The sequence below is a fragment of the Glycine max genome, chromosome 20 (assembly GCF_000004515.6).
Source record: "Glycine max cultivar Williams 82 chromosome 20, Glycine_max_v4.0, whole genome shotgun sequence".
Classification (NCBI taxonomy): domain Eukaryota; kingdom Viridiplantae; phylum Streptophyta; class Magnoliopsida; order Fabales; family Fabaceae; genus Glycine; species Glycine max.
In genome coordinates, this window is record NC_038256.2 from 47745953 (window position 1) to 47816750 (window position 70798).

Genomic DNA, 70798 nt, shown 5'->3' on the forward strand with positions numbered 1-70798 from the left:
TCAATCTCCTCCTCCAACCTCACAATCATCCCCGCAACTCTCTGCTCCACCACCCCAAACCATTGTCAACCCAAATGGAGGTGGGATCATCACTCGGTCTAAAAACAACATTATCAAACTCATCCAAAAGCTTAATCTCCATGTCTAAGCCTCCTCTCCCATTGAATCCAACACCATCACCCAGGCCCTTCGCGACCCTGATTGGCGCTCAGCCATGCAAGCCGAATTTGATGCCTTACACCACAACAACACTTGGGATCTTGTCAGTCGGTCCTCTGATCAAAATTTGGTTGGCTGTAAATGGGTATTTCGAATCAAACGAAATCCAGACGGATCAATTGATCGTTACAAGGCTCGGTTAGTCGCTAAAGGGTTTCACCAACGCCCTGGTTGGGACTATACAAAAACTTTTAGCCCCGTTGTTAAACCGGTGACCATTCGCATTGTCCTAACTCTTGCAGTTCGTCAAGGGTGACCCATACGTCAGCAACCTATTCCTCTATAGATAAGAGAATGGCCATGCAGATCTCTACTCATAACCCACAGATCTTGTATTGAAACATTGCTGCTAGAGCCACCACAAAATAACACAGCTTGCATCAAAGCAATGTCGCTACAGCCTTTGCAAACCCATGAAAGACAACCTCATGCGATCGTGACGAATTGGATCTGATCAATATTCCTTCCGATTTATGGGCCTTTCCTTTGAGGATTTTATTTCTGAATGTGATTTTGTAATTCCTTTTTTCAATTTCTTGTGTTAGTTTTGGTATTCTCAGTATGTTTAATTTTTGGATCTGATTGTCCATTGTTTTATGTTATCGCCATTGTTTTCTAGATTTGTGGTTTGTGTTCCACGTTTTGCATTATCATCCACTACTTTCTGAATCTTCATCATTTCAAAACATAACATATAGGAATTCAACTTTTTGTTCTTGTGTGTCTTTTACTGATTTTATCTGTACTTCGTTGGGTTGGCCATTGAGGAAGATCGTTGAGACTTGAGAGAGAAGAAGGAGATATGCCACGGATAAATTTGTCAAATACATTTATGATATTAAAATAATCAAAAATCAAAATTATGGTTTAAAGAAGTTGCAGGTAACCAATCCTGACCCTTGAATTTTTGAAAACAAAATATAATGGTCAGTATTGTTTTGACCACCTACTCAACTTGACCAAGCCAGACATCATCCTCAAACAATACTTTTGGAGCGCTAAACTTAGTTTGGTACGATATTTGGGTTCTCTAAAAATTACTTTCGCAACTTACATTTGGAGCAAACTCGAATTCGAATAAAAAGCAACAAATCTTTTTTTTTAATATCATGTTATAGTAATGTCATTTTATTGACATACTTTTGAATAAAAAAAATATCCAATCATAAATCATGTTATAGTAATGTCATTTTTGTCTAACTTAAGTTTACAACATACTTTTGATTCAAACTTTTCAAGCCTAAGTTTGAAAACTTTAATGTATTTGGATTTCCCGTAGAAGAGTCCCAAAAGTACGTTTGAAAGTAAAAATGAGTTAAGGGTCATGTTTGATTATCCCAAAAAAATATGTTTGAAAGTAAATGTTTGTCCAAAAAAGTGAGTTTTTGCAAACTTTAATTCAAACATGCATTAATACTATCCAACCATGAGTTATATAGTAAGGTTTTCAATTGCAACGTAACCAACGGCCTGGTTTGTATCCAAGTAAATAACATTACAGCTGAAATTTAAACCGCAAAGTCATTTTTACAGGAAAAAATGAGATTCAACCTGGCTTGCTATGGAAGGACAGCATGGATACTAAAGCTAAGGTTGCACAGCCTCCAAAAGTTTCTCATAAACTTGTCTAGCAGTCAAATCCTCTACCTGAAACAGTCGTGAAATGTAAAAGAGAATTAGTTAAAATGGAAAGAAGAAGGCGAAATTGATTAGAATGTAACTGACCACAAGCAGCTTTGACTTGTTATTCCATCCTCGCTGAAGAGTCATCTGACTCAATCTCAAGCCCAAAACTTTTCCCATAAATTCCAAGAGTTCGTTGTTAGCCTCTCCACGGGCAGCAGGAGCAGCAACAGTGACTCGAACATCATCAGCATTGACTCTGGTGATTGCAGAACGTTGAGCACGATCTTCGACTTCTATAGCAAGTTGAACGAGTCCGCCTTCAAGGTGGGATATACAGGGTGGAACGGGGGCATCCTGTGGGTTGGTTTCGGCAGCAACAGTACTGAGGGCACCATCAAGGACATATATCAAAGACGATAACTCCAACTCTTGTTCCGCCCGGTAGCATACGAACAGTCCACACCCCATACAGTTCATGCGGAATTGTTTCTCCATTTTCCCCTCCCCTCGTTTTAACACTACTTTCCCGCCTTCCTTCATGTTCAATCTGGCCAGATGTTTGCTCTTGTCCAGTACATAAGCTTTGTCGGTTTTCCTTTTAGGCATTTTCTGCAATTGGGTATCTGCGAGACAAGAGGGGATTAGGGATTAGGGATTCATTCATTCAGAATAATCACATCACACACATACCTGTTATGAGGACATGGGATCCGCAATGTTTGCAGTAATATACAAAGAGATCGGAGTGAGGACCCTCCGGAGCTGCATCCTCGCTTGAGTATGTGTGCGTTGTCCTCTTCGGCATCTTTCTCTCCCACTCCCAGATGCAGACCAATCAATCGATGAATATCAACACAACAACACCATCAAGAAGCCTTTAGAATGGGCCTGCCCTACTAACCTCACCTGGCCCAGGCCCTTACCAATTAATTCAGTTTAGTTCTTCGCCCAGTTGACTTTAATCACTACTATTCCTGTCATTTTTATTATTTTTCACATAGCACATGGATTAATTACTTTCAATTTGAATTTATATAATTACATTAAGACAAAATAGGGTAGGTACTCACACACCTTAAATAATCTTACACTATTATTCACTCGTCATTTATTAATTTTATAATAATTACATTAAAATTATGTCAACGATAATTTATAATTCTAAAACTATTTTATATTATTCATATATGATCAGTAAACTCTTATATTAAATATTCATAATTATTTTCACTAATAGTTATCTTACATGATTCGTACGATACTCTCTCATATAAAATATTCAAAATCTAGCTTAGTTGTTTTTCTTCCCTAGGATATCTCTTATAAGTGAGTGATAACTTGGGTCTTTTAAACATATGATAAAAGTTTAAAATTTCTTAGAATATAGTTATTCCTTAACTTTTATTCTACCCCTTCGATAGAATTTGTTTTATGACTTTCGATTGTGGAAATATACCTTTGGGTCCAATCTTGAATCTAAAAAAAAAAATATACAACTCTTTACTTAATCTAAAAATTTTAAAATTAGTTTTAAATATAAAATAAACAATGAATTAAAAATGAACAAAATAACTAATTTTGTGTGATAAAAATAAATAAGAGACTAAAAATAATAACAAAATATTAATAAATGATTAAAATTATCAATTTTTATAAGGACTAAAAATTAAAATCTAAAAATTGAGAGCCTAAAAATTTAGCTAACGCAAATATATTCTAACTTCAGCATGACCATCATAAAACAAAATAAAATTCTTAAATATGTTTTTATTGAAAAAAGGACTCTTAAAATTCATTAAAAAATAGTTTCTAAAATTGCTATTTTTAATTAACTATTTATATAGTTCCTTAAAAAATTAACTATTTATATAGGGAAAGTATAAATAGAGGATAGTTAATGAATAAATTTTAAAATGGTTCACATCATCTATGAAATGGGATGCAATGTAGGACTAGCCAAGCACAAAAGGTTGTAAGTTTGAAACAAACACAAAGATCCATAAAAACTAACAAGTGATACTCCGTTACTCTGCATAATCGTCTTCTACCAGTCCTTTAAATTTCCACTGTTATACTCGCACATCATTATGATTCGTAGTTGATTTATACATAATTGACAATTTTAGTTCAACCACAAATATTGTCTATGATTACTATACTGGAACATATATTTTACACTGCTAAGAGGTAGGCATGGAAGATGACTACCTCTCTTATTTACTTCTTCTCCCAAACTGTTTTGCATATCATATGTTTAACATTTGCTGCTGGCATTGAGAAATAAATTCGTACAAACACAACATTACTTCTTATATAGCAATCCAGGACGATAGCTTAGCTATTTATTTTCCCTTTTGTCTTTAGAGCTCCAAGACTAAGTCTGCAATAATATAAATAAATAAATAATCTTAGTCATGATAGAAAAAGAAATGGGACAAAAAACTGAAAGTGGGTTTGTTATCAAGGTTTAATTATTCGTTACTAAAAAAATTCAATTATTTATTTAGTCATTAGAATTAAAATTACTCGATTTAGTCTCTGTACGTACACTTTTTAATTCGCTTTAATTCCTATAAAGTGTATATATGTAAGATTAAAATGAATAATTTGTAGATGTAGAAACTAAAATATAAATATTGTGTGGTTATAACTTATAAGAATCAAATAAATATATTGTACTACATAAGAGAAAGAGATTCCAACACTCTCCATTTTTTAATTAGATATTCTTAATATTATTTTTCTTCTCTAATTAAGAGGTTTATTTCATACATTATCACCGCAGTTAATCAAAAACATTCTTTTTGGACCATATGAAACTACCATTTTTTTATATGGTCGGAAAAAATATTTAAAATTACCATATGGTTTTATTCTTAATTTTTGTTTTTACATCTACATCTATATTAAATTTCATTAGTCTTTTTTAAAAGATCATCAATAATTAAAAACAATCTTACCTCAGAATTTAAATGATTCATTATAAATTATATGTATGAATAACTAACTATTTACAAAGGGGATATGATTGTGTACTTACAATCGGCATCTGTTTTGATCCAGTGCTCCTTATTCTCAGATGAATCTTCTTCACAGCTGCCAAGGAGTGGATTGGGTTGGATCTTATACTGTCGCATGTAATTTTCCGTTGACAGTACTGCTCTTTTGGGCTGCATCATTAATATATCCTCCTCTCCCTCTCCCTCTCCCTCATTCATTGTTTTCTTCTTTTGGTATTTATCACACTTTTGTGCACCTGTTGAATTTTCAGGGTGAACTTTCCTGTGAAACATATGGAGAATCTGCCACCCAAAAGAGTTGAGTGTATTATTAATATATTGGAGAATTAAAGAATGAAGAGATATAGTATACATAAATGGCCTGCACCTTATGCAGTTTTCTGTCTGCTGCTGAAGCAGAATCAACAGTTGTGGATGTGGAGCTTCGCATTTTTTTCTTGAGCTTTTTCTTCATGAGATGCATGGCAGATTTATCTGCTTGATCCTTTGGTGGTCCAAAGTTGTTGTTCTCCTGATCTGCCAGTTTGGTTCTCTGGAACAGCTCCCCTAGTGATGTCCTGTGCTCCTTCTTTGCCACTGTTGTTGTTGTTTCTGACAATTCAATCGCTGATCCAAACAGATAACCCTGAAGGGGACAAACTGCATTTCCATTTGATTGATCTTCCAACAACGTAGCTGCTGCTGGCTTCCCCCCGCCGCCGCTCAGAGTTATTATGCTTCCATGACTGCTTCTCCCACATGATATTGATGATGACTCATCATGATCCGCTCCCAGAACCAGAACTTTCTCTAGCTCATCGTTTATCAGCTTCAGTTCATTCTCGGTCACTTCATCTTCCTTTTCTGTTATGTTCTCCACAGAGATGGCAAATGTTGGCGTCGTTGATGCCTCCGAACCAAGAGTTCCAATTGCTAGGAACCCATGGAACAGCTCATACATAGCTCCCGCTGAATCTTCCTCATACTCATCATGATCCAAAGATTTTCTTACCTCTTTCTGCAGATGACTTTGTTGTTTCACATGTTTGTAATTCCCAAAGCTTGCTTTCGGGTAGTTGTTGTGCTCCTCATCGCAAGAATTCCCTCCTCCTGACACAAATTAAACACAACTTTAATTTGTTTAGTGGCCATTATGTACTTTTATAAACAAACTTACCGATGATCAAGTCTTTGAACGGTACTTCAGCGCTATTCTGGCGAAATTTTCTATGCATCCACCCGAGTAACTGCAGCAGAAAAGAAATAATGCATCAACACACAACACATGTACCTAATATGCATCCTAAAGACAACATTATTTGATCGATCTTACCTTCATCCTTAGCGAGCTTTGACAGTGTTGCTTGTGCTTAGCTAGTTTTGCCTGACAATTGTGAGGAAATTAAGTATAAGAGAAGCTGGAACTCTATTTCATAAGATTTTCCACAATGTGTGTGGAGAGATAAAACATAGAGATACTTACAAAGATTGTTTGTTGTTCTATGTCAATATGCAAGTAACCTAGCTAATGGCTAGTGGGTCCTAAACAATGTTAATCCGATCATGTGCAAGGTCGACATAACTGAGGCTCATAATTTAATTTATATCCATGAAATAAATTTCACTTTTTCAATTCTTGACCTAATGCCTCCCTCTCATTTTCACCATGCAGCCATATATTAATACTTTGTTTGGTCTCAGGTGTACCATGTTGAATTTAACGTTTTAGCCCCCAACCCCCATGCATTTCGTATATATTTATACTATAGTGATTGAATACTCCAAGCCAACTTAGATGTGAGTAAAATGCCTCTCATCTCATCGGTGAAAAAACAAACAATTGGCAATCTCCCAAATCTCTCTTCATTCAGACACAAGTTAGAAGTTAGAACAGACTATGCCTAGGTCGGGTTCATCGCCTATGCCCCTGCACCTTGATGCAACTGGTTACCGATTCAAGTACCTAACATGACACTAAATGTTTTTTTTTTTTTTAATTTATACCACTTAATCACTTTTTGTAAAATTCATTCATTGAATTATCTAATATTATCTGGTATTATATTTTATTATGTATATCAAATATTATATCACATAATTTTGACATTCATTATTACGTTATCTAAAAATGTACATAAGCTTATATTTTAAAATATATTATCATGGAAATAAAGTAGTGCAATGAAATATTATATTGAATTAGGATTTTAAAAAATATTTTTTTAGATAAAAAAGACTCTTATAATATCCAATTAGGATTATCAGGATTTTTAAAGAAGGACAATAAAATTTAATGATATTTAATTTAGATTTTTTTAAAAATGAATTTCACGTTACTTTTTATTGTAAAAATATAAAGTTCACACACAAAAAAATCCACCAAAGTGCCTGGACTCTTTTTCTTTACTTCCTTTTTTTAATTTTTTATTTCTTCCATTACACATATTTCCTTATTCTTTCATTGAACTTGGTATATATATATATATATATAACTTTCTTAACAGAGAATATCGTTATAATGAATTTCCAATTGACCAATACATGAATCTTTAGTATTACGTATTACCATATAACAAAATAACAAATACCATAATAGTAAATTTACCATATAGAAAATTTAATTCAACGGTGAGATTGCTTGATATAATACTATATAGAAAATTATTTAGACGTGACAAAGCAAAAGTTCGATGCTTATTAATAGTAAATTCGTTGCTTTTTATTTGTCTTTTAAGATTGATTTATAGAAATCAAGAAATGCTATAATTTTTTTTATTTTAATAAAATAGTTGTAGAGTTTCCTATTTTACCATTTATCTTTCCATTCCACAATAAATACATGGTAAATTAATTAAAGATAAGAAAATAAGAAAGTGCTAAATTGATAATGGAATAATTATTATCATGTTGAACTTTGCAAAGGAGAAATAAGTAACAACAAAAATTCTCTAAAAATTCGGCAATTAAAAAGGAATGGAGGGAGTAATTTTTTATAGATCAAATATAAAATTAATCAATCTAACTATTGAATTATTTAACGTCACCCATTTGGGCATGTAAATTAAATTTTACATGTACGAGGACATTTAATCTAATTAAATAATTAAAAAATGGAGGGAGTAATTTTTTATAGATCAAATATAAAATTAATCAATCTAATTGTTGAGTCATTTAATCTCACCTATTTGGACATGTAAATTAAATTTTACAAGTTTTAGACATTTATTGATATGTTATGTAGGGATAAACATTTACTTATATTCTAAAAACATATTATTTGTAACAATAAAACAGTACAATGAACTATCAATTAATTTTTTTATTTATATAAAACTTTATAAACATAGCATACTTTATTGAAACTTTCAATCCAACAATTATATTGCTTAATTTCATAATCTACATAAATTTTATAAAAGTTGTAAATATAAAAATTTGACATCGAGTATCAATTAATTCTAACCCAAGGATGGGAAAACATAACTCAAGGATTTTTTATGATGAATCATTTATCATAAATTAAAAATTTATATTTAAACCTGTAAGATAAATTATCAAATGTTTACACTAAATTGTACATACACATATACACATTGATAAAAAAAAATTGCACATACACATATATGATAATAATTATATTTTATATTGGAGTAAAGTAACCAAAAATAATAACAAAAATTTAATCCTGAATAACAAACAATCCCAATTAAAAAAAAATATTGATATTTAGTGTAAATTACACTAATACCCGTAAAGTTTCTTGAAATTACACATAAATTCCTTTTTTTTTTACATTTATAACAATCTCTCAACATAGTGTAATGCTTTTCAAAAAATTAAGATTAAGATGAGAGGATTAATGTAATGTATAATGATAAGTTTTATGTGTAATTTTAAGAAACTTTAGAGAGTGTATTATAATTAACTAGTATAATGTTTAAAATAAAAAATATAAACAATTAACCTACACAATGCAAGTTTGGATTATGCATTTATTTCATCTACTCCCTCTAGTCTTAAATATAAGAAAAAATATTTTTTTCTCAAATATAAAAAAAAATTAATTTTACTTCATTCAATGTTACGGTCTTTAAAATACACTTCACTTAATTGAGATTTAGTTCCAATGCCTCATTTTTATTTTTAATACTAAGTTCCAATGAAAAGTAAATAAAAAAATAATTTTTAATTAAAATTGATTAACTAAGTTTTTTTAATTTGTGTGAATCTATTTTTTTTCTTATACTTCATATCGGAGGGAGTATATATATATATATTTCCCATTTTCCAAAAAAAAATTGTGTATTGAGCAGTTCGTAGAGGAAGTATTGATTGTTGTTGAAACGTTCAATCTCGCCATTTATAATGAGACTGGAACTTGGGAGTTGGGACTAAGTACAATTTTACTAAAGAAGTTTGAAGCTTGGTTAGGAGCATTTATTCTGTCTGATTAAATACAATACAATTAAAAATAAGAAATTATCCACCAAATGAATATATATGTCGGTGAATAGAAGTGCAGAAGTTTATAACGGACCTAGGCCTAGCACATCCATCTTGAATAGTTTTGCCTTCTCTATGTGGTTAAGCACAAAATTTTCCTTTTCCTGTAAATTTATGTATGAATTATTTTGATATAGGAAAATCATGTATAATGAATATGACCACTATACACCACAACGTTGCATGCAGAAGAAGGGCGGGGAAATGAAACAAACAAGGGAAGGCCAAGTACGAACATATCTCGTTTGAAAACCTCTGCCAAACTAATAATAGGAAGGTTTAAGGCTTTAGCCGACAAGAGGAGGAGATATCTCTAGCTGTATAGGGAGCACATTCATCACCGTTTGATCCTTGAATTTAATATGAAAGCCAAACTTGCATTGTGGTAATTTTGCCAGTGCCCTGTTGTAACATTCTATTCTTTGTTGTCTACATATCATTCAACTCTACTGAAAGCAGGTGAGTACAAACATATATGCCCTCAACCCAGGGGCCTCATACTACTGTACATTGACTCCTACTTAGATCTCATGTTATATGAATATCATGTGGAGAAATAATGACAACCACAACAAACATATGAAAAAGCCACTTCTTTAATCTTCTAACATGATGCTTGTAGTCCAGATTTAACTATTTTGTTAACCCACTTGTGGTTATGAATGAACATTGATTTGATACCAGACATTAGTATTTGTATATTTTTTCCTTGCATGGTTGTTTAACAACACGTATGGATAAATTTTCTTTAGCCTCCACACAGAAGGATGCCACAATTTTTTGACAAAAAATATTGACATTATATATAATACCTCAATCTTAACTATTATTATTATTATTATTTGGCTGGAAAAAAAGAGGGGTCCATGATCAATTTGGTTTACCAATCATCTGGTTGATTAGGGGACTGGGTTGAAAGGGTGGCAAAAAATGATCGTTTTGAGTAACATATTTGGAAATTACAGTGGCGCCTCTGTCAGATTGGGCTTGAGGATTACTCATTTTTTATTTTGAGCAGGTTTTTGTCATACCATTTTCCTAATTTACTCTTTGTACAAGTGTAAGATATTCAGAAGTTGAACGCCTTTTTGTGAAATATATTAAGGACACCTGTTGCAAAAGCCATGGAGTACTAGATAACACAAGAATATAATGCATAATCTCAAAATACAAGATAGATGTAAGATGCTTATTAGACCGTGAAATTAGTTAAAGAATTAAATCGATTATCTAACACTTTCAATTTTAAAAGAGCAAAATATATGAAGTTTCATGTCGATTTCAAAAAACTGCAAAATACAGGAATGCAGTGAATTCAAGTTTCCTAGAATCTATATGCCACTTGATAAGGATTTAGTATGATCATTGAATTGAACTATGACAGGGAGGGAACGCACAATGCATTATGCATTGCAGGAAATTTTAATTGATGTGCGGATATTGGTGAACAAAGAATCGTGTGATGGTAACATTGGTTTTGACTTTTTATTAAGTTTCCCTAATTCACTTTTTTTTTCTTGATCTGTCACGTTCATACTAGCAGTTGGACATAGGAAATTAGGTTTGTATGGCACTACGCAGAGATGTTTCCCCAATTAAAGTTGCAATTTTACTCAAAGGAATTGTAGCGTTTAACACTCTTTCAAATACTTTACTTTTTGTTGAAATTTATTTAAAATTACAAATTTCATTAAGCTCAATTTTCATTTTTTTTCCGAATGTGAGATCTATTAAAATTTTTAATTTTTAATAAATTCTAACAAAGAAAATGTAAGAGAATGTTGTAAGCATTCCTTCTTATTATTACTTAGATGGAATTCTACCTTAAATTAAAAACATATTCAACACACCTGTATTTTATTCTTGTTTAACTAAACAAACTAACTTAATCCAATAATTAATAAAATGAATTAAACAAATTCACAAATAACTTGTTTATATTCTATTCTGTTGTATACATGTACCAATAGCCTCAAATTGCCTCAAATTCATACTCATAACATGTATTATCATAGTGGCCACATCATGGCAAGCTTGAGAAAAAAATCCTTTGAGGAGAGGAATATTGCCAAGGTTTTTTTTTTCCGTAAATACACTCTTTCTCTTTTATTTTTTCTCAATTTATACTACTTTATAATTTAATTTTTAATTTACACTACTTTAGACTTTGTGTTTTGATTTACAACACTCTACAAATGAATATGATCAAAGACATACTTCTGCAAACTTAAATGAACCTGAATACACTTTCTCTCACCTTTTTTTAAAAAAAGAATTAAAAATATTATAAAATATAAATATTATATTATATAATTTTTTAATTGATTTTAAAATTACTTAGAAATTTTGGCTACTTTTAACAAACCAGTAATCAAAATAAAAGAAGACATGTATATGCACAACATATTTCAGATCATCGTTAGTTTTGTCATATTTGTGTTCTAATTGTATTTTTTAATATGTTTCATTATTTTTGAGTATCATCTCAATTATCACACTTTGAAATTTTATGTCTATTGTATAAGATAGATCTATCAATAATTTTTTCCACTGGTTTTTTAATTTGCTTTAATACTATTGACTAATTTTATTATTTTTTAATTAACGAACATAACAAAAAAAATATCAACAACACATAAATTTAACTACAAAATTACATACAGCATAACTAAAAAATTGTACTCTAATTTCATCCAATTTGTTTTCTTTTTCTTTATCTGTATATTTTTCTTTTAAAAAATAAAATATATATATATATATATATATATATATATATAATTTAATTTAATAAATAAGTAATTTTAAAACCAATTACAAAAATTATATAATATACTATTTATATTTTATAATATTTTAAATTTAAAAAAAAAACAAAAAGATGAGAGAGTGTATTCACGTTCATTCGAGTTTGCAAGATCTCTTTAATCACGTTCATTTGCAAAAATAGTGTGAATCAAAGGTTTTTTTTTTCAATAAATATACATTTTCTCTCCTACTTTTACTCAATCTACACTACTTTATAATTTAATTTCCCATATACACTACTTGGGACTTTCTCTCTCCTTTTTTTTTAATTTAAAATATTATAAAATATAAATATTATATTATATAATTTTTTAATTGGTTTTAAAATTACTTATTTAATAAATTAAATTTTATAATTTTGTTTTTTATTGTTTTAAAGGAAAAATATACAGATAAAGAAAAATAAAAAATTATAGTACAATTTTTTAGTTACTTTGTATGTACTTTTGTAGTTAAATTTATGTGTTGTTGATATTTTTTTATTATGTTTGTTAATTAAAAAATAAGAAAAATAGTTAGTAATATTAAGATAAACTAGAAAATACAGTAAAAAAATAATTGATACATCTATCTTATACAATAGACATAAAATTTCAAAGAGTAATAACTGTTGTATTGAAAATATATTTAAAAATATTTATTTAGTAGTTATTTTTTGCTTAAGTTATGAGAATTGATATTTTTATTATTTATGACCTGCAGGTATGATAAGAAAAGATTAAAATATGTAACGACTAAATATGAGCTATTTTTTATAATAAAAATATATTAAAAATATATTTAAGGATATTTAATTAGAAGTTATTTTTTGATGATCAGTGGGATCCTGATCCAAAGAGAAAGAGGACGACAAATGGTCGTCCTGTTTCAACTCTCGCATTCCTATTGACAGGATGAGAGATGGATGAGCGAATAAATAATCAGCAACATGCTCATAACATAAATAATTGTCCTAAAGTATCTCAATCTTAAACTTTTCGTTAGACAAATGTGATTGTTTAAGTATTTTATTGACAATGCAATATAATATTTTTCTATAAATAAATAAATTGCTAAGCAAAAAGTCTTCTCAATTTTAATTAAATCTAATGATATAAACAAACTAATTATATTTAATAATATAATTATATTAAAAATAATTATATTAGAAAATTTAGATTTTAAATAAAAATATTTACCTAAAAAATATGTTAAGTTAATTAACTAATAAAACAAAAATAATTATATTTAATAATATTATTTTCTTTAAAAAAATTAAAAAACAAAATTATAAAATTTAATTTGATAAATAAGTAATTTTTAAATCCAATTAAAAAATTATATAATATAATATTTATATTTTATAATATTTTAAATTAAAAAAAACAAAAAGAAGAGAGATAGTCTCAAGTAGTCTATATTAAGAATTAAATTGAAAGTAGTATAGATTGAAAAAAAAAATAGAAGAGAGAAGATGTATTTACGAAAAAAATCGTGAATTAAAACAAAAAGTCCAAAGTAATATAGATTGTGAATTAAATTGCAAAGTGATGTAGATTGAAAAAAAAAATAGGAGAGAAAATGTGTATTCATGAAAAAAAAAATATTAAACCAATATTTTCAACTAGTTTTATTATAACACACTTTAATACACTTTTTACTATTTGATAAATTTAATGTATATTCTACAAAACAATAAATATAAATCATCAAACAAAGTAAGGCTCTAAAAAAAAGTAAAACTTACTATTTAGAGATACTCGTATAGTTTTTTTTAGGGAATACTCGTATAAATTTTATTTAATAATAAATATACATGACAAATACTAACCATTTTTATAACATACATGGATTGAAATTTATTAAATCTTACAATGTCAAGCAAGTCTCCCTTCATTTAGTAATCTCACATATAATTTCATAAATATTAAGAGTATACTAAAGAAACATGTTAAAAAGATAAGTTTAAAATGTTAGAAAATATTCTCCTAACATTTCTCAAGAGTATATTAAAATATGCATTTTTAACATTTTTCATTTAAATTACGTGTTCTATTTATAGTCTGCTAAAGAATCACGAGCCTCACATAATTTCATAATTTTTAATTTTTAATGAATTTCATAGTCATAAGAAAAATTATTAAAAAAGTAATAGAAAATGTTTTCCTAACATTCTTCAATAGAATAAAAAAATTATTTTTAACATTTCTAATCTAAATTATTACACGTTCTATTGATCGCCTGCTAAAGCATCACGAGAAGCATTTAAAGAAGTGCATTCTTTCCAAATTCAATTAAATGAATTCCACATTTGATGATGCATCTTGTAGAAGACTCCAATAATTCTCTAGCCATCCAATTCCCCATGGAAACTGCACTTTGGCTTAAGAAGATACCATTCAAATGGGGTATTAAATTGTCCAACCCGACGACAACTCAAACTATAGTTCTACCAGAATACATGTGGCTGCTAAAAGTTTGTAGGTTCAGTGTGAAAATAAGGTGTTACAGAACATATTTTAAGAATAGTCAGACTAAAATTTAAGAAAGCCAAAGTTTCTTCTTCCCCGCCCCTCTTTCCCTTCTCAACTCAACAAGTTAATAGAAGGAATAACCAACAAAATTACACAAGAACCACCTCAAGCATTTGGAAGCTCACCACAGTCACTGATGGTCACCTTCTTTGTAGGACGGTCACCCCTATCTGTCTCCTGTGATTCGATCAACCTAACAATATCCATGCCTTCCAAAACTTGCCCAAATACTACATGTCTCTGATCCAGCCAAGGTGTCTGCCAATTCATCAAACAAGTTCAATATGTCAAGACTCAAAACAAAGATACAATTTCAACCTTATTTTACTAGACAAGTAGATATTAAGAGTTTTTAACATTTCATCATAAATATTAATCAAATGATAGTCTGTGGACAGCATGTGGTTCTTTAATTACAATTATAACTTATAATCAATGTCACAATCTTATGACCTGCTCCCAAGCTAGATAGCGAGTAGAATACTCATCAGAGGGATCGGGGCAAGATTGTGGCAACATTTTTTTTATCTTGTGAGCTCGGTTTTCCAAATTGGGTTGTGCAATCTGGTCTTCCCTGAATGCTTTTTAGCCTTTCGTTTTGCCCTAAATCAGTGTTTTCTCCCCCATTCTCAGACCTACAAACCTCATACAACCCATCCCATTCTCTCTCCCTCTTTGAATATATCATTGTCTCTCTCAATTCCTTGGTTCTGATTTCTGAATTTGTTTGTTGCTGTGCATTCAGACTTGCTGTGACTGTGAGCACACTGTCTGTCTTGCACTCTGATTTCTGAATCTCTCAAGCCTCGACCCTCTCTCTGCTGTGAGCATGAGTGCTAGTAGACTAGTAGTGGATGTTATGGACTTATGTTTATGAAATTTCAGTTTTAAGTTTGCTTCAATGTTTATCACTCATGGTTTTTTTTTCTCCATACTTTCTCTGTATATATTTACATATATATTAGTATAAATATATAACTTTACATTTTGGTAGGATCTTATGATCCTACGTTTTACGATCTTGCTAAGTAGAATCTTGATCTTGACAACATTGATTAAAATTGTTATTTTCTATATTTGAGGTTTTCACAGATGAAACCGGTTATCTTTATCAAAATTGCACAAAAAAAATAGGCAAATGTTGGTGAAAGTGAAGATCGGGCTCATTTGACATGCATACACAAGAACCATGTGAGTTTTTTAAAGGCAGGAATGATAAAGTTAGAAATAAAGCATATTTCTCATTTAATCCTCTTATGTGGCATGCTGTTATGAAGAAGAGGAATACACCTACCTTGACAGTGCATATGAAAAACTGACTCCCATTTGTGTTGGGTCCTGCATTTGCCATGCTAACAACACCCGGTCCAGTGTGAGACACTAGAGATATTGTATTGTAAATATCAGCATAATTAATTAAAGAGTAGCACTGAAATTGAAATTGAAATTGAAATTGAGTGACTAACAATTAAAATTCTCATCTTTGAAAGTACGACCATATATACTTTTGCCTCCAGTTCCCTGCGAGGAAGGAAATGATTGTTGTTAGAATGGAGAATGGGGAGGATGAGAAAGCATAAAGCAAAAAACATACATTTCCTTTGTCAAAGTCTCCTCCTTGAATCATGAAATCCTTGATGACACGATGGAAGGTGGAGCCCTTATAGCCAAAGCCCTTCTCTCCAGTACAAAGGGCACGGAAGTTCTCGGCCGTTTGGGGGACATCGTCGCCGTACAGTCCAATCACAATACGTCCCACAAGCTTCCCAACTGGATTTCCAATACTGACGTCAAAGAATACTTTCTGAGTCACTTTTGACTGCGCACTCACTGCCTCGTCCGACGAAGAACTCGCCCGAACCCGAACCCTAACCCTTCCAATTCCTTTTCTTTCTCTCACACCCACTGCCACTCCAGAACAACCTCCAAACCCCCCCATAACCTTCAGCTTATTAGGATTAGGGTTACACTTACGCAGCTGCAAACCTCTGCTCTCTCCAACATTTGACTGCCAACACAACACACACAAATGAACCCTATCATTAATAATAATATTCATTTCAACAAAAACTAATTACCAGTCTCAGTGTTGCACTTGTACTTGTAAACGCAGCCGCCATGGTCACGGTCATGGATTCACTCTAACTAGACCCACTAATGCCACTCCCAGAGGATTGATATATTATCTCAAACTCATCTCTGCCACATCTGAAATTACTATCGTATCCCTCCAACATAAAAATATCAATTCCAATGTCTTCAAAATTAAAAATCACTCCACATTCACTGGTTAGACAGAAAGTTTATAGGCTGTATTTATTATTTAATAAGATTAATTGATAAATTAACTAATAGATTCACATCATCATGTAACTATCTAATTATTTTAAATGTTTTTTTAATAGATGAAAGGTCTAATGATTAAAATAAGATAAAAAAAAAAATCCAGGAAGTCTTTAAATGATGTAAAATGATATACTTATTAGTATAAAAATAATAATTCTCTTTCAGAAACCTCCAAGAAAATTCTAGCAACAAGTATCAGTCATCCCTATTATAGTAACTCAACTTTCATAGTAAATATTTTTTTTTAGTAATTGCAGAGAAATGCGATACTTTTTAAAATTTTGCCCAAAACAAGATGAGTTTTCTTTTTAAAGTAGAAATATACGGAGATAAGTTATAATTGGGCGATACGTTATAATTTCTTCAAAAAGTAAATATTTTATTTTTATTTTTATTAAATTTGTGTATATAATGGTGACTTGTATAGTTATATTAAATATTTAAATGAAGAGTTTTTCTATACATAACAGTTGTATGGAACTTAAGTAGCATGGCCTATAATAAAGGTTATCTATAGTTTATAAAAAAGAAATGACTTTTATTTTTTATTATTTTTTACTAAAATTGTAACTTTTTATATATGGTTTCTTTTTTATTTTTTAAAATTATAATATCATTTTTATATTTTTCTTCTCATTGTCATTTAATGATATGCATAGTTTTTCACTGTTAAGATAAATATTTATAAAATTTACAATCATATTTATATACTTATAAATACTTTTTTATTTATAATCAATTCAAAAAAATAAAGTCATTTTACCACCTCCACACAAATCATTTTCTAGAAAATATTTAAAACATTGTTTTCCTCTTTAACAAATGAGAGTTAAAATAATTAATTGATGCAATTGTTAAGATTTTGTTTTTATTTTGATCGTCGTATTGAGATATTGAGAACCAATAGAAGAAAAAAAAAGATAATTGAAAAGCTAAATAATATTCAAAGATCCAATGGCCAGATCATGATTGCACCGTCATACGCTTAGCATCAAACAGTTGACGCCTCTTGGAAACAAGTTCAATGGATACAAGCGCTTATCATAGACAATATACTGATAAACAACAGTTAAATTATGTTCATTCTGGTTGGTAATTTTATGCCTGCCCTCTTCAGAAGTTCAACTGAAGCCTGTTTTGCCTTCAAAATAACTTCTTCCTGTCACATAATTCACACACACATCAATTGAATAATGTTGGACTCTAGCTCAACTCAATTGTACTATGTTTGGATGTGTGAATCAAAAGGAGGAGAAAATAGGTGAAAAGGAAAGAAGAAAATAAAGATGAATGATCTTTTCTTGTGAAACCCACAAAATAAAATACTCCTCTCGAGGCATGAAAGTTGGGGATCGAGGAAGCCTTTATTTATATTCTAGTTTTTTTGAAGAATTAAATAACTTTTTAGAACATAAAAGTTAAAAAATATATATGCTAAAAAATAGAGTAACAAATTTAAATTATTCTTATATATTTTATCTATTTTTCACTCATCCAAATAAATTGGATCCTTCTATTTTTTTTCTTCTTATTTCTTTTCCCCCTATTTCCTTCCTTATTCAAATAATAAACCAAGTTCATCAAGCTAATTATAGGATGGAGTGGAGTCTCGATATAATATAGAAATGGTTCATATCCTACATAAGAAAAATGCTTCAATAAAATACCTCGTCCACATATATAATCTTCTTGTTCTTCATTATCCATAATCCATTGCACATGACGGAAACCACATTTTCTGATCGCATACAATACACTAAGCTAGAAATGCTGCATATTGTTTAGACAGTAAATGTGTTAACTCGAAAGAGTCTTTGGATGGCGTGATGGTAAAAGAGAGCTGAATGCAGCCAACCAGGATTGCAATAGAAAGGAACTTCCGCTACAAAGCCTCAAAATTGTTTTATATAAAGCATTGTAAAGCATAATCGTCATATAATTTCATACTCACACAACTAGATCACACTCATTTTATTCAAAAACAAGTCATTAAAAAGGTCTGTATAATGAACCAAAAATACCAATTAAGTAATGAGTTCGTACCAGTCATGAACAGGAACCATAGACCAAGACGAAGGATCCACTACAACAATGTCAGCCTATTAAATGACAAGTACAAACATCGTCAGCTTCTGTTGCGAGCAAAGAAATAGCAAAAAATGCTACGTTATCATCAACAGAAGATTTGGTCATGAAACATATTAAAGAAAGAAGGATATTGCATAAGAATTGACCAGGGAAGCCAGCAAAGAATTGGTCACATTTAATTGAATGCAATAGATTTTACGCAAGTTTTTTTTTCTTCCCTTACGTTTTGATGAATTTTTCACCATAGGTCCATATGATGTTGAAAATTTTCCTATTTATTTTCATTGTTCGCTGGAGTTCACAAAATAAAACATCGTAACTGTCAACATATACAAAGTTTTTCATGTTTCAATTGTGCTTTATGTGCAATAAAATGTAGCAAGGATCAATTGTGATGAATTGTCCACACACCACATTTCTCGACTTTGAATTCAATGTCTATAGTATGTACTGTGTTTAACAGAGAGTAATCTCATATTTAGTCCCAGTAAACAGGGGAAGAGAAACCATAATAATTACAATGAGAAGAGAAAGAGAAACGCAAATAATGAGAACCAATACCAACCTTTTTCCCAACCTCAAGAGAACCTAGTTCATCATCCCATAATACTGACTTTGCACCATTGACAGTAACCATCCTAAGAATAGTTTCAGCAGGCAATGCAGTTGGATCTGTAGTTCCATTAGCATAAACTCCCCGTCCTTTGTTAATTAGAGAAGCTAGGTACATTTCGTCAACTGCAAATATAATTTATTAATGAAAATTTCCACCCAGTACAATGTACTTGGTATTTTATAGAATGTGTACTGCCCAGTATTCTCCATCCGAGCAAGAGACTCCCGCAACTTTACGGTCTGGTGAGGGTTTGATGTACAGTCTTACATGAACCTATGACCTATCCCACCTTGGGCGGGTAGATTGTTTCCTTGTTCTATTTAATACTATATTGAAAATAAAAATTCTTCACATAACAAACCAAATTTGCATACATGACTATGAGTGATGATGAGCTAACTAAATAGTAAATACTAATGTGGAATTATTGAATTTAGTGAAATTATAAAAAACAAATAAGAAAGAATTCAAAGTTTAGAGTTAAGATGAACCGATGCTCATGCGATTGTTTGATGGGGCCCCATCTGTTCCCAGGGAGACACAGATGCCAGCATCAAGCATCTCCCTTACTGGTGCAAATCCAAGCATTCGCATTGCAGCAGCAGGACAGTGAGACACTTTGACCCCTGCTCGTGAAAGAAGAGATATCTGAAAAAATGTTATGCCGCAATAATTAATGTTCATCACACTAACTCGTGGATTCCTTATCATTCCAATAAAGTTTTTAAACACAGCCTAGGAAAAATTAGTTCGATTCCAGATTCCTCTACGTGTGGACTATATCATATTTTTCTCTATCTCTTTTGTCTTGCCAATTGGAAAATAACTCAAATAAAAACCTAACAACAAGAAGAGAAAATATGTTTTATGACGTGAAATTTTTCCATTTAAGGAATAAAGGGTAAGAAGCAGAAGATGGTATGGGTGATTTCAATCCCGGATATATTATTGGTAGGTGATATGTAGTTCTACCAGAAATCCTCATTAGGGTTGGTGATGTTCTTTAACCTTGCATGGGGTAAGCCTTTCCCTAATCTTACTTTCCTTTCCTTCCTCTGCCAAAGTACTCTCAGTTCTTTACTCAGAGTCTTTAATTGGTTCCATTTGAATGGTTGCCTTAAGAAATCAATGAATTTTTTTTACTTTACCCTTGATATTAACAGTGACAATCATATTTTGACTATTTCAGAAATGGATAATCCAAATTTTTTTTTTTCTTATGCTATTTAAAGCTAAGGTATTAACTAACATTTAAATATAGAAGAGTCAAAATCACAAATTCAATAGCATGTTGCAGCAGAGGATAATGCTTCAGAGGTTGAAAATATGTGTTGGTCCAAGTAGAAAGGACTCAGATTTTAGATACATGGTTTTGGTTTCGATCCAAAATCCATATACATGGGAAAAAAATATTGAGAAGAGTGTCTAGCTTGTTTGGTTGCATATAGACAATAATGGATTAGGTTCTGCTAAAAGGGTAGTGGCAAAAAAAAACAAAACAAAATTACCTCATTATTATCGATCCAAACTGAGTGAGCTGCTAACAGATTGTTTTGAAGGAAATTTATCTTGTCCAAGTATGTAACAGTTCCGTGATCTATTTTGTGAACATCCATAACTAGTTGGTTCTCATGTGGTATCTCTGCAACATGCTAAAATGATTGCAAATTCAATCACCACAATGTGAGGAGAAGTTAAAAAGTGTGATAGAACATGGGGGCGTGGGGTACCATACCATGTGTATTCCAGTATTGAGTTGTGTTGCAGCATCTCTTGTTTGAATAAGTAAGCGAGGAGTAGAGTTCATGATTTGCCTAATCGCGAACCAGATTCTGATGCGGCCTTGGGCTGTATTGTGGTACTTGTGATAATTGTCCTTTTGAGACTGCAGATGAAGGGCAGAAGAAAGTCAGTGAAAAGAAATGAATGAATTGGATTGGGGGAGAGAGAGAGAGACCTGAATGCATTGGTGAGTGGTTCGAGTGGCCCAGGATGGGGGCAAACCGTGGCCAGAGTCCATGGTTGATTGGGTTAAGCAAGCTCGCAAACCCAGTAAGCCAACTGCTCTAGCCATCCCAGAAACATGCTGGCCCCCAGCTTCCGCAAAACAGGTTACACCGGAGTGAATGAGTTCAATCCCACAAAGCAAAGTAGAGAGGTACGAATCCTGTTCGCTCATGTTCGATTCGTAAGGCCAGATGCGCTCATGCAGCCAGGTCATTAAATCCACATCGTCTGCTATGCCTCTGGCCATTTGTTGGGAGCTATGAACGTGGGTGTTAATAAATCCTGGGAGTAAGATATGTCCGCTCAGATCAACAATACTGTCGGCGACATCAGAAAACTCCGCAAGGATATCAGCAGATTGTCCGATTGCTTTGATTTTATCATGTTCAACCACGATTCCCCCGTCCCTATACACTCGCTGCTCCTCGTCCATCGTTATGATCATACCACCGTGCAGCACACTCACACCAACCACCTCTTTCTCTTCCTCTCTCTCCATCATCCACTTCTCTCTCTCTCTCTCTCAAGTTGAGGGTGATTTGATATCATATTAGTTGTTCTCTTGCGAGATACTGATACATGTTCATTTCTATCAAACCAAAACTAAATTTCTAAACTACTCAAAGTAATTTTTAATTATAAAATATCATTTAGGAAAAATGCATGTTATATACCATTGGTGATGTATTTACTTAAATATTAATAATGAACATAATAAAGTTTTATAATATATATTTTTAACATTAAATTTGAAATAATCACCTTTCTTTTGTTTAGTAACTTCTAATAAATTTTATTTATATGAAAAGCTAAATATGCAATAAATATTTATAATCGATCAATATAATATTTAACAATTATTTGTGATAATCATTTAACACTAGTGTACAATCATTTTTATCACTTGTAAATGATGGATTGAAACTAAGTAAGAATATGCATTCATTTTTATCATGGATTGAAACTAAATAAGAATATGTATTTTTAAATACATGTTTCACATTATTTACATTTTAAAAAAATACATATTTTGAATGTAAAATAAAGATATGTAAATTAACTATAAGAAAGAAAGAACTACAGCACATATTAATTAATATAGTATAATCATGTCCTTCTTCTAGTTATGGACGCAACATTACCACCAAACAAATCATCAATTAAAGCTCAATGTCCTTGGATTGATACTTGATATATTTGTCAATATGTTTAGTTGATTTTAAATGTTGTTTGAATCTTCCAACAAAGGAGTGTTATGCCAGGATCACCAAAGCTGATATTGAAATCCTGAGTTTAGACTGGAGTTGTTCATCACTCACCATCCAAGTACATTGAGTTTTGTGTATTTCTTCAAACATGGCATTGAAGCACTTAAACCTTTTCTTCACAAGTTGTTTGGACACCTTGTTCCTAGTCAACTACAAACCCTCTGGCTTAAGGCACTGTAATACCTTACTCCAAGTTTTTCTCTGATAACACTTATGGTACAACCTCAACCCCGATTGTCTCCTCCTACACCAATTGGCACCCATCAATTCATGAAGCTCTACACACCCTTTGACCTTTTGCACTATGTATCTCCCATTGTTCATTAGAAAAAAATAGTGTAAAGCAAGATCCCTATACAACTTTTATTTCCTTTCTACATTTGCATCCAAGGTCCATGATGGTCATCAATTGACCAGTAAAAGGTGAATTCTTGGGCGTCCCTACATCTTCCACTTCTTCATGAACGGATTTGTGATTTTGAATCTCAATCCCTTCAATGTTGACACCTTGACCTTGCTCGAATACTTGCTCCAAGGTATCTTTGTACTCACATGCATATTTAAGATAATTCATAACATAACGAGTTAAGGGATGAATTGCACTGTTAAGGACATGAATCCTTTCATTATCATTCTTGATGGAGTTTTTCAAATCACAAAACATGGCGACAATAGCCTCTATTATCATGTCCTTTGTAGTGGTTGTCTCATACGCTAGCTCTTTTGTACACGGCTCCAAATAAAACTCCCCAACAATGTCTTCCCTTAAAGTCATGAACATATCCAGAAATTTGAATAATTTCTTTGTTGACCATTTCGTTAAAACTTCACCTTGTGCAAAGTTAAGTAAATGAATGAAGACGTGTCGTGCAAGATCACAAAATAATTTTTGAGATATAGAGGGTTGATTAAGGAACAGAGTCATAAAGCCTTTGTTCAGTGTTGAAAAGCACAGTGGTGCAATGCCAAATCACTTGGTTCCATGTTGTAATTTCTCCTTCGAGCGATTCCCATGGCATTTTGTACACATCTTCCATTTTCATGTTCCTATGCCCAAATCTTTGCAATTCAATTTTAAAATCACCTTGCCTAAAATTGGCAAAAGCCATGCAACATTCGATCTTGTAACCAGTTGCAATCATGGTAGTGCTGATCTTGTTAAAAATGGAGATTTTTTGGGTAGAGAAATTAAAAGGGAACTCTTGATTATCCTGATCCTGTCCCAGAGGAGGGTACTTAGTGGGAATGGCAGACAAACTAGAACGAGAACTAAAAAAGAATGATTTCTTTCGTGTTTTTTTTTTGGGGGGTCCTCTAAAAGAGAACAAAGGTCTTTCTCTAACAAGGACATTGTTTTTTCTAGGATAGAACTAGTTTGGTCCAAGGCAATGTTACATGTATTGCATGTGGAAAGCTTGAAGATGTGATCCACAACATTTAGGAAGGACTTGTCATCTTTTGGCTCTTCCCCAAACTTGTTTCTCCCACTATTGTATTTATTCACCATACGTTCTAACAGATTGGGCAACACATGAACACAATCAAGAACATGTTCCCCACTACTAAGGAGAAAAGCATCAACATATTCCACAACTTGCCACACCTCCTCCTTTTTCCCTTCTGTTATCCCAACATCATTGTTTTGTGATGATATGTCCATCCCCTTTTTTCATTAATTTTTGTTTATTGTTGTCTTCTTTATACTCTCAATAGAATATGGGATTTGAGAGACATACTCAAGAGAAACACCACATTTGAGGTGAGATATATACAAACAAAGTAATTCCTTTTTCATTTTTCTTTCATTTCATTGCTCACCTCTCCACATCCAAATCTTAATCTAAGGATTGAATTGAAAAATGAAATGACAAAGATGTATCCTATCTCCATTGTTAATTAGGATGTCACTTTGATCTTAATTTGCCCATCTAATCTACCTTGATTATTTTTCTTTTCTATTTTTTATTTTACTTTTCACCTATTTTTATAGAGGTGGCTTGCAGTGTCTTAACAGCTAACCCAAATAGAAAAACATTATGTTCTTTGTGACCAATGTATACATGTCAATTAATGCCACATTCTTACTTTTAGTTTTACCCTTCTATATTTTTACTTTTACTTTTACTGAGTGTGGTTAGCCTACACAATTAAATTATATATGTTTGTGTTCAAAGTTTAAGGTCCACCCTCCCATTACTTAAAATTGTTTAACAAAATGCAAAGTACTATTTACAACTCTGGGGAACAATGCTAGTATACATGTTTTATTTCTACCACCAACAGATATAACTCTCAAGCAGTTTTCCATCTTCATACTTAGGTCCTAAAACTTTAAAATAACTCATCCTTTCATTTTAGTAAAAATAGATAATAAAAATTATGATATTTATATTTTCTTTTTTACCGGGTTACCAATCTGTTAACTATATAACACATTCACTTTGCTTTCCTTATTATTATGTTATTATTTCTTTAATTTTATTGTTGTTTAACCCCCCGTGTATGTGTAATTGTTTTTCCTTACTAGAAAACAAAAAGGCTAACATGCAGATGTCGTAGATCGATGTTTAAAAGCTAATGATATAAGCAAATATACCTGCTAAGTATGTTTTGACTGTTTTAAGCACTCGCATTTAATATTGTCCATCCATTTATGTTTTTTTAGAAATTTTGTGGCATATTTATGAAGTTCAAGGTACCAACTTTTAAATACGTGTTTCAGAATTTATTAGGAGCATGTTCATTATTTTTCTTGGCCTTTTAGGATTCTAATTTGATTGCAAATGAAGTTATTATTTACTATTTTTTATACTAAACTAATGATCCTAGAAATGTTGATGATAATAGATTAGAGTGGTTGTAATAATCTTGATCATCGACACTATCGTAAATAACTTGAAAATATTAACGTGGAAGAGTTCAACCTTCTCTTATCTATTCATTCTCTTGAAACTCAATTATTAATGGGATAAGTCGTAGAACAAGTATTTATAAAATATATTAACTCTAATGTAAATTATGTTTTCAATTATTACACTTTTGGTAAAATTATGTTTTAGTCTCTCAAATTTAATGTTGGTTAATTTGATCCCAAACTTTTATAAAAATAATGATTTTCATTCTTCTCTATGAAAACTATTTGTAAGAAGGGGCAAAAATAACAATTTTTTATAAATTTTTTTAAAAAAAAACTAAAACCATATTTTTTACTTGAAGGACTTTCCTTTACATGCCTAGTTGTTAGGAACTACACTATAATCTACACATTACATGTACAAAGCCCATGATTAAATAACACTATTAATAGACTCAAAGTATCATTCAATCAATAATGATTTTAATCCGTTTTTCACAAACCAAAAACCACAATATATAATTGATTAATGTCTGTAAAAATCAACAAAATAAATTAAATCTATTGAAATATTACATAGACTAGTTTAAAAAAATTATTATTATAAAATAAATATTTATGATATACTGTAGTATTTAGGTGTAAAAAAAAAAAACAGAAAGTAGTAGTATAGAAAATGAAAATGAAAATAAAAATATAGATTGGGATCCACTCCGAAACCCCCTGGTTGTTTCGGAAATGCTGTCCGCTCCAAGTCCCAGTCGCAGGTCAGGTCCAAGTGTGTGAAAGCTCGCTCAAGTGGGAACACTAAACTTAACCTGTACAGTAGTATTCTGTTGTACGCGCAAAACCATGGCAATTAGCGACCTCTCTTTATAATAGATTTTCTGCCATCCCACCAAACCAAGAAGAAATTCAAGAATCTGTTTTAGGATTGGAAGATGAGGCTTTGATTGATTTCGTAGATCAAGGAGGAAAGTGGAATGGGTTGTTTTTCGTGCTTCGATTCGCGGGAGGACGAGAAGCTGAATCCCAATCCTCAGCAGGAAAACCACCAGCATGAACATGAACATGAACATGATCTTAAGCCCCCTGTTCCTTCTCGTATATCCAGATTGCCGCCCTCTGCCTCTGCCTCTGCCTCTGCCTCTGGTTAGTTATTTTTAATTAAATTATTGATCTGATCTGATGGCATGATATTGAAATCAGATCCCGCATGATTCTAAGTTGTTGTTTGTTTGCAGCAGTAGGAGCAGACAAGCTACGCTCAACAACAAGTAATGGTAATGGAGAGTCCACTGCTGTTCAAATTGCGGCTCAAACATTCAGTTTCCGTGAGCTTGCAGCCGCAACGAAAAACTTCAGGCCCCAATCCTTTTTGGGTGAAGGTGGTTTTGGAAGGGTCTACAAGGGCCGCCTGGAAACCACCGGTCAGGTTGTGGCTGTTAAACAGTTAGACAGAAACGGTCTTCAGGGTAATCGGGAATTCCTCGTCGAGGTTCTCATGCTCAGTCTTCTACACCACCCTAATCTTGTCAATCTCATTGGATACTGTGCCGATGGGGACCAACGCCTCTTAGTTTATGAATTTATGCCTTTTGGATCTTTGGAGGACCACCTTCATGGTATGTATGCCTCTTAGTTTAACTCTCTTCCTTCAGCGATTATATTAACTTATGCTTTACCAAACACTTTCTCTTATGCTTCCATTTTACACAATCTAACATCTCATTTTAAATTATCCTATACTTTAAATTATCACCATATATACTTATAATTAACTTCTTTGAAATTAAATCCTGTAGTATTCTCGGACATATTAGTCTTTCTATTTTAGAATCTCATTTCTCGTCAATGAGTGGTCTGTTCTTGCAAGGTGTAACCTTGGATAAGTTTTTCTGCCTTTGTTCTCGACAGTCTATGTTGTTTATTTTTCTTGCATATCTACTTAAAAAGAAATTTTACCTTTTGGTGATTTTAACTATTCCACAATATTTTGTCTTGAGTTTATTATGGTGATAAAGAATTGTCTATAGGGTTTTGCCCTTTAACGGGAATACCAAACACTTATGCAGCTATGTTTATCAAGTTATGTGCTTCTGGTTGCTGATAAAAAAAAATGTGCTTCTGGTTATTATTTTCCATGTTTTGCCTCTATACAGTATATGATTATAGCCGTTAAGAATTCTTGATTTTGCCATTTCACTGTTGTGAAAGTTTCTTCTGTCACAAGGAAGCTATACAATTCTGGACAACTGGGTGGTCCGATCTTGATTTGAGCAAGCAGCTTGCTCAATAAATCATCTGCAGCACTGATTGAGATCATTTCTTGTGTTTTTTCTCATTAATCTGTGCTTATTAATGGAAAATGATGCAGCAGTTTAAGAGGCTGCTATAAAAATAAAATTGAATTTTACTTTTAAGTCTTAATATAACTTGGTAGCTTTTGTTGTTTCATATTCTGTTACTCTCTCTCTCTCTCTCTCTCTCTCTCTCTCTCTCTCTCCGTGCCTTGATTTTTTCCATCTGATTTTTATCTAGTGAAGTAGGAGGTCTGTGTAAAATTAAAATTTACTTTATTTCTTGTGCTTATGGAGCCAGGCTTTTTGATAGAGAAAACTAAATATCAGTTCAGTCTGAAGAGAAGTAGGAGGGCCTAATGATTCTTCCATGATTCCATCTAAAAATAAAAACAAAATTTATGTTAAAACTTTAAAATGTGAAGAGAAAGATATTTTTCAAGCTATGAGTTAAACCTAGGGTGCTAAACTTGTTAAAATTATGAGATAAATTCATATTTTAATTCGAATAATTATATTTGAGCAGGGCCTGACCGCTCTGATTAATATTTTTTTCAGAGTCTAAATTTGGCCTGGAAGCCATTATAGGAATTTTGGCAGTGAAGATACTACATTAATTGTTTTAGCCTTCTTAATTTCCAATTAGTTTTACAAGAGATGTACAGAGGATGTGAATGTGAATAAAATTTGAAAGGAGACACATGATAAGAACCTTGGGAGAATCATACCACAAAAGCTAGTTGTTGTAGTTGGAGAACCCAAAGCTTAATCCCATACTTCGAATGTGAGACTCAAGTCCCATACCTTGCAATTGGACCCTAACATCCCACCATAATATGCAGCCCCAATGTCCATGTAGGCTGGCTGTGATTAGCCCTTTAACTATTCCCCGGCAAACACTGCAGTGTTGGCATCACTACCTCACTGCTTGTTTGTAGCTGAGAGACATGGTGGAAGGCTCTGATACCAGTTAGGTAGAACCTGCAGGGATTCTACCATGCCATTGGTGTTTCGAGAGATCAACAAATCTCCAATATTTCAAATTCCCAAATTGTTCTTGTTGTTCAATAGTGGAATTCCTCTCTTTTTTATAGAAGAGGCAACCTAAGTCTTATCTAAAATAAGCAAATAAGATAAGTAGATAATCCTAGAATAGGAAATCCTAAAAGATACTATTATTTAAGTCACTCACTCATTCAATGCATGCAATCTAATTAGCTATTTAATTGGTCTGCTTCCATTCTTTTATAAAGGCTTCACAAATTCAGATATAACTAATAATTTTGCTTTATAAGAACACTATATATAATCTATATGATATATTGAAGTAATTTTTCATTGTCTCTAAATCTTACAATTCAATACAAATTATGATTCGCATTTAAAAAATTAGCTCAGTGATTCACGATTTGATAACCTTGTTTAAGCATGTCAAAATAACAGAACCTATCGGCTTCTTCCTATTTATTAGCTGCTGTGTCCATTCTTTTCGGGTTTTGCCCTCTTTTACGTGTAATGTACAGTGGGTGTAACAACACATCGACAATGTAGGATCTGGAACCTACGCATTAACTGGATTTCTAGGTTGAAAGAAAATAATATAAAGGAGAGGTAACCATTGTATATTCATTATGGTCTTCAAATTGCTATAAGAGATATTATAGAATAGAAGATTTTGTGTCTAATGAGTCATGACTGGTGAAACATCCACACCATGAATTTATCCAGAAGGGTGGAGCAAAGCCTCTTCCACCCATTCAAGGTGCTGCTGCTTTGGCTCCTTCAAGAGAGACACACAGAAAAGAATAAAGTTGTCACCCTGTGAAGTTTATTTTTCATTCATGATGCATATACATGCTATATAGTGGCTGTTTAAATCTAAAAGCTTTTTGTAATAAAACCTAATCAACTTAGTGTTTGGATTAGCTTTCCATGTTAATGCAAGTTTTGGAAAAGGAATGCAATACATACAGACCATGCTATTTTCTGCTGGAAAATTTTTCCTTGTTATCGTATCTGTCTTCTTATGATTGACTAGCATCTCTAAACTTTGGGTAGAGTGGAAATACATTATTACCTTAAACATAATGCAGTTATGCTGATAATAACTAATGTTTAATCATTATTTATGAACTGGAGTGCAGATCTTCCCCCGGACAAGGAACCATTAGATTGGAACACCAGGATGAAAATAGCTGCTGGGGCAGCAAAAGGATTGGAATACCTTCACGACAAAGCAAACCCTCCTGTCATTTATAGAGACTTCAAATCATCTAATATATTACTTGATGAAGGTTATCATCCAAAGCTTTCAGACTTTGGTCTTGCAAAGCTTGGTCCAGTTGGTGACAAATCACACGTTTCAACCCGTGTCATGGGAACTTATGGTTACTGTGCCCCAGAATATGCTATGACTGGACAGCTGACTGTGAAGTCTGATGTATATAGTTTTGGGGTAGTCTTCTTGGAGCTGATTACTGGCCGTAAAGCCATTGACAGCACTCGACCCCATGGAGAACAAAACCTTGTCACATGGGTAGCCCTCTAATCTTTGCTTGTCTTTATTAGTTTGGCATGCATTAACTTATGCATACATAACTATGGGGGGTGGTAATGGTAGTTTTATTTGTTTGAGCAGGCACGTCCACTGTTCAGTGACCGCAGGAAGTTTCCAAAGTTAGCAGATCCACAGCTGCAGGGACGGTATCCCATGCGGGGTCTTTACCAAGCTCTAGCTGTGGCATCAATGTGCATTCAAGAACAGGCTGCAGCACGTCCACTCATTGGGGATGTGGTGACAGCCCTTTCTTTTCTGGCCAACCAGGCATATGACCATAGGGGAGCTGGTGATGATAAAAAGAACAGGGATGATAAAGGTGGAAGAATATTGAAAAATGATGTAGGTGGAGGATCTGGACGCAGATGGGATTTGGAAGGATCTGAGAAAGATGACTCCCCACGTGAAACTGCAAGGATGTTAAACAACAGGGATCTTGATAGAGAACGTGCCGTGGCTGAAGCCAAGATATGGGGAGAGAATTGGAGAGAAAAAAGACGACAAAGTGCGCAGGGCAGTTTTGATGGTTCTAACGCTTAGTCTCGATTGTACAATTCCCATACGCGTCTTCTGTATCTCAGCTGTGCCCCAGGTGGAGCTTTTTGGGAGCTCATCTTTCATAAAGCTGGTGTAGGACAAGTCTGAAAGGCCGTTTTGGCCATTTACTAGGTTCTGTTTTGTTTAGAATTTGTCTTGTGGCCATTTCTTGCAGTGGCTGCAACCAAACATAATGAACCGGGTACCAAAATCTTTTCTACATCAGCCTTTTATGCACTTAGTTTTCTTTTATTTATTTTCATTTACAGAGTGTACACAAGCATATTGGAGTTGGAGAGTGTACATTATTTGCTAGAACTAGGAGGTCAAGGTTATGAGGACCGACGCTTTCTGAAAATGCTGCAAGGACAAAAATGCTTGTTCCAACTAATTTAGGTTTTTTTTTTTTTTAGCTAAAATACGAGAATCCAAGATTCTTTGTAATTTTTTCATGGTAATCTTAGCTGTTAGCAATAAACTTTAGCATAACTAAAATGCAATTGTATTCAATTCGATTGTTTGACAGGAAAATTTATTTAAAACAGTAATAATAATTCTTTTTCTTTTTTTGAAAGAGGCTGGCAGATGCATAAGAAAGGTGGGCACATCCCATGTCAAGGAAATGAGAACCTATATTGAAGCAAAAGATCAATAATAATTCATTTGATTAACCTATAAAAAAATTGCCGTGTTATTCCTTTGAGAGTAATAATTTTTGGACATTTCACCTTTCCAAATAAATAATTCTTTGAAATTGTTTTCAAAATATTATTTGAGACTACTATGAATAAAAGCAAGATCATAATTTAATTAAAAAAAGAAAAATCTAAGAAGAAAATGAGATGGATCATTGGCTCTTGGCAAATAAAGCCATAAACAGAAGCAAAGCACAATCTAAAAAAAATTAAAATATGATATTTATATTTGAGCAAATCATTCTTTTAATCAACAATGACTTGAAATTGTGATTAAGGATGCTTATGGGAAAGAGTAATCCTTTGAACTTGAAGTAACCTAATCCGACCTAAATATTTTGGTTCAATTCTTTTGGGTTCAAATAGAATTCAACCCAACTTGATCAAATATGCTCTTCAAGTTAGGCAACATGTCTTATTGTTGAACCCGCAAATCTAATCCAACTCATTGATGACAAAATTTTTATTTTAATTTATTATTTATATAAAAAGAAAGAGATGTAACACATGTTTATGAACACGTGTGATCCATCAACCAAATTTATTGTGCTTATATTAAATGAGATAACTTTTTTGTCTCAATTTTATTTCACAACCATTTAACATGTGTTTATCAAAATGATAAGGAAAATTAATTTTTTTAGGAAATTTAAAATAATTTTAATTGTTTGTACCCAAATGACTTGACCTAAACCAACTTGTTAGTGACTAAGTTGGTTTGAGTTGTATTTAGAAGAAAAATATATATAAATTCAACCCAACTTAAACTATTCTAATCACTTCGAATAATAGGTTTGGTCAAAGTCGATCTGAATTGACTTATGAACATCCATAATTACATTTATCGTTGAAAGCTTATTTCCTTCCTGGTCCTCCAATGGATTGGAAGGAAAGTAAACCATTAAAAAAAGAGTCAAAATTTAAAAAAGGTAAAATTAAAAATTATATTCATAGATGAACTTGGTTGACTTTTTTTAGAAAAAAAATACTAATTTAAAAATCAACTTCATCTAAGAGAGCATAGTTTCTTGAAAGCTCAACCTCTTTATAAAATGATAATCAAAACAGTTGGTAAAATGGAACTCTTTAAGTACAAACTTCACAATTAAGATAGGAAACTAGGTATTGTTGTAGTTGATTTTTAAATTAGGTATATGCTAATCAAAATAGTTGACAAAGAACTCTGAAAAAGTATAAACTTCACTTAATTTTAAAAACAATTTTTTTTTTATTGACTTTAGATTGGATGTGAGAAAAGTTGTAATTTGAATTAAATATGTGAAAGCCAAGTTCATAACAATTGGCAAGGTTGTCAATGGGGGAACTATCTACTTTTTTTTTTTTTTTTAACTTTGTTGATGACTAACTTCGCTTATGAAAAATGGTTTTAATTCTCTAATGGATTCATTAACTTAGATATGACATGACCATAGACTTAAGCCGTATAATTTTGTACTTGTTCAAGATTTTCTTTAGGTTTCTGTTAGTTGATAGTGCATCTGACCAAACTGAAAATCGAGCAAATAAAAAAAAAACCATTTTTTACTGATCATATTTCGGGTTTTGATTTTGAAAACTAATTCAATTTTATCCAAACCAAAATGTGTATAATTTTATTTCTTATATATTTGCAAAATTATCACATAATTATTTTTGGAAAACATATTTAATTAGAGATTTCTTTTAGTGTAAATTATATTTTTTGTTCCTGAATTTTTCAATGATCAGTTAGTCAACATCCTCAAACTTTTTCCGTCCAATGTTTTAGTTATTTCTATTTATTTTGGACATCAAATGATAACATGATGTTGATTTTATTATTATTTTATCATGATTCATTTTCTAACAACTAAAAATCACCAAAATTTGCTTCCCTATGCAAAAAGATTGAGAAAACATCTCATTGTCCAACCCCCCTTTCGAAAAAAAAAACAACATTCCATAGACACAAATAATAATAATAATAATAATAATAATAATAATAATAATAATAATAATAATAATAATAATAATAATTGTTCATTTATTAATTGAAGGCTTTAGGCCACCATAAAACAAAACTTAAATGTACCTGAGCAATAAAAGAAACTTGAATACACATAAGCATCGGATACTCATAAAAACAAAGATATGGCTTCAAGTTTTCCACCATACTTGACAGTGCTTTATGAAAAGTACCTAACAGCCACCTATTGTCTACTTCTATTCACATCAACGAGAAGAAACAATACAATATCACATCCAACCAAAACAAAAATTTAGAAGCTTAAAAATTAGACATTTGATCTTCATGATACAAATACAGGCCAAGACCAAACCGGGCACAAGATTTGCAGAAAGCAATTTCCTCAGCAGCAGAAACTGGATCGCCAATGGAGCCATCACTGGGTGATATCGTCCCAGTTGACTCACGATATGCCTGTCATCAATGGAGAAAATATGGTGTTTAGACACTTCGAATGTTACTAATTGTGCAGTTAATGGAATAAGAAAACTCTCACTTTGACCTATAGGAAGTAAGACGGCCCTCGTCAAAGAAGCATAAGCTTACCAATAAATTATCTCAATTTTCCTTGCTTCTTATTACAGGAGTGATTATAATATTTCAAATTTGAACATTTAGGATTAAGAAGCTATTCTATAGTTCATATTGGGAAGGTATTTTAGTAAATTTGTATTTCATGATCTTGAAACTCCACCAATGGTCTCACAGTCAATCCCAAATCTAGGTAAAAGAGAAGGTTGTGTTAGGCCTCGACAAGCAATGTAAAATTTGCCAAAACCCCAAACATAAATCACTCACAACGGATTATATGTGCTAATGCTAGATCGCATGTTGTATGGCTTGAGTATAGTATTAAATGAGCTAGAGCCACTTAGCACCTAAATGTAGTGTTATATGAGCATGCGTCCTCCTCACATTTGTCTAAATACTAAATAGATGTGGGCGACTATGAAGCACAGACCTTTCAACACAGTTATAATGTCTAAAATATACGACATGGGAACACCACATACACACACAAACAAAGAGATTATAGTTAAATGAAATAGGAATAACATATAACAAAATAATCTAAATTGATGGTATATTCATCTTTTAAAACCAACTTTCTATGTTTTTACGAGTATATTAGTTGTGTAAATGTGACGGCTTAAGTGTTTAAGCCAACAAAAAGTAATATTTGAGCCAAACACCTAATAAGAAGTGTCAAACAAGTGTCGAACAAGTGTTCGGGGGTGTGCCGGTGTTGGATAGGATAGGTATCATAGGATAGGTATCCGACACGGCAACACCAAGAGAGGGGTCCGTGCTTCATAGGTGGGTGAAGAAGCTGGTCTTGGAGGTAGTGGACACTGTGGTCTATGATCCAAAGAAGGATTAACATAGTGAGGCTTCAAAAGATGAATCGGAGGAAAAAGATACAGAGCTAAACATTTAGGATTTAAAATAGATGAAAGAATGATGTGAGAAATTATTGTGGACAAAAAGTGGAAGACAAGTGTGAGGTTGTAAAAAGGATTGGGGACAAGATTTTATCTTTAAAACTAATAATTGCATAAGAGACTATGAATATCATCAATGTCTATACACCACAAAAAGGATTGGACACAGTTTTGAAAGAAAAGTTATGGAGAGATATAGGGTTTGGGGTTTTCCACAAGAAAAGGGGAAAATCTAAATAGACATGCTAGTAGTGAAACAAGGCAATTTGGCAATTTACAGAGACAGAAAGAGAGCTAAACGAAGAATGAGAAATTATTCTTAATGGTATCCAACAAGTTAGAAATCGAAGAATCAAGAAGAGACAATTAAAGGGTGATAGAAATTTGAAATACTAGAAGAAAAGTAAGAAAGGAAAAGGCTGGCTGACCTCTCCATCAGATCCCCGTACAGTAAGACGGTATACGACAGTTACGGAGCCATTGTCGGAGAAAATGACATCACGTATCTCGCCACACCAACCTGGGGCGTAGAAGCTGAGCATCCTGTTGGCATGATACCAGGGGATGAAGCGATCATGTTTGACGATAGTATCCGGGATTCTTTTATTGAGGTCCCTGAGTATCTCGGCTAAAGGACGTGTTATGCAGGATGAGTTCGCCATGTTGTCCAGCGGCACCACGTAGTTCGAATTTGACACGCCTCCTCCTCCGCCCCCTTTCTTTCCATCGCTGCTGCTTCGCTCAATACCACACTTCACTGAATGATCTTGACTTCGCTTCACCCTTACCCGATACCTTTTCCCAAACAATCCTTCGAAACTCCTCCTTTGGTTTTGCTTATCGAATGACACCGTTATTATCTTGGGCGTAACTGCAAAAGCCATCGCCGCACCTCTCCTCTCAGATCCCCACTTGCATTTCGACCAACTTTATATCAGTGGGAAACGAAACTAGGGATATTTAGGTTCCCTCACCTACTCTACATTACCACTCCAACAACTTTTTCTTTCCTTTTTTTTTAAAAAAAATAAAATAAAATTATATACTCAATTGGTGAATGAGTATTACAATTAAATCATTAAACATTGAATCATTTTCTTGATTGATTCAATGTCCACTTCAATTTTAATTTTTTTTATTTGAATTCATGAATTCATTTATTATTATTTATTATATTTGTAAATTTTAATAAAGAAACCAAAATAAATAAGTGAAACATTTTAATTTTCACTATTTTTATTTTTAATTGTAAAAAAAACTTAATTGTTTAAAATGAAATAATATATTGATCGATTTTTTTTATCTAAGTTTTCTTGTTTAGGATAATTGAAATGTCTTCATTGTTGCAATTAGTGTATTTTATTTTCAAAAATTATTTATTGTATTTTTCAGATTTTATACCTATGCTTCACATGTCATTTCAATTTCAATTAGTGTTTTGTAAAAAATAACGGCTTTTGACTCTTTTTTGTTTATTTCCCTTTTGTCCTTAACATTGTAAGTTTCTTTTACTTTTTATTGTTGATTTGTTTTGTTTCTCTTCCACTCATAAGACAGAATTTTGTTATTTTTACCTTTTATACGCAGTGTAGGGTTTTCTTATTTTTGCTCCTTTGTTGCATCAGATGTTAATAAATAATAATGATACATAATATATTTTTTTTATTATTATTTGGATATTTTATATTACACTATTTTATTTTAGTCATTATATTATTTATAATCAAGTGTTTTTTTAAAATAATACCTTCTAACTTTTTATTATTATTTCCTTTTTGTCCTTAACATAACAATCAGTTTCCTTTTTACTCCTTTCTACATAAGGTAGGTTTTTTTTTTCCTTCGCTTATAAGCTAAGATTTTATTGTTTTTACCTTTTTGATACTCGATATAGGATTTTCTTATTTTTACTCATTTGTGCATAAGATATTAATAAATGATAATGATACATAATATGTTTTTTATTTTAATATTTTTATGTTAGACTATTTATTTTAATCATTATAATATTTATAATACTTAATTTAGTATTTCAATATTATATTTTGAGATATTGATATTGATGGATCATAGATTTAGTTTATTTTATTATTTTTAAATATTTTTTGCATTACATTTGTTATATTAATTATTACATTGATTAACATAATAAAACTATGATGTCTGCATAAAATGTCATGATTAGTTATTTTAAATTTTATTGGAAATGTTTTAATATATAGCATAAGATTAGGAGTAGAGTACTATGAGAAAATTAATTGATCAATAAAAAATGTAATTAAAATAATTTATCCACAAATAAAAAATTACAAGAGTTTAAACTTAATTAAAAACTAAATTTGTAAACTCCCAAAATATAATAAAATAGAATTCAAGTTCATATTAAATATCACATAAATAGAGTTATTTTTGTCATTTTATATTTATCAATTACTTCAATAGATAATTTTAATAAATATTTATAACTTTTTTTTTGTGAATTAGGGTATTTTTGGGTCGAAAGTCAATGATCAATCCCCAAATATACTAAGGTCTATTTAAGGAGTTGAAGTTTTCCAATAAATGTTTTTTTATTGATATCAAATTAAACTGATGACCATATATTTAAAGGATAAAATTATCTACTAACTATATCATATTTAATATGGTAGCTTAACATCTTTCAATGACTAGTTTTTTCGTTTTAGCCAGCTTTTAAGCTATTTCAGCAAAACCTACAATTTGCTAGTAAAAAAACCCTACATTTATTGTTTAAAAGGTAATTGAAAAGTCTTTCTTATTGCAATTAATATATTATATTTTTAATATTAAATTAATTAATGCTAAAAAAATTCAATTATTGAAAAGTCGGATGAAACATGCATATTTAAAATATTTTAAATGTGTAATATTTTAATTATTATAATACTAGGAAAATATTCATACTTTAATTCAAAATAGGTTATTGTCATGTAATGATTTGCAATATTTTAAATATGTAAGTGACTTGTAATATGTTAGTCACACAAGAGAAGTCTAAATTTAAGTATTACATTCATAATGATATAACTTATTTTGTAGTGAAAAAATGATATTACATATAATTATAAAATGTATCTTAATATAAGTTTTAAACTTTTTTATTCTATGATTGAACTATATACTACCTCTTGTCCTATGGTTAAGAAACAAATACATAATTTTAAGTAACAAAGCAGTTGTATATAATTTGTTTTATAAACTCTTACTTGAGAACATGGACTAAAACAAAACAAACAATCTTTAAAGAATCAAAACAAAACTTTAAAAGACAAATACAAAATACCCTCCTTAAAAAAACTTTTTTTTATAGGATCCAAAAACTTATTTTTTTTATTATCTAATAATATGAATTATCAAAAAAAAAAAAAACAAACATACATGTTTTTTTTTTAACAGCAAGCAGGGACAGATGGAGACGTATGCAGGCAATTCCTCCCTGAAAGTTTTCATGCATATACATGTATAGTTTTAAATTGACTAAAATAAAATTATGTAAAAGCTATTCATGTATGTTGCTCCCATATTAATGGTTAAGGTTAAATAATATAAAAGTGTGTAAAATTAATTATATTTGTTGTCTGGTTATAATTAGTGTAGATTGTATAAGACTAATTATGTCTATTGTTATTGTTATAATGGTCATTGTTATTACTATTTAAAATAAAATTAAAAAAACTAGTATTAATTCTATTGCGTAAAACTAATAGATATTTTTTTTGCAGAGAATTATATTTATTAGAAGTTAAATATTTAAACAATTATAAAAGAAAAAAGAAAAAATATTTAGCCCCCATTTGATAGATATCTGGATTCGTTCGGGACTGCAAGCATGCATAATTATTAATTATCATAGAGACTTTTTGTTTAGTTCATGTACTGATAATATAATACTTGTTTAATTAATAAACGAACTAAATGAAACACTTCTACACAAACCAACCTTCACTAAATTGTCATTCTGCAGGTTCTGAGTCAAGCATGCATTATCATTTGCACAGGACAACGACCCTAAATATATGTGTATAGTATAGACCATGTAGTGTAACTTTTGCAGAGATCAAGGAAGACATGGGAAAGTGGTTTAGTAACTGTGGTATCATCTTTAATTTCTAGGGGAGGGGCTGAAAATATTTCCTTTTACATGGGATAATTGCTCACAGAGCGTGAGATGGTCCTTTCAAAATTTTCCCACATCCAGTTAAAGCAATCCATCTTAATTCTGAATTTTTTGCTGTTCTAATTTCTCAAGCAAGGCTTTCCTCTCGTCACCAGGAAGAGAATTGAACATGAAAACAGACTTGTCACCGATGTCATCCTTGAGTTTGATGTTAAGCATGAGTCCCAAGATCAATGAAGATATAAACTAATTGTATGAACAGAAAAAGAGAAAAGTAAAAGTAAATATACCTTGATGGGCTGGGTGAATTTCCTTCCAGCAAATATCACAAAAAGAGTCATCCACGAAGCAAGTAAAGTAAGCTTAACTCCATCATCCATCAAACCAGTCTGCAAATTTTTCTGTAGCGAATGAGTAAAAGAAATAATACAAGAGTAAAGAAATGAAAATGTTAAAATACCAGATGGCCAAGAAGAAGTATGGGAATAACAAAGGTGAGAAGTCCAGCTTCAAGCTTGGCATAGCAGAGTCCTTCCTTGAAGACAAGTCCTGTCAAGGCAGCAAAAAGAGGACCGACAAGCCAGACAGCTGATGGGTTGTCAACAACATATTGTATTAGATTCTTATTAGCTGGTTGAGCAAGGCAAAAGTAGGTTGTGGCCGATCCAACAACACCAAGCCCCCATAGTGCTTGTAGGGCGCGCTTGATCTCAGACACATATATGTGAATCAAGAGCAACGATAAACCCAACCCACCAGACCCAAGGACATACAATAAATCAACATTCTGCTTCAGAGTATCGGGAAAAAAGGCAGCAGAACCAGCGACCACAAATGATGCAGCAGCTGTTACCAATCCTGATCTGTACAAAATTACCTGCCATAGCATAGCATAATTAACTAATTGATGATGAATCCACGTACAAAAGTTTCTTACACTCAACCAACAATTATCTTTTCTCTCTTCTTATCACGCTACATCATCAATCACTCATTTCTCATCTCTTCCTTTCTCTCTCAAGGGTTGTCTAAGAAACATTTTTCAAAATCAAATGAAATTATAAACAACACCTCTCGAACATCGGAGTCGTCAATGGTCCAGGGGCCATAAATACCCTCATAAACAACGGTTTCCTCCAAGGAACCTTGTCGGCTTTCTCCGACAGCTTTACACCGCACCGAGATTCTGCATCCGGAAGAGGGAATCCTTGATGTGCCGCTGTCTACTCTGAATCGAGGACCGGGAGGGCGTATTGACGCCGTCACCGCCACCGCACTCAATCCTCGCAATGCCATCTTCTGACTTTTGGATATTTCAGTTTTAATAATAACTTTATTTTTCTTCAAATTGGACTCGTGGTCATAATGCACTTCTACTATTATGTCCAGATATTTTAGTTTTTTTGGTACACCAGATATTTTAGTTTAAAGTAAACGTTTTTGCCGAAAAATGAAAATAAGGTAGCTTATGTCTGGAATTTAGAGATTTAATCTCTCTGCAAAGTAGAGGTTAAGTTAAGGAATAATTTCTTTATTAGTTAGTATTATATTATTCGGATAGTTAATAATTCAACTCCGGTTGTCCTCACTCTTAATAGAAAAATTAGTTAATCATATTTAATTACATTAATTTTAACTAAATTTTTTTAATTTATTTTTTATTAGAATAAAAAAGAATTATTAAAATTAATATCTCAATTAAATAAATAGTATTTTAAAAATAATAACATAAAATAAATTAAAAAAATTTATATTTGACACAAGAAAGAAAAATACATTATTTCTTATATTTAAGATGGGAGAAAAAATATATTTAAAAGACTCAAGTTGCTGGTTATTTGTATCATCATTTGTTTGTTATTGCGTGAAAAATTAATCAGTTGTACTGGCTAACAGTTTAACACGATTCCAAAATATAAGTCAAGCTATTGATGCTGAGAAGAAAAATCTACTTTTCAACAATGAATTCACAAACAACTTTAGAAAGTGTTCGATCCAGGTGAAGGTGAAAAAGTGTCACAAACGATAAAATGTTAAAAGGCAATAGAAATAGTAAACTTCTCGATATAGATAAAATAAAATGCAATTATAAAACTGACTTACTTTGAATTTTGATTAAAGATCATTTTTTAGTTGTAATTCTTTTGATGCAAATAGTATTTATAAGAATCTTTAACTACTCAAACAACACATTCAGTCTCTTTTTACTTTCTTTTTTTGCAGTTGTTTTCATTATCCTAATGCTCCTATACTTCTGCCTCAACTAACTCTCACTCTTTGAGATAGAAGGTGTATTTGATGATTAAAAGAGAAGAAAAAAGAAGAAGAAAGATAATAACAAAATATAATATTTGTTGATAAAAAAATGTCACTCTTTGATAAGCTTTGGATGAGTCTTTTCACGTTTCAACATCAATTATACCTAAATTTCCCAAGTCACCAAAATTGTGTTTTTGAGTTTTGCTTTCTATTACAACTCAATTATACCTAAATTTATCATCTTGGACCCATCAATCTGGACTACCGAAAATTCAAATTTCAGTTACCAATAATTTCCTATATTATGGGTTACTTTTGTAACACTTAAAACAAATCACACCAAAATAAAAAAAAATAAAAAATGTATATATAGAGAGATTGTACAATTGAAAATAACTTAAAAGAATTAATTGATATTACCTATACCAATAACATGTATCTACTTTTTAATAATTTATCACTTAAAAACACTACAACTAAGCCTGTTTGACTTTGAGTAGTTTTTCAGAAAACGTGTGAATAAGAAAAGAGTACGTTAAAAAGTCTCAAGTTGATTTGTGAGGATAATTAAGGATTTTGAGAATAATCGAGCAATGGCAGAGCTCTTTGTTGAAGTCTTAGAAAAGATTACTTACAAAAAAGATGTTGAGTGAAGTTTAATCGTATGAAATGTTATGATGTGAGAATTATCGAGAAATTGACAATTAGAAATACTATAGCTTTAAAGTACATGTTAGTAACACTTGCAAATTAAAAAAATGCTAGTAATACTTTTCTAATATATATTTTTAACAAATGTTTTGTGATGGGTTAAAATTTATTAAAATAATTAACTCATGAAATATACATATTCAATTAGAAGTAAGATTCACAATAGTTTATGTTTTTTTTTAATAAATTTCAATAATAATAAGAAGTAGTGTAATATTTTTCTTTACCTTAATCATGTGCATGCTTTTTTTTATTAAAAAAAATTATCAAAGACTCTTTCACTTTTGAGTTTGTAAGTTTATATTTATATATACCCAAAAATAAATTCTTAATCATAATAAAATTTAAGGCTAAAATATATTTTAGATTCTTAATAAAAAAAATTACATTTCATCATTGAAATTTGAAAAATATTGTTTTAGATATTTGTCATCACTTAAAGGATGACATGTCTATTTTTTGTCAACAAATATTAATTGTTATTTGTTAATTTTTGTTAGTAAGAAATTTGAATATTAATATATTAATTATAATAGTTTAAACATTTTGGATCACTATAATAATTGTACAGGACTTGGAATCCAATGTCTCACTTAAGGAGATTAAGTTCATTAGGAGACTAAAAACTTGTTGGTAAAAATTTAAATGTTTTTTTATAGAGTTACTTTTACTTAATAATTGAAACAATTTAATGTGTTAAAGTTATAACCTTTTCATTTAATATTTGTATTTAAACTATTTAACTAACTTATAATTTTAAATTATTACACTACAACACATGTGATCTTTAATAACATTTTATTTTTGTCTAACACTTAGTTAAAATGTTGCTAAAAAATTTTGTTGATAACATTTAAAAAATGTTGTCAAATATGAATAAATGTTACTAATATATTTTCATGACATTTTATCAAATGTTGTGTATAGTCCATGTTGTTAAAAAATCACATGTCTAGTGGTGTTATTTTATAAAATAGTATATTCTTAGAAACAAAGAATAATAATAAAAAATATTGAAATATGCATGAACGGTTGACCCTCAGCTAAAGTAAAAAAATTTGTAAGCACACAAAGTATTTGAGTTTTTTTTACCTAGACCATAAGTATTTCTTTATTAGAGATGATTATGTTTGAGTCAGATAGGATCACTATAAGGAACAAGTAAGAATGAAAATGAATTTGGCCCTACTTAAATCTAACCTAACTTACTTTATATTTATATAAATCAAGCATAGGCTTGTTACTGGTGACAAACCTACTTTTAGACTTGAGATTGACTTTTATATAAGTCTAACTTAGCCCCATGAGCCTATTTAAAGACATGTTATTCATATGTGTTATTTTATAGAAATAATAGAAATTGAAATTGATTTTTTTTTCTATGCAGACAAAAAAGATGTTTCAAACTAATAACTTGTTTGGTGGAAATTGGAATAAGGCCCTTTTGAGTAAAGTAAGGGCATATCAATTTTTACCAAATTTTTTTACAGTACCTTCACAGGGACAATAACATTTCAATACATTTAATTGAAAATATCATCAGATTTTTGAGGAATCTAAACCAAAAAAGTATTAAAAAGAAAATAAAAAAAATCATTGTTCGAATTTCATTGACATATTAGAATGTGAAGCAACAACTTACATGTTTCAAATTTTATCCAAAATTGGATGTGTTTCCATTCCTTTTTTTTTCTTGAACAAAGTCAATGATTTTCATTAAACACATTATAATTTTAAAGAATAAGTTATACTCGCACTTCCGGTGTTTTTTCCAATTGCACCTAACATTCCTCCTTTTTAGCACCCTACAAAAATCCTTAATTATTTATCTCACATTACACTCAGACCCCTCTTTCCTAAACACTGTTTAATAATTTAATAGAAAGTATATACATGTTGATCATATGACTTTTAATGAAAATTTATGTTTAAAATAATTTCTTCTTCTTCTTCTTCTTAACTCCATGAAAGACATGTCACCATTTTTAACCTGAAAATATTTTATTTTCTCTAATTGGACGTGAACTTAGCTTTTTGTTAGACATGAACTCACTATGCTGGTACACATGTGCTAACACCCCTTCTTCTTCTTCTTCTTCTTCTTAGTTCAATTTTTTTGGTGGGTGTTGGATCATCTGGTTGTTGCGTTTTTGTTGGACATGTTTCCAACAATGCCTATTAATTGAATATGTTTCTTTGCTTCAAATTTTAGTGTTTTGCTCCTGTATTTGTGTTTTTAACTCCTTTCTTTGAAATATTTATTTTTTATGGCTAGGTGTTTGATATAATGTCTCAATTAAGAGCTGCATCTTCTTCAAGTGTTAGCAACAATGAAGTAAAAGTCAAATATTAAAGGAAAAATTGTTATTGCCTTAATAAAGGTCCATTCGTAGGGTCAATTGTTAATTTGTTATTGAGTATTTAACAAAGATGTTAAGATAATTTTGTATGCTCATATATTTCAGAGGGTCAATTGTTAATTTTTTATTTAGTATTTAAAAAAGATGTTAGGACAGTTTCATATACTCACATATTTTAGTTGACGATAGTTGATTACGTTAACAGGAGGGGATAAAGGTAATGTAAAAAAGAAAGGGGTATCAAGTGGAATTTGAGAAAACCATATGGGTGCGAATGTAATTTACTCAATTTTAAACCATAAGATGTGACCAAAACTTACTTGCAAATGTTACATGAGACACACCACAAAAAGCCTTTTAAGCCCCACCAAAAGAAAAAAAAATCTATTCTTACTACCTATCTATGATTATTGGAATATACAAATATTAAACTGATTCAAATCTTCAAACCACTAAAATGATTTTGTAATTTCATTAAAATAATTATAATATTATATATCATATTAATAATAATAATTTTATTAAAGAACATTGTTGCTAAATAAGTCAATCCGTCAAGCTCAATAGATTTTTTTAAGGCCTGTGACCTGGTCTTTTTCCAAAATGAGATGAGTGATGGCAAGCCTTAAACATGCTAGGCTAGACTATAGGCCTGTGACGGGTGCCCTGGCCTACATTTATCCTTAGCATTAAAGTTCTTTCTCCAAGTATTTAACATAGTTGCATATTCAAAACTCGAATTTGATATCTTTTTTTGAGTTAAAATAATCTCATACTAGTTGATCCACATGTTTGGTGGTAAGTAATTAAGTTGTTTAAGTGAGGTAATCTTTTCCTTTAAGTAGGATTTATTTATACAAGTAACTATATCTTAAGTTTAGGTTGTTTAACTACCTTTTTTTACATCTTTTTAATGGTAAAATAGGTATTAGGACTTCTTTCTACCAATTTTGCATAACCTTGTTATGGTGATGCTCCTCCTAGCATGGTGGTGAGTGTACTTGCAATGACACTTCTACGCTTAATTTAGAGATGCATAAATAAGAAACATGTATCAAGTTAGAATTAAGTTCTTTACCCTTGTGTGACCCCTTTTACAATGATAAAATTAAGTTTAGTTAAAATTAAGTTCGTTACTTGGAACCTTATAATAATTCTGTGTCGAATATTATCTTATCTTTCTCAAAGTAATCACTAAAGAGAGATTTTTTTTTCTTTTAATTTATCTCACTCGAATCTCTTGTAAAATTAAATATCTACTTGATCAATTTTCAAATATAGAGACTTATGAATTTTAAGTAATACATTATTGTTCCTTAGTTGTAAAATAGGCCAATTTCAATTTAAAGAAATGTTCTTGAAGATCACTTAAAAGGAATTTAAATAACTTTTCATTATTAAATATAATGATATTTTTTACATTAATAGTCAGTGAAAAATACAGTAATTTCTTATGCTTTTAGTATGAGGTCGTAAAAATATACCTGGAGGAGCAGGGCGTAAGAAAGGAGTTGAAAGTGATGTTCCTGACATTTGTTTGTTTAAAACCAGGGTGGCAGAGTAATTAATAATTAATAAAGAATTGAGGCAGAGGATTATATCGAATAATAAAAAACCCTTATTAAGGGGTTAGGGTCAATAAGCTTTTAGTTGGTAGTTAAGGGTCGAGTGTAGAATATATAGGCTGTTAAAAATTGATAAAGCAAAAGCCCTTTCTCTCTCCTCCACTTATGTCTGGTCACGGAGAAACGGCGTAACGGAAGGAGTCACGTGACGTGGATGGCTTTAGAGCAGGAGGTGGGTCAGAATAGGAACACAAACGGCGTGGATGGTGGAGACGAGGGAGGGAAAGCGCCGAGACTGCCTCGGTGGACAAGACAAGAAATTCTGGTTCTGATACAGGGAAAGAGAGACGCCGAGAACAAGTTCAGGAGGGGGCGCACCGCGGGTTTGGCATTTGGGTCGGGTCAGGTCGAGCCGAAATGGGCATCGGTATCTTCCTACTGCAGAAAGCATGGAGTGAACAGAGGTCCGGTTCAGTGCCGGAAAAGGTGGAGTAATTTGGCCGGAGACTACAAGAAGATCAAGGAATGGGAGTCTCAGATAAGGGATGAGACGGAGTCGTTTTGGGTCATGAGAAACGATTTAAGGAGAGAGAGGAAATTGGCCGGATTTTTCGATAAGGAGGTCTATGATATTCTTGATTCAGGCTCAGGCCCAACGACCTTGGCTCTTTCTCTTTCCTCATCGCCTCCACCAACCACAACCATAACAACAACAACAGTCCCTGACGACCCTCCTCACCTCTATGATAGTAACCGGAGCGCGCCCGGTGAGGATGGCTTGTTCTCAGATTTTGAACAAGATGAAGAGAAGAACCCGCCCTCCAACAAGGACATTCCTGCTCCCATTCCTATCTCAGGTTCAAATTACTTGCTTGTCTTTTTTCTTCTACTGTCTTTATCACACACTGTCTGGACCTTTTCCTTCATCTTTTCTTCTGATTGCTTTACAGAGAAGCAATATCTCCGTCGTTGCCAAGCTGAAGGTAATGCCACATTTCTCTCATTACTCTACTTTTAGATTCGTTTTGGTCTCCCTAGTTCACATTTAGCCCCCATTTAGTTAACTTCTCCATATGAAAATAAAATCGAAAGGTCAAATGAATTGAAACGAGAAAAGCTCAATTCATTCTACTTCGTATTTTTTCCTCTCGTAAGTACTTAAGAATTTTTTTTCAGACTTCTTTAGTCCTCCTAGTTTTTGAATTGATCAAATTAATCCTTCACCCAAAATTATGCTATTTTGTTAATTTCATCACCAGCTTGATCGAATATTATAATTTCAAGGACTAAATTGGTGATTCACCTAAACATTAACTTGTAAGTAAAAAAAGCTAAAAAATATTTAAATAAAAATAAGAAAACTGGTTTTCGTTACATTGTATTTAAATATTTTTTACAGTTTTTCAGTTGCTAATTTATATAAATTAATGATATGTTACACCTCTATTACATTTCGGTTAGTTATTGAATAAAATTTTGAAACGAGGGACTTAACTTAAACAATTAAAAACTATGAGGACTGAATGTGAGTAATTAAAATTAGGGGATCAAAACCACCCATAGATTAAAGTATGAGACCTACAAGTGCAATTTCGTCATTTTCAAATGAGAATGTCCATTTGGCAAATTTGCTGAGTTCATAATGTATGCCATCCATAATTGATTGAAAATCATATGTTTTGTCTTAAGAGTTAAGACTCGAATGATATAGTGTGTATTTGGTTTTCAGTTAACACCCATTTGAAAGCACTTTCAGCTGAGTCTACGAGTATAGTGTCATTGGACAATGGTCTGTTTGAAGCTTTCTAAGGGAAAACCAAACACAACAACAGTTGGCAATATCATTTAGTTGTAGAATTATGTTTAATTAAACTTCGATCATGTTTGGAGAAACATTACCTCTGGTCATATATATAAGAAACAAATACTTAATTTGTTAAGATCAATAAAAATAGTTAAATTAGTTAATTTTAATTAATATTGTGATAAATTTAAATTTTATTCTAAAACTATCGATAGAATTAATTGGTTTAATATTATGACACTACTCATAATCCAAGGAATAATCTTTTCAACCAATAGGTATGAGTTATACTGTTAATAGCTCAATAAATACATCCACTTTCATGAAAAAAATGAATGATATCTTCTTAATAGACTTTACAATAAATTAAGGGTATAAAAGAAAATATTGACAAAAAAATACTAACATTTGTTTCTTATATTAAACTTTTTTCATAAGTTAAAATTAACATGTGCACTTTAACTTCTATAGAAGCTCTCTTGTTTAACCTTTCAAAATTTGAGGTACATAAGTTTGTTTTTAACTTATAGAACTTTTCTCTTAATAGACTTTACAATAAATTAAGTGTATATCCTTTTCTCTTATAAGTACTTATTGAAAAGTTTGTCTGAATATAGCCTCCAGGTTTGATCTGATTAGGCTTCTGCCGTTCTTGAGATAGCTTCTGTGTGTCTGTTTTAGTTCGTTAAACTGCACTTAATAACAAGATGGCTAGCCCTAAAAATGGACGCTACTTCAATGACCTTTACTTTATCTCCAGAATATGGTGAGATGAAGCTTTTGGACCTCGAATTAGCTAATAAAACCCCATATGTCGCAGCTTGCCCACCTTGTTCAATATCTATAACAATGCTTTTGTTTCTATTGCTGCTTCTGGTTTCTTCCATGAGAATAGAGTTGATTGTTTGCTCTTTCATCACTTTCCTGTTAATGCATTTGGTATTTCAATAATGCCAATATATAATGATTTTCTTGGCTAAATTTCATATACTCGAGTTCACCTTGTAACAGTGTCTATGGGAATTGGTAGGACTGAATCATCCAACGTTTGATTACTTACTTAAAATGATCTAGAAATTGTTTGAAAGCTCGTTTATAAATTATGCATCTGTACAATATGAATTAGATCAAAATTCCTTACATATAAGTAAATGATGTCAACCTCTATAGTGACACAAGTAATGCTACTTATAAATCCTCTCACTCTCTCACTCCTCCACAAGCCATTGGATATTAAATTCAGCCATAACTTTTCTTTCTTTCTTTGGAATGGTCCAAATTCTGTACATACCTCACATGGTATGAGTAGTTCTTTAACAATTAACGTTTCAAAAGCATCTTATTCATAATTTGCATATTCCTAGATAAAATCATTCTTAGAGCTCCATGTAATAGCTTTGGATTCTGTGATAACTGCCTCTCAACCACAAGCGCTGATTATTCGATTTTAAACTTTTTAGCTTCTCATAACAGACTTAAAAGCAAAGTGCTGGTTTAACAACGATAATATTGAGGTCACAACTGATGCTTGATTATACATTTAACATGTTTAAACATTCTTTTATTCTACAGGTGTGACTAACGAGAAACTGTCTACTTCAAATCCAGAAATGGGTTCTACTTCTCAAGGAGAGCGGAAAAGGAAGCGGTTAACAACTGATGGAGAAGAGGAAACTTTGCAATATCAATTAATTGATGTCTTAGAAAGAAATGGCAAGATGCTAAGTGCTCAACTTGAAGCGCAGAATATAAATTTCCAGTTGGATCGTGAGCAGCGGAAAGACCATGCAAGTAATTTGGTTGCTGTGCTTGATAAGCTTGCAGATGCTCTAGGGAAAATCGCTGATAAATTATAGTGCAAGAGCAATCAGAATACAGTGTACATAACAGTTGAAGTCCTGTAGATAATAGTGGTTTCTGTTATTTATCTCAGAAGGTCTCCAAGAAAATGACTGCCACACTTGTTCTCCGTTTGTTTTCCTTTCTGGATATGCCATATTTTTGTGGTTTATTACTGCTATTTTAGGATTATATACACACATTTGGATTACTGCTCTTTCTCTCTTACTGTTATATTAATATTCACGAGGTCATTCGAATCTTTCTCTGGGAAATGAAGCTGGTTGTATGGACGACATTTCATGTTTAGATGCACTTTTATTTGTTGTGGCCTTCATTTATGGTTTCATAATTTATTTGTTCCTCTAGCAGTCTGGCTCACAGGGTCGTCTTACCCAATTTGGTCATGAAAAAATTAGGCTTAAATGACAATTTGGTTCCTATAAATATCCTATTTTTGGTTTTAGTTCTTTAAAGATTTTTTGTCTTTATCATTTTTTTTTTGTTTAAGTCTTAGTTGTCTAGTAATAATATTACTTGATAACATAATAATGACGTTGACAACTCATTATTTGTCTTGTTTGTCAATTTGTCTAATGCCATCAACCATACTCAATAATTAAGGGATTGAAAATATAATTTACTTAAAAAAATTACATGCCTTGAGACTACCCCACGTACGCAGTGTTCATCAGTGCATCACTGATGATGCGTATGCTGAAACTACCCCACGTGCCTTGAGGTGACTTACAGCGAAGGCGCACATGAAAGGGATCAAGGGAGCGCCATACAGGGGACGTTTAGGTGCTCTGACGATCACAGACGTTTCCTGGTTGCCCTACAGTGAGCACCAGGTAGTTAGGGGCTTCCAGCTTATTTCATGCTACCAGGGGCAGCTCAGATGGGGTCATGTTGTGGTCTACGTCCGACCAAAGCAGGTGCTACGGCAGTTCGGATACATCCAGACCATCCCTTCGCCGCCGGTTACTGCTTCTTTGTCGTATGACGAGATGTGGATATATTTCGGGGACCATTTAGCACCCGCGGGTGAGATTTGTGTTGTCCCTGGGTAGGTATCAGCGGACTACATGGACTGATTTTTCCAGATCTCTCACCCATTTGTCACGCCGACCCAGAAAGGCGATGAGCCGAGACAGCTAGCTGCCCCAGATGTGGATGCATACGTCGAGCCACATGTGTTGGAGGTTCCAGTCACAGATGATCTCTCCAGACATTCAGTGGTATTTTAATTTGGTTTAGTGTTTTCTAATTTATTTTTTATTTGATATTTTGTAATAACTGTGTTTTTATGACTGTAACAGGTTTCTTGTGAAGGTTGCGAAGCTATCGCTGAAAGGTTGAAGCGTATGCTCAACCTTAAGATGGTGATTGCAGGAACAAAGTTACATGAGATCATGAAAGATTGCCTGCTGCTCGCTAAGGGAGAGGCCTCTAATGGAAGTCTTAGGATGCAACGTAGGCAGCGCATAGATTAGCTTTCGATATGATGTGTATTATTTTTGTATTTGATAACATTATTATTAGTGTTACATTATTTTGGTAATACATATTTTGTTAATTATTTGTTTCATTATTGAATTTTCTGTGTACTGTTTATGACTAACATAATCAATTGTTGAAAATAAAATCTAATTATGCCTAGAACTAAAAAGCACAAAAAATTAAAAAAATAGGAATTGGACCGTTAAAACTGTGGTTAAGTATCCCTGTTCGGTGTTTTTTTAAAATTATGTGCGAGTTGCCTAAGATATTCGAGGGGTGCTATTTCTATTGTATGCACGTCAAAGAACGCAAAAAAAATAATAGCGTGAACTGGTTCCATCGAATCAGACAAAAAAAACCCACAAAAATTAAAAAAAAAATAGGATTTTGACCCTTCAAAGTATGCCTAAGTACCCATGTTAGGCATTTTTAAAAAATTATGTGCGAGTCGCCTAAGACATTCAAGGCGCCCTATTTCTATGGTTTGCACATCAAAGAACGCAAAAAAAAAAAATATCGTGAATTGGTTCCATCGAATCGGACCAAAAAAAAGCACAAAAAATTAAAAAAAATAGGATTTTGACCCTTCAAAGTATGCCTAAGTACCCATGTTCGACATTTTTTAAAAATTATGTGTGAGTCGCCAAAGACATTTGAGGGGCACTATTTCTATGGTTTGCACATCAAAGAACGCAAAAAAAATAATATCGTGAACCGTTTCCATCGAATCGGACAAAAAAAAAGCACAAAATTTTTTTAAAAAAAGGATTTTGACGCTTCAAAGTATGCCTAAGTACCTATGTTCGGAATTTTTAAAACATTATCTGTAAGTCACCTAAGACATTCAACGGGCGCTATTTCTATGGTTTGCACGTCAAAGAACGCAAAAAAAATAATATCGTGAACCAGTTTCATCGAATCGGACAATAAAAAAAGTACAAAAAACTAAAAAAAAGGGATTTTGACCCTTTAAAGTATGCCTAAGTACCCATGTTTAGCATTTTTAATAAATTATGTGTGAGTCGCGTAGACATTCGAGGGGCGCTATTTCTATGGTTTGCACATCAAAGAACGCAAAAAAAATAATATCGTGAACCGGTTCCATCGAATCGGACAAAAAAAAAGCACAAAAATTAAAAAAAAATAGGATTTTGACCCTTCAAAGTATGCATAAGTACCTATGTTCGGAATTTTTAAAACATTATGTGTGAGTCACCGAAGACATTCAAGGGGCGCTATTTCTATGGTTTGCACATCAAAGAACGCAAAAAAAATAATATCGTGAACCAGTTCCATCGAATCGGACAATAAAAAAAGTACAAAAAACTAAAAAAAAAGGATTTTGACCCTTTAAAGTATGCCTAAGTATCCATGTTTAGCATTTTTAATAAATTATGTGTGAGTCGCCTAGAAATTCGAGGGGCGCTATTTCTATGGTTTTCACGTCAAAGAACACAAAAAAAATAATATCGTGAACCGGTGCCATCGAATCGGACAATAAAAAAAGCACAAAAAAATAAAAAAAATAGGATTTTGACCCTTCAAAGTATGCCTAAGTACCCATGTTCGGAATTTTTAAAAAATTATTTGAGAGTCGCCTAAGAGATTTGAGGGGTGATATTTCTATTGCTTGGATGCCAAAGAACTAAAAAAAAAATAATATCGTGAACTGGTTCCATCGAATCGGACAAAAGAAAAGCACAAAAAAAATAGGATTTTGACCCTTCAAAATATGCCTAAGTACCGATGTTCGACATTTTAAAAAATTATGTGTGAGTCGTGCAAGACATTCGAGGGGCACTATTTCTATTGTTTGCACGTCAAAGAACACCAAAAATATAATATCATGAACCGGTTCCATCGAATCAGACAAAAAAAGCACAAAAAATTAAAAAAAAAAATAGGATTTTGACACTTCAAAGTATGCCTTAGTATCCATGTTCAACATTTTTTAAAAATTATGCGCGAGTCGCCTAAGACATTCGAGGAACGCTATTTCTATAGTTTGCACGTCAAACAACGTAAAAAAAAATAATATCGTGAACCAATTCCATCGAATCGGACAAAAAAAAAACACAAAATTAAAAAAAATAGGATTTTGACCCTTCAAAGTATGCCTAAGTATCCATGTTCGACATTTTTTAAAAATTATGTGCGAGCGCCTTATACATTTGAGAGGCGATATTTCTATGGTTTGCACATCAAAGAATGCAAAAAAAATAATATCGTGAACCAGTTCCATCGAATCGGAAAAAAAAAGCACAAAAAATTTTAAAAAATAGCATTTTGACCCTTCAAAGTATGCCTAAGTACCCATTTTCGGAATTTTTAAAAAATTATGTGCGAGTCACCTAAGACATTCAAGGGGTGCCATTTCTATGGTTTTCCCGTCAAAGAACGCAAAAAAAAAATAATATTATGAACCGGTTCCATCGAATTGGACAATAAAAAAAGCACAGAAAACTACAAAATAGGATTTTGACCTTTCATAGTATGCCTAAGTACCCATGTTCGGCATTTTAAAAAATTATGTGCGAGTCGCTTAAGATATTCGAGGGGTACTATTTCTATTGTTTGGACGTGAAAGAACTCAAAAAAAATAATATCGTGAACCGATTCTATCGAATCAGACAAAAGAAAAGCACAAAAAATAGGATTTTGACGCTTCAAAGTTTGCCTAAGTACCTATGTTTGGCAGTTTTAAAAAATTATGTGCGAGTCACCTAAGATATTCAAGGGGTGCTATTTCTATGGTTTGCACATCAAAGAACACAAAAAAATAATATCGTGAACCGGTTCCATCGAATCGGACAATAAAAAAAGCACAAAAAACTAAAAACAATAGGATTTTGACCCTTCAAAGTATGCCTAAGTACCCGTGTTCGACATTTTTTAAAAATTATGTGCAAGTTGCCTATGACATTCGAGGGGCACTATTTCTATGGTTTTCACGTCAAAGAACGCAAAAGAAATAATATCGTGAATAGGTTCCATCGAATCGAACAAAAGAAAAGCACAAAAAATTTAAAAAAAAAATAGGATTTTGACCCTTCAAAGTATGCCTAAGTACCCATGTTCGCCATTTTTTAAAAATTATGTGCGAGTCGCCTAAGACATTCGAGGGGCCCTATTTCTGTGGTTTGCACGTCAAGGAACACAAAAAAAATAATATCGTGAACCGGTTCCATCGAATTGGACAAAAGAAAAGCACAAAAAATTAAAAATAATAGGATTTTTGACCCTTCAAAGTATGCGTAAGTACCCATGTTCGACATTTTTTAAAAATTATGTGCGAGTCGCCTAAGACATTCAAAGGGCCCTATTTGTATGGTTTGCACGTCCAGGAACGCAAAAAAAAAATATCGTGAACCGTTTCCATCGAATCGGACAAAAAAAAGCACAAAAAAAAAAGGATTTTGACCCTTTAAAGTATGCCTAAGTAGCTAAGTTCGGCATTTTTAAAAAATTATGTGCGAGTCACCTAAGACATTTAAAGGGTGCTATTTGTATGGTTTGCACGTCAGAGAACGCAAATAAAATAATATCGTGAACCGGTTCCATCGAATCGGACAATAAAAAAAGAACAAAAAACTTAAAAAATAGTATTTTGACCCTTCAAAGTATGCCTAAGTGCCCATGTTCAGTATTTTTAAAAAATTATGTGCAAGTCGCCTAAGACATTCGAGGTGAGCTATTTCTATTGTTTGGATGTCAAAGAACGCAAGAAAAATAATATCGTGAACCAGTTCTATCGAATCGGACAAAAGAAAAGCACAAAAAATAAAAAAAAACAGGATTTTGACCCTCCAAAGTATGCCTAAGTACTGATGTTCGACATTTTAAAAAATTATGTGCCAGTCGTGTAAGACATTGGAGGGGCGCTATTTCTATTGTTTGAACGTCAAAGAACACAAAAAAAATAATATCGTGAACCGGTTCCATCGAATCAGACAAAAAAAAGTATAAAAAATTTAAAAAAATAGGATTTTGACCCTTTAAAGTATGCCTAAGTATCCATGTTCGACATTTTTTAAAAATTATGTGCAAGACACTTAAGACATTTGAGGGGCGCTATTTCTATGGTTTGCACGTCAAAGAATGCAAAAAAAAAAATAATATCGTGAACCAGCTCCATCGAATTGGACAAAAAATTTTGACCCTTCAAAGTATGCCTAAGTACCGATGTTCGGCATTTTAAAAAAATTATGTGCGAGTCGCCTAAGACATTCAAGGGGTGCTATTTCTATTATTTGGACGTCAAAGAACACAAAAAAATAATATCGTGAACCGGTTCCATCGAATCAGACAAAAAGAAAAATCACAAAAAAATTAAAAAAATAGGATTTTGACCCTTCAAAGTATGTCTAAGTACCCATGTTTTTACATTTTTTAAAAATTTATTTCACTATCGCTAACGACATTCGAGGGGTGCTATATCTCATGTCTGGACGTTAAAGAACACAAAAAATATATTATCGTGAACCGGTTCCATCGAATAGGCCCACAGATCAGCTTCACTATCCAACGTTCACCTACACGCACTGGTTTCCCACGCAGCCTAAAGGGACAACCACATTTCCTAGTTCCAGTGTCTCTTCTAAAAAATTCTTTATTCTTACACTTGTACTGACCGCTCCTTTCACAGCCAATTAACATAAACGAACTTCTTCCTCTACGACCAGTATCTGTGTCAGACCTAATAATAATTGCAACAAACCCCTTTTCATGGGCAACCGATCTAGTCCACACCAAAACATCGTCTCGGGTACCAAAGACCTACACCACAATCCTGACATATTAATTTTTATACAAAACACACAATATTCACCAAACAACTGAAACTAATGAACATCATTACCTAAGAAGTATTAAAAGCATCTGAACAATCAACATGGCCTTCATTCATGCCACATTGTTGTTGATCATCAAAATCCATATCAAATTCTCCGTACATCGAACTATCATACGTCCATTGATCTTCGTCCATCTTAACGAAAACTAAAAAAAATGTGCATCATCCACAACTTCATTCAATCTTTAACAATCCATTAATTAAACATTTTATGACCTAATTTTTATCAATTAATTCAACATTTTACTACCAAATTTGAACATCGTAACTACCTACCTAAATAAATTGTCAAATATATACATGATACAAAAAAATACCAACTAATTAAACATTTTGTTACCTATTTTCATAATTATTACTACACAAATAAACTCACAAAAAATACGTCTATATATATATATATATATATATATATATATATATATATATATATATATATATATATATATATATATATATATATATATATATATATATATATATATATATATATATATATATATATATATATAAACTACCTAAATAGAACATCATTACTACCTAATTTTATCGACTTTTTAACTACCTAATTAGAACATCATAACTACCTAAATAAATTGTCAAATATATACATCATACAAAACCTACCAACTAATTTAATATATATTCTACATACTTTATAAATCTATCCTAATTCACCAACTATCCACAAATTGATGAAATATTGCATAAATAATTGAAAAATGCTACCAAATTAAAAATATTAACATTTAATCTTTAAAAAAATAAAAACATTTCGTAGGATTCATACGGAAGAACTTCTTCCGTAATGAGAAAATTATACGTACGGAATAAGTTCTTCCGTATGTATACATTTTGCATTATGGAAGAAGTTCTTCCATATGAATCCTACGGAAGAACTTCTTTCGTATGTTCAAATTTCTCAGGAAAATCTTCTTTCGTAACAAGCTAAAGGAAGAACACTTCATCCACGACAAAAAAATATACGAAACACCCCATACCTCGATCGAGTCAAAATGGAAACACCACGTTCCAAGTACACAACAACACTAACCCTCTAACAACTTCAAAAAACCACTCTTTAACACAGCAACGGGACCACACCGGAAAAACCACAGAAAAAAAACGCGAAAAAGCCGAAAACGTAAGCGAGGAGGGACCACAACCTTCCTTTTAAAGAAAATAACCACAAGGACAAAATGAGAATATTTAAAAATTGATGGGTGCACCGGCAATGTTGTTGGATGCACCTAACAACACCTTTATAATTTTGAAGAACTAAATAGTTTTTTTTAAGAATCAAGTGTACCTAATATTTTTTTTATACCAATTTTGACATTCACCCAAATTTATAAATTGAACCAAACCTGCTTTGGCTAAGGATAACATGACAGCTTGAGATTAGTTTGCCATTCAAAGAGATTCATGGCGGAAAAGTTTTGATGGGAAATGATGATGAGTGTAGCAAAGTTACGATGCAAATCAGGATGGTTAATAATGTAAAATCATCAAGTGGTGCGAGGTGTGCTGTCGAATTTTAGAAGAAGTTAATTTTTTTATTCACTAGACTCTTTTGGTTGTATATGTCAAGTTGAAGGTGGAGAGTTTCTAGAGGTGCCTTGATAGTTATGAAGTAAAACTTGAATAATAAACTATATGACAAGGCAACATGGTAGTAGGCGCAATTGCAGTTTATATTTATCGTAGATCTTGACCAAAATGGTTTGTGACATGAGATTAGCATTGGAAAATTATGGGATGTAGATAGAAACCATGTACTATAACAAAAGTAAAAAGTTTCCTGTAAGATCTCTACGAATGAGCATTATTCATGATTTAAGTGTTTACCTCTTGTAATGTAGAACAATTGCAAATCACCCAACACCATAGTAGTCCACACAAACATAATGCCTTAGAACATTTTTTTTCCCAATGCTAGCTGATAGTTAGGATTTTATTAAGGGTGAGCAAGATCTAACCCATCCTCTAATCTAATTCAGCTCGAAGTTGATTTGAACGGATTTTATAAAAAATAAACCCAACAAATCTTGAGGTTGGGTTCAGGTTTACGTCTTGAATTATTCCAACTTAGTCCAAGGTCCTATATTATTTTAAAAATAGACTAAGTTTTTTGAGCAAATATATTAGTAATATTTTCTAATTTAATGGATAATATTTTGTAGGTTTAAATATTCTTTTGGCCCTTAACGTTCTTTGCTCAACCACGTATTACTGTTTATTGAATTTTTATCTTTTGCTCTTAACATATTACTAATTGTACCATCCATCGACCTCAGCATTTTACAATCGCAATTCACCACCACCCAAGACAAATGTCATCACAGATTGAAGACAATAATTACAATTCTACCAATGCAATTCATGAGTTAACAAGTTCTACACCCCTCAAAACCTAGGCATCATGAAAAGCCACGTTTGCAAAACTCCACAATGGAAAGTCACGTAATTGATTGAACGAATGACATTAATGGCGATTTCACAGCAAGGACCAAATTGAAAAAATAAAGCACTACAAAGACCAAATTGACATGTTAGAACTATAGTTACCAAATTGAAAAGCAAGTCCAACTATAAGACTAAAAAAGGTATTTAAACCTATTTTATATAACATGTTATTATATTTATAATGATATTATTTATTTTGAAATATATATTGTAAATAGATACCTTAATTTAAGTTCTATTCTTCTTGTATTCTACAATTTAATTATATACAATGATAAAATTGATATATTACAATAATAAATTAGTTATAAAAAAACAATAGGTCAAGTTGACCTGATATTGTCTCAAATTTATCAAGATGATCCAGTTCGGATTTAATCTTGAAAAACTTTAAAATATAATTAAACATTAAAATAAAATAACATTTATAAAATAAAAAATAAGTCACTTTCTTAATACATACATACTAACTTTCTTCAGAGGTTTTGATACATACATGATTACATATCAGTCCAAGATTTGAACTCAAAGAATAATATTTTAAAGGATTAAGTATATTTACAATCGTGAAGTAAAAAATCAACTATTGACATTTTAGTAATTTTATAACTTGTTATAAAATATTTATATCTTATATAAATTTATAAATAAGGTACTATATGAATGATACATGCATTTAATGTCTTGGAAACATGCATTTATCATAACAGTTACTATACCTAGAGCTTAACAGTAAGAGTAACCTTGTTTGAACGAAAAGTGGGAAGGTGACAGTCTCCATAAGGAAGATGAAATTCACAATTCATATGTATAAATCAGCAAACCTTGCAAGGAAATTAAGCACAAATTTCAGGTCAAGTCAGCAGCTTTCGTGCAATAGTAAAGTCCTGATCAACTTCCTTTCTGGATGCTTCCCAAAGTCGATGTTCAATCCCCAATTTCCTCAGTTCAGAAAGTCCCTGCTCAGCTGGAATTTAAAAAATCCACATAAGTAACTGAATGCAAATTTTCTCAAGAAAACCAAGCAAGAATTCATCCCTAAACCTACTTAAAGTCATTGTCAATTGGGGCAAAATTAAAACATATATCTATTATGTGTTTTATGAGAAGACTAGCAAAATAGGAGAAAAGTCAGATACGCAAACTAATTTAGCATCCCTAGGTAAATTGGCATGGAATAAAGAAGCAGAGAGAAGGAACAGTTATCTATGTTTTTGGCACATGGTATATGACATGAACAGTAACCCTAATGCACTGCTAGGCAGAACGCGGGAACGGTACTACATAAAAATTCCAAGCGCATGGATGCTTTTGAAGTGTAATGTTGTGTCTGAAACAAGTGGCAAATACAAGTCCGACATAACATAAACACGGCTCCTGTAAGTCTCCATTAACAAAGAAGACTCTCGTCCTTTAAGGTGTTATTCAACTATGTCTTCCATGATTAAAGGTGATCAGTAGCAACTAGCAAAGCATCAACTCAAGAAATATGTTAATGTTGACACCTTAATTAAACATTTTTTTTTTCAAACCAATTGGCACAATACTGGATTGATACGTCCATGAGTACTAGTAAGTAATTAATTAAAAGAAAAATGTTGGACACTACCATCAACGGCATCATGTGAGGTAGGTGAATGCCCACTCCGACCAATCCAAAACCGAAGACGTTCTTTGGCAATGTCCTCCTCTATACCATGAGCCTTGGCTCTTCTCCAAAAATATGTCAGCCAAGCCTGTCCACGAAGAGTAAATTCACAAGGAAGGCATGTTTCAGTAATACAAAGCACACATTTCTAGTCAGACAGTGAGAACCATGAGAGTAAATGTCACCTTCACTGGTTACTAATCCAAACAAGGTACAAGACATCAATATTTATGAAGAGGTGGAGGTAAATCATTAAAAAGTACATCTTACAAAAAATTAAAATCAAAGAATCATGTAATCCAGAATCTAGAAAAGCATGCCTTCTCGTAGAGAAAAAATGAAATATACTGCAATATACAGACATTCCAAGAAGCTGATAATAATAAAAAGCATGAATAGTTCATAAGAGAACAGGACACCTCCTTGAAAAGAACATCCTCAGATTCCTCTGGACTCAATTCTACATAAAAACAAAGATATTTAGCATAGTTTTAACTTATCATTTTGCATTTTGCAGAAAAGGGACAATGCATAGCTATTTCAGCTAATAATAGGTGGGAGAAAACTTACCAAATGCTTCCATAAACTTAGGGTCCCCAGGTGATTTAATATCTGGAGATGGCCAAAAGTGTACCGAATGTTATTAGTACATAAGAAAGATGGATTTCAATCCGACAGATTTAATGCATTTAAAAACAGTCAAATAGAGAGGCAACCCAAATCCATGCACATTTCATGGATTCACTGTCTTCCAATAAAAATTATCTACAGTCAGCCATGTCTTCTTCCCAGTTAGTTGCCTTGCCTCCACAGGAATTTTCCCACAGCCTATTCACTTATGTCCGTGGCCTACCACCCCACCATTGCCACCATCCTGTTTAGAGTGCACTGTGCTCTGATCAACAAGCCCCTGAATATCTGTTGTTCATCCTTCCACACACCTGCATGTGCATTCTAATGCCATTTGATACATAGTCGATGTGCCACTTCCAACTCCAATTGCCATTGGTGTTGCTTAAATCACCAATTTGCTGCCCTCTCTTCAAATTTGGCCCCACCTTTTCCGTTATGCTTTAAGCTGATGAGTACATCGCTTAAATCTAATGACAAATGCTTTAAGCTGATGAATACACTTGCTTAAATCCAATGACATATCCTGTGGGTGTTATTTTGCACCTCATGATCCGAATCATGGCTGGTGCTGATGCCACGATACCCTAAAGGAGGAGACCCCCTATTTTCACCAACTATGACAATGCTCCTCTCTCTACTGACAAATTAGTTGAAAGCAACTATAATTAACCTTTAACAGAAAATTGTGGTTGACTGGCCAAGGCTACAAGGACTATGACAATGCTCCTCTCGCCAAGAATTCTTATTCTATGCTTGATGCTGAAGGAGAGAAGATTGATGCTTGACTGCATTTATATTCTATGCTTGATGCTAGACTGGCTGTGTAGGGGTGATAAAATTCACTATTCATTCCTACTTGAAGGGGGTCCTCCATATGAGTCAAAATATGAGAAAACTGATTATTTTCTAATTTTTAAATATAAACGGTAATGCTCTTATATATACTAAATCTTAATCAGTGATAATCGAGAAATAAAGGAATAATATCCACTTCAATAGTTACAGATGATATGAACAATATATGATCTATATGATAGAACTTAGCAATCTGATAGTGGATTTTGAAATAAAATTATCTAGTAAAGTTATTAAAAGGCATAAGATTGAGTTTGACTTACACTGATGTAAACCAATCCCTTCTCATGTGTGTGTTTGTGTGGTTTTTAGTATGCTTCCCTTTTATCTCTCTTGAAAGAGTCATAAAAGTACATGATTTGGGTTGACAATCCACACAAACAAGATAACAAGAATAGTGACAACAGTAGGAACACATACCTGAGACTAATTGTCGAGCAGAATTTGGACGCCGTTGTTGGGCTAGTGCTCGCACAATAGCATCCTCAACCTTGCAGAGGAACATGACAAAAAAAAAAAGCTTAGATAACTGAATTGCCTGTAACTGAGGAACGTCAAGCAAACCTTTAAATATTTGAAGAAAACCTTTAAAGAAGCAAGCTCCTTTAGTCCCATTTCAACTGAAAGCATACTTTCAATATTTCCTTCTCCAGTAAGATCATTTAAGTCAGGAACAAGTTTGCTCCTCTTCTCTGTTGCATCATCACCTGCTTAAAAATCATAACAATTATCTCTAGAAAATTCACATGTCCATGCAATAGAAATATAGAATAATGAAAATCATCACTATAAGGAAAAATATAACATAGAGCATAGATTTGCCCTACTATGCAGCCAAACTAATATGAACTGTAGAGTCCAAATCTTTATTTCATGCCTTTTTCCCAGCATTCCTCCTTAGCCTTTTGTCCAGCAGAAACAACAACCTCAAACGGAAGAGGGGCTAAGGATGACCAAAGTTCATACTTTGAAACTGCAACATCTGCACAGATGCCTATAAACCATGGAAAAAGTTACACTAGATAGAAAACAGCAGTAAATGAATCATGAAATTGTTCACTTATCCACATCGGTTGAATTCAAACTAGATATACAGACAAAGTAGAATTTTATAAGCATTCAATCATACAAAAATTATAAAAGTGATACTTAAAAGCCTTGGTAATGTATTCCAGTGCTGCTAAGAGATTCTTTTGAGTTTTGCCTCATCCCCAGAAGAAAAACAAAAAGGAAGATAAATCACTAACAATTGTAGCTTTGTTTATTTTGGAGCTATATGTCCCAACATGCCAGCAAGCCCAACATGTAACCATCACTTGTCAGTTTAACAATAATACTAACATGAATAAATGGTGAAAAGATTATGATAAACAGCTCTGAAAGCTTATTCAGGTTCTGTAATAGTGATTGACATATGGAGTCAATTGATATTAAAAATTTAAAATGGCTCATTAGTTATGCCATTTAGAGATGTGATAATGCTACTGTAGGGAATGTGCCTTAGATGCTGTCAGGGTTTTAATTTTTAGCTTGAATAAGTCAATTAGTTAATTGATAAGAATTTGTAATTGTGCTGTTAGTGGATTAATCAATTTTTGTGTTTAAGTTAGTTTCTGATTTTGTTTTTCCATTATCAGGAGCAGCTCCTAAAATCAAGGAGCATGATCTTTTTATTCTGTTATTTCAGTGTATTTATATATTCTGATATATTCAATAAAAAATAACTTTCAGCAGTTCCCAAATAGATATTCAGGTTGCTTCCCGGCTGTTTTTTTTTTCTCTTCTGCTTTTTCTTGATCTCAAATTAAAACCAACAACTAGAGCACTCTTCTTGAGGGACCTGTGAAATGGATGCCGAATCAAGTTTCTTGCAAGTTTCTCCTCCTGTCTTTGATGGGGAGAGTTATGATCTTTGGGAAGTGAAAATTGTTGGACAAATGACCTCAATTATCTTAAGAAGGGGTGAATTAATTTTCCACTAACAAACTTTTAACCTCCTTCTAAATGATAGGCTCAGAATGCAGAAGTAGAAACAACAATCAATTTAATAATGTTATTTAAACATGCAAGACAAAATTAATTACAATAATATAAATGAGATAAGGGAAGAGAGAAATGCAAACTCGATTTATACTGATTCGACCACTCCCCGTGCCGACGTCCAGTCCTCAAGCAACCCACTTGAGATTTTTCATTCTCTTTGTAAAACTCCTTTTACAAAGTCTGAACCACACAGGGACAACCCATCTCTTGCGTTCAGAAATCCTTACAACTTAAGAGACCCTCGGTCCCTTAATCAATCTCTTTGATTAAGAAGAAGAAGAAGAATTCTCTCTTTAAGAGAAGAATATTACAATTGAATTTCATGGATGAACTCTTAATGGATTTGCAAGTGTTTGCCTAAGAGTTGTTGAGAAAGCATTTGGTAATGAAGTTCTCTTGGAATATTTCTCTCTTCCTTTTTGAAATTAGACACTCATATATATAGGTCCTTCGTGTCTCTTCAAAATGGTTTGAAGAGATGTGTTTTTTCAAAAAACTTTTTCTGAAAATTTTCACTAGTAATCGATTATAGGTTTCTGGTAATCGATTACACAGTTATATTTTGAAGGGTCATGACTTTTGAATTTGAATTTCAAAAGTTCCGTTGCTGGTAATCGATTACAAATATCTGGTAATCGATTACAGGTTCAAAATTCAAATTCAAAACCCTTTTTAACATTACCCAGAGCCTTGGATGTCTTGGAAACACTTTGTTTTGAGGCAAGGCTTGATCTTTAGTGAATCTTGAAACAAAGCTTTGTTTGTTGAAACAATCTTGTATTAATCTTGAAGTAATGTTTTTCTTGTGAAGCAACCCTGTTTGATTTTACTTTGCCATCATCAAAATCATGTATTCATACATTCACAAAAATGCAATCCTACCTGGAGGCTTTGGATTTGTTGGATGTTGTGGAAGAGGATTATGAAGTGCATCCGCTGCCTGAAAATCCCACCATAACCCAAATAAAGAATCATAAAGAGAGAAAATCCAAGAAGGCGAAGGCAAGGGCATGTTTGTTTGTTGGTGTTTCACAAATGATCTTCACCAAAAGCATGATCCTCAAGATACCCAAAGCAATTTGGGACTATTTGAAGGAAGAATATGAGGGGGACAATAGAATTCGACACATGCAAGTGCTAAACCTGATGAGGGAATTTGAGCTGCAAAAAGTGAAACAGTCTGAGACAATTAAAGATTACTCGGACAGATTGCTTGGCATTGCTAACAAGGTTAGATTGTTGGGCACTAAATTTACAGATTCCAGAATTGTTGAAAAAATTCTAGTTACGGTACCAGAGAGATATGAAGCATCAATAACCACTTTGGAGAACAGAAAAGATCTGTCGTCTAAGATCACTTTGTCAGAAGTATTGCATGCTTTGCAGGCCCAGGAGCAACGAAGGCTTATGAGGTAAGATCATACTATTGAAGGAGCTTTACTAGCCTAGCAGCAAAATGTGCCCAAATTTTTTTTTTTTTTTTTTTTTTTTGAATGGCCAAAGATAATATTATATTATAAAGAAAAGCATAGTACCAGAGGTACTACAGAATTTACAAGGAGAAACATCCCTTAAAACACAGAAAAATAACCAACATCCACCAAACAACAACAAAACCCATCCCTACAAAAGACACATTAAATGAAAGGCAAAGACATACAAGAGGACCATTGGTGAAAAGGAACAGTAAAGTCCTTTTCCCATCCCCTCAACCAAGACCAAGTGAGATAAATAGTTCTGTCCATCAATTTAGATATGTCAAAGGACTGGTTGTTAAAAACCATGTCATTTCTAAGGCTCCAAATGGATCTGGTAGCTGCAATCCACCAAATCTTCCTCCTTCTGTTAGAATTCCGCGATCCAGCCAAAGAACAATGCTGAAGAAAGTTGTCCATAGGCTTGCTGTGCAAAACTCTATCTTCCTTCACCCATGAGTTGAATTCCCACCATAATGGCATAACTTTATAACAAGTGAAGAAAAGGTGGGAAGCAGATTCCACTTGGCTTTGACAAAAAGGGCAAAGGACGTTTTGGAGGACAATCTGCCTACTAATTAAATTATCCTTAGAAGGAAGCCTATCCCAGAGTAATCTCCATGCAAAGGATAAAGCTGCAGGGGGGATTTTGATTTCCCAAAGCTGTCTAAAGCCACTGTTTGGCTGATGGAGAGGCTGCTCAGATCTGAGACAGTTGTAAGCAGAATTTGTAGAGAAGATTCCCGTTGGTTGAGCTCCCCACACCCAATCATCCTTCAAGTCTGCAACAGGACTTAGAGCTGAGGTCTGGTCTATAAAAGCTGTTGCTTCCCCCAATTCACTATCAAAGAGGTGCCTTCTCCAAGAAAATTTCCACTCCCAGCCATTTTCTCCAAAAATCCCCATGCTTGCCACTGTCTGGAATTTTTGAGAAGATACCTGATATAAATCTGGGTATTTTTCTCTAAGAACAGAGCCATCACCCACCCAGGAGTCTTCCCAAAATAAAATTTGATCCCCACCACCCAATTTCCAAAGAAATTGCTTGTTGACAGCGGTCATACTACTGTGCTGAACAATTGATCTTAAATCAGACCACCAAGAGGAGAAATTATGTTTATGAGGACCCTCTTCCAAGCCTCTCCAACCCCTGTATTTAGAGGAGAGAATTCTGCTCCAAAGATGATCCGGTTGCTGGAACAACAACCATTTCCACTTGATGAGGAGAGCTCTATTAAACACCTTGATATCTTTAATTCCCAGCCCTCCCTTTTCTTTAGGAGCACACACTTGCTGCCAAGAGATCCAAGCTATCTTTTTCCCTTCTGAATTGCCACCCCAAAGAAACTGTCTTTGGATAGCAGTGAGTCTCTTGATGACTGCTGAGGGGATTCTGAAAAAAGACATATAAAATAAGGGCAAAGCTGTCAAGACAGCATTGATTAAAGTAGTTCTACCAGCCATAGAAATGTTTCTGTGATTCCACTTGTTCAATTTGGCTTCAAATTTTCTGATTATAGGCTCCCACACCACCGTCCTCCTAGGATTAACACCTATAGGCATCCCTAGGTACAGGAAAGGAAACTGCAGAGGGCTACAGTGCAAGTAATCAGCAGCACGACTTCTCCAATCCTCAGATTTGCCTATCACACCGAATTGGCTCTTAGCAAAATTAATTCTAAGACCAGATACCAACTCAAAGCTTCTAAGAATAGCTTTAATAGCTGTGACATTGTCCATGGATGGTTCCCCAAAGAAGATAGTATCATCAGCAAATTGAAGGATGTTGACTGGAACTCTATTCTTGCCTACCATGAAGCTGTTGTAGCAATTTTTAGACACAGCTTCCCTCATCAAACCTGTCAAACCTTCAGCAACCAGGTCAAACAAAAAAGGAGCCAAAGGATCTCCTTGTCTCAAGCCTCTTTGGGGTTTAAATTCTTCTGTTGGGCTTCCATTTACTAAAACAGAAATGGATGCTGTTGTAAGGCAGCCCTTTACCCACCCAAGCCACCTCTCATGAAACCCCATTCTTCTCATCATGTAGAAGAGGAATTGCCAAGACACCGAGTCGTATGCTTTTTCGAAATCCACTTTAAAAACCAGGCAAGGCTTCTTAGATCTCTTAGCCTCCTCTACAACCTCATTGGCAATCAAAACCCCTTGAAGTAATTGTCTGCCCTTTACAAATGCTAGTTGCCTTTCATCTATTAGATGATTCATGACCTTGCTTAGCCTATTTGATAGGACTTTAGCAACAATTTTGTAAACACAACCAATAAGGGATATAGGTCTGAAATCACTAATAAGATGAGGATCCTTGATCTTAGGGATAAGGGCAATGAAGGATGAATTAAGGCCCTTAGGGAAAACTGCATTTGCATAGAATTCCGAGAAAAACCTTAGGAATTCAGGCTTCAAATCATTCCAAAAATGCTTTAGGAACCTGAAATTGAAACCATCAGGCCCTGGACTTTTGTCACTCCCGCAAGACCATACAGCTCTATAAATCTCCTCCTCTTTAAAAGGTTCCACCAGCATTTCTCTCTGATTATTGGACAGAACATTAAAGCAAACCCCATCTAGGTTAGGTCTGTTCAAAGAAGGTTCAGCAAATCTAGATTGGAAGTGCTGAAGAATTGCAGCCTTGACCACAGCAGGTTGATCTACCCAATTGCCATCAATATGAAGCCCCCTCAAGTTATTCCTTCTTCTGCTAAGGTTAATAATTCTGTGGAAGTAAGAGGTGTTACCATCACCCTCTTTAATCCACTTACTTCTAGATTTCTGTCTCATGATTGATTCATAGAGAAGAGATTGTTCCCAAAGGTCAGACTGAGTTTTTTTAAGCTGTTGAATGTCCTGTTCAGAGGGGTGAGCTGTGAGAGAGTCCTCCATATCATTCAGCTTTTTCTGAGTTTGCTTCACCTTGCTGCCTAGATCTCCACAGATATCTTTACTCCAGGATTTTAGTCTAAATTTTAGGTTCTGAAGTTTGCATTTTAGAGCATATCCTCCCCAACCCGAAGGCTGGTTTTCAGACCAACAATCCCTAACCACCTTAGTGTAGTCCTTGTTAGAGAACCAAGCATCAAAGACTCTAAAAGGCTTAGGGCCCCAATCAGAACGTTTCGAGTTCAACAAGATGGGGCAATGATCTGAATAATTCCTTTCAAGATTGAGTTGGGAACTATCAGGCCACTTAGAGAGCCACGCATCAGAAACTAACACTCTATCAAGCTTACTCTTGCAAGAGCCATTAGGCCTAACCCAAGTGAAAGGCTTCCCCACACAGGGGATATCATCAATCTCCATATCAGCCAACCACTCATTGAATTCGGCTATAAGATTAGCTTCTGAATTAGGGTGTCTACTGCCCACTCTTTCAGCTGGATGTCTAATACAATTAAAATCTCCCACCAAGCACCAAGTCTGAATCTGGGACTGACTCTTCTTTGAGAGCAGCTTCTCCCATAGCTGCCTCTTGCTTTCAATGTCACAAGGAGCATAAATGTTGGCCACCACAACTCTCTGCATTTCTGCCATCCAAACTCCCTCCAGCATGATGAATCCCCTTTCAGCAGTTTTCACCTCAACCTGGAAATTATTATTATTCCAGATACACAATAAACCTCCAGCAGTATTCACAGCAGGAATCCATTCCCATTCAAAATCTGATTGGCCCCACAAAGACTGACACACTGCCTTATCGAAAGTGTCCCTCTTTGTTTCTTGCAAGCAGAGGAGATCTATATTGTGTTGCCCAACCAATCTCCTGATAGAGGCCCACTTTAACCCTCTACCAAGCCCTCTAATATTATAAGATAGAATATTCATTTTAAGAATTTCCTGCTACCCAGCTCACCAGCTTCTTTTCTATCTCGACTCTCCATAAGAGCATATCTTTGAAGAATCTCCAGGTCGTCTGTAGTTGCCCCCACACCTATGTTTTCTCCAATACGCCATAAATGCTGAGCTTCTTCCAGTACCTCAGCATTACACTCAATGATACTTTTGAGTCTTGTTCCTGCTTCCACATATTTCTGATTGCTAACCTTGGCCTGGTTGTCGATATGAGTTGCTGAATCATCCTCCCCTTTTTGAAAGTGGGGGTGATTGTCCTTAGACTGCATAGAACGAGCTTTGGAGAGGAAGTATCTTTGTCTAGTATAGACTTTGGAGTACAAGTCTGGAGTTCCTTTTTTGGTTTGGGCTACAGCTAATAATTCCTCCTTATTACACCCCTTGAGTTTCGAAGTTGGGCCTAAAGATTTGTTTGTGTCATCAGCTATTTGAGAGTGATCCTGATGCTCGTCCGAAAGAGCTACAGAATAAGCCTCCTGCTTATTGCACCCCTCCTGCATGATGTTTGGGCCAAAGTTGCAAACTGGCCCAATACTGTGATAACTCTGCCCCGATATAAGGTGAGAGTGGGTCTGCATGTCGTAGTCATCTTCTTCCCCAACATGGGACTGGACAGCTAGTACGACTGGCTCAGCATTCAAATTCTTTCCCAAATGCTGATTATTGTGCCCTTTTTGTTGCTGTATTTCCTCTTCATTGCAATCTGCTCCCTTGTCTGGTCCCGAAAAGCTGGTTCTTAGGTCAAGCTTGCCATATTTGGAGCCCTGAGTGCCTAGGGAACTACCCTTTGACTTTTCCCAATGGGTAACGACCACCTGGCTATTACCCAGTGGTCCGAGAGCATGATCGTAGCCGTTAGACTCCCCCTCTACCCCTTGGATATCGGACGGAGTCCGTTTCCCGTGGGGCGGTTCCGGCGAGCAGGAATGGTGAGTGTCGCCGTCATTGGTGGCGTCGTCAGCATCTCCGACATCCTCCGAAAGGATCTCCTCCGACCACCCTTCGGACATCGCAGGTCTATTCCGGGCCGACCCGACTTCAAGCCCTATCTCTTCCGCTACCCAGACCCGATACTGTGAGTCCCCCACACAAACACGAACCTCCGTCCTGATCGCCGGCGGGAGAGGAGTCCGGACCAGTAACCGAGCTCGGTCTAGTCTATAGCGATCTTCAGTATCATCATCCAGCTCAATGACGTCGCCGATGGCAGCTACGGCTTTCCTGAAGTTATCCTTATCCCATACCTGAATGGGGAATCCCCATACCTAAAGCCAGACTACCCTGTTTCGGGGCCTACATTCCGGCGTCCATTTCCTTAGAGAATAGAAAAGGGAGTTCCCAGTTTCCGCTTCCATACGAATGATTTGCTGGGCCTTGTGATCAGACAACCCAGGCAGGAGAAC

General features: G+C 33.0%; 9 protein-coding genes across 17 annotated transcripts in view; 2 read left to right on the forward strand and 7 right to left on the reverse strand.

The window, feature by feature from the left end:
- Nucleotides 1–1653: 1653 nt before the first annotated feature.
- On the reverse strand, nt 1654–2767 carry LOC100306581 (PWWP-DOMAIN INTERACTOR OF POLYCOMBS1-like). 2 transcript variants are annotated; one of them, XM_006605234.3, is made up of 3 exons: nt 2536–2767; nt 1945–2468; nt 1654–1866 (listed from the first exon to the last, which is right to left on the reverse strand). In XM_006605234.3, exons 1-3 carry the CDS (start codon nt 2648–2650, stop codon nt 1807–1809), a joined length of 699 nt encoding a protein of 232 aa, XP_006605297.1. In that variant the 5' UTR covers nt 2651–2767; the 3' UTR covers nt 1654–1806.
- A 1102-nt stretch (nt 2768–3869) lies between these two features.
- Nucleotides 3870–6350, reverse strand: LOC102663986 (protein LAZY 1). The gene is made up of 6 exons (XM_006606539.3): nt 6328–6350; nt 6178–6228; nt 6022–6091; nt 5233–5954; nt 4886–5147; nt 3870–4225 (listed from the first exon to the last, which is right to left on the reverse strand). Exons 2-6 carry the CDS (start codon nt 6181–6183, stop codon nt 4206–4208), a joined length of 1080 nt encoding a protein of 359 aa, XP_006606602.1. The 5' UTR covers nt 6184–6228; nt 6328–6350; the 3' UTR covers nt 3870–4205.
- A 7995-nt stretch (nt 6351–14345) lies between these two features.
- Nucleotides 14346–16941, reverse strand: CYP10 (peptidyl-prolyl cis-trans isomerase CYP10). Of its 2 annotated transcripts, none has more exons than NM_001357090.1 (5): nt 16767–16941; nt 16260–16673; nt 16132–16186; nt 15960–16045; nt 14346–14923 (listed from the first exon to the last, which is right to left on the reverse strand). In NM_001357090.1, the coding sequence occupies exons 2-5, from the start codon at nt 16602–16604 to the stop codon at nt 14771–14773; spliced, it is 639 nt and encodes a 212-aa protein (NP_001344019.1). In that variant the 5' UTR covers nt 16605–16673; nt 16767–16941; the 3' UTR covers nt 14346–14770. The 2 variants fall into 2 exon arrangements, with proteins under 2 accessions (NP_001344019.1, NP_001344018.1); NM_001357089.1 differs by having other exon boundaries at nt 16744–16941.
- Nucleotides 16942–17915: 974 nt separating this feature from the next.
- LOC100500128 (TRZ/ATZ domain-containing protein) lies at nt 17916–22286 on the reverse strand. Its single transcript, NM_001250284.2, has 8 exons — nt 21673–22286; nt 21451–21600; nt 21224–21367; nt 20207–20363; nt 19665–19837; nt 19055–19110; nt 18679–18781; nt 17916–18170 (listed from the first exon to the last, which is right to left on the reverse strand). Exons 1-8 carry the CDS (start codon nt 22222–22224, stop codon nt 18081–18083), a joined length of 1425 nt encoding a protein of 474 aa, NP_001237213.2. The 5' UTR covers nt 22225–22286; the 3' UTR covers nt 17916–18080.
- A 4260-nt stretch (nt 22287–26546) lies between these two features.
- Nucleotides 26547–31490, forward strand: LOC100777987 (serine/threonine-protein kinase PBS1). Of its 2 annotated transcripts, none has more exons than XM_003556537.5 (4): nt 26547–26996; nt 27092–27469; nt 30289–30680; nt 30783–31490. In XM_003556537.5, the coding sequence occupies exons 1-4, from the start codon at nt 26828–26830 to the stop codon at nt 31239–31241; spliced, it is 1398 nt and encodes a 465-aa protein (XP_003556585.1). In that variant the 5' UTR covers nt 26547–26827; the 3' UTR covers nt 31242–31490. The 2 variants fall into 2 exon arrangements, with proteins under 2 accessions (XP_003556585.1, XP_006606603.1); XM_006606540.4 differs by having other exon boundaries at nt 26548–26996; nt 27089–27469.
- A 2636-nt stretch (nt 31491–34126) lies between these two features.
- On the reverse strand, nt 34127–36280 carry LOC100306634 (uncharacterized). The gene is given in 2 exon segments (NM_001250966.2): nt 34127–34352; nt 35809–36280. Coding segments are annotated over 2 exon segments (609 nt in total). The 5' UTR covers nt 36265–36280; the 3' UTR covers nt 34127–34199.
- Nucleotides 36281–39275: 2995 nt separating this feature from the next.
- On the reverse strand, nt 39276–40991 carry LOC100778519 (uncharacterized). The gene is made up of 4 exons (XM_003556538.4): nt 40590–40991; nt 39979–40395; nt 39809–39907; nt 39276–39716 (listed from the first exon to the last, which is right to left on the reverse strand). The coding sequence occupies exons 1-4, from the start codon at nt 40812–40814 to the stop codon at nt 39615–39617; spliced, it is 843 nt and encodes a 280-aa protein (XP_003556586.1). The 5' UTR covers nt 40815–40991; the 3' UTR covers nt 39276–39614.
- Nucleotides 40992–46504: 5513 nt separating this feature from the next.
- LOC100779050 (trihelix transcription factor ASR3) lies at nt 46505–50318 on the forward strand. Its single transcript, XM_003556539.5, has 3 exons — nt 46505–47270; nt 47364–47396; nt 49790–50318. The coding sequence occupies exons 1-3, from the start codon at nt 46628–46630 to the stop codon at nt 50071–50073; spliced, it is 960 nt and encodes a 319-aa protein (XP_003556587.1). The 5' UTR covers nt 46505–46627; the 3' UTR covers nt 50074–50318.
- A 9234-nt stretch (nt 50319–59552) lies between these two features.
- Nucleotides 59553–70798, reverse strand: part of LOC100779579 (coiled-coil domain-containing protein SCD2) — a 24727-nt gene continuing 13481 nt past the window's right edge. For 2 of the 6 annotated variants that reach the window (XM_003556540.5, XM_014772697.3), the window contains exons 11-17: nt 62891–63007; nt 62599–62720; nt 62434–62503; nt 61096–61137; nt 60945–60985; nt 60487–60613; nt 59553–59844 (exon numbers count right to left, since the gene is read on the reverse strand). In XM_003556540.5, the coding sequence (XP_003556588.1) occupies nt 59732–59844; nt 60487–60613; nt 60945–60985; nt 61096–61137; nt 62434–62503; nt 62599–62720; nt 62891–63007 (632 nt within the window). In that variant the 3' untranslated portion in view covers nt 59553–59731. The other 4 variants (XM_006606543.4, XR_003266066.2, XM_041013612.1 and 1 more) reach the window with 4 other exon arrangements.

Coding starts and splice junctions, on each gene's coding strand:
- LOC100306581 (XM_006605234.3), bottom strand. CDS start 2,650: ATGCCGAAGAGGACAACGCACACATACTCAAGCGAGGATGCAGCTCCG. Junction 2,469..2,535: donor ATCCCATGTCCTCATAACAG/GTATGTGTGTGA, acceptor CTTGTCTCGCAG/ATACCCAATTGCAGAAAATG. Junction 1,867..1,944: donor ACAAGTCAAAGCTGCTTGTG/GTCAGTTACATT, acceptor CGACTGTTTCAG/GTAGAGGATTTGACTGCTAG.
- LOC102663986 (XM_006606539.3), bottom strand. Junction 5,148..5,232: donor CAGACAGAAAACTGCATAAG/GTGCAGGCCATT, acceptor TTTGGGTGGCAG/ATTCTCCATATGTTTCACAG. Junction 4,226..4,885: donor GATCAAAACAGATGCCGATT/GTAAGTACACAA, acceptor ATATTATTGCAG/ACTTAGTCTTGGAGCTCTAA.
- CYP10 (NM_001357089.1), bottom strand. CDS start 16,797: ATGACCGTGACCATGGCGGCTGCGTTTACAAGTACAAGTGCAACACTG. Junction 16,674..16,743: donor CAAGTGCAACACTGAGACTG/GTAATTAGTTTT, acceptor TTGTGTTGGCAG/TCAAATGTTGGAGAGAGCAG. Junction 14,924..15,959: donor TTTTCATATGCACTGTCAAG/GTAGGTGTATTC, acceptor ATGAATTGGCAG/ACACCTTGGCTGGATCAGAG.
- LOC100500128 (NM_001250284.2), bottom strand. CDS start 22,224: ATGATGGAGAGAGAGGAAGAGAAAGAGGTGGTTGGTGTGAGTGTGCTG. Junction 21,601..21,672: donor CCACTCACCAATGCATTCAG/GTCTCTCTCTCT, acceptor CTTCATCTGCAG/TCTCAAAAGGACAATTATCA. Junction 21,368..21,450: donor TCAATACTGGAATACACATG/GTATGGTACCCC, acceptor CAATCATTTTAG/CATGTTGCAGAGATACCACA.
- LOC100777987 (XM_006606540.4), top strand. CDS start 26,828: ATGGGTTGTTTTTCGTGCTTCGATTCGCGGGAGGACGAGAAGCTGAAT. Junction 26,997..27,088: donor TGCCTCTGCCTCTGCCTCTG/GTTAGTTATTTT, acceptor GTTTGTTTGCAG/CAGTAGGAGCAGACAAGCTA. Junction 30,681..30,782: donor AACAAAACCTTGTCACATGG/GTAGCCCTCTAA, acceptor TTGTTTGAGCAG/GCACGTCCACTGTTCAGTGA.
- LOC100778519 (XM_003556538.4), bottom strand. CDS start 40,814: ATGGCATTGCGAGGATTGAGTGCGGTGGCGGTGACGGCGTCAATACGC. Junction 40,396..40,589: donor ACGACTCCGATGTTCGAGAG/GTGTTGTTTATA, acceptor ATGCTATGGCAG/GTAATTTTGTACAGATCAGG. Junction 39,908..39,978: donor TACTTCTTCTTGGCCATCTG/GTATTTTAACAT, acceptor AAAAATTTGCAG/ACTGGTTTGATGGATGATGG.
- LOC100779050 (XM_003556539.5), top strand. CDS start 46,628: ATGGCTTTAGAGCAGGAGGTGGGTCAGAATAGGAACACAAACGGCGTG. Junction 47,271..47,363: donor TGCTCCCATTCCTATCTCAG/GTTCAAATTACT, acceptor ATTGCTTTACAG/AGAAGCAATATCTCCGTCGT. Junction 47,397..49,789: donor CCGTCGTTGCCAAGCTGAAG/GTAATGCCACAT, acceptor TTTATTCTACAG/GTGTGACTAACGAGAAACTG.